Raw genomic sequence first — 72,089 nt, 5'->3', positions numbered from 1 at the left:
TTCTCTGGAACATGGGTATTGTTGAGACCATTGGGGTCGATTTTGCAATATTTCGCCTGTCTGGATCCACCAAGACTTGGTGGAGGGATTATTACTTAGCTAGGCCAGTCGGGTCGCCATCTTTGACTTGGGAGCAGTTTACAGTGTTGTTTCTAGAGAAGTTTTTCCCCGTTATTCAGGTAGGTGTTATGATTGTGGGGAGTATGGTCATATCCGGAGGGCTTATCCGAGGTTAGTGGGCACTCAGTCACAGCAGCAGGGTTCCCATGCTATGATCCAGGCACCAGATGTTCCACAGGCCGCCCAGCCAGATAGAGGCGGGGGTAGAGGTGCTAGAGGTGGAGGTAGAGGACTTAGAGGTGGAGCTCAGGCCGCTAGAGGTGGAGGCCAGCCAGCTACAGGCCATCCTAGAGAGGTGATTCAGGATGGTGGGGCCCAGCCCCGATGTTATGGTCTTCCAGCCAGGCCCGAGGCTGAGGCTTCCGATGCGGTGATCACAGGTACTGTTCTGGTTTGTGATAGAGATGCTTCAGTGTTATTTGATCCAGGGTCTACGTATTCGTATGTGTCATCTTATTTTGCACCGTATCTGGTTTTGTCTAGTGATTCACTGAGTATTCCTGTATATGTGTCTACACCGATGGGTGATTCTATCGTGGTTGATCGAGTCCATCGTTCTTGTGCTGTGGTGATTGGGGGTCTCGAGACTCGTGTAGATTTGTTTCTTTTAGACATGGTCGACTTCGATGTTATATTGGGGATGGACTGGTTATCACCTTACCACGCTATTTTGGATTGCCATGCCAAGATTATGACATTATCTTTACCGGGTATGCCTTGTTTAGAGTGGAGAGGGACTCCTGGTCATTCCACCCGTAGCGTTATCTCTTATGTGAAGGCTTGGCGTATGGTCGAGAAGGGGTGTTTGGCCTATTTGGCTTATGTTCGTGATTCCAATGCTGAGGTTCCCTCTATTGATTCTGTACTCGTGGTTCGTGAGTTTCCTGAGGTTTTCCCTTCAGACCTGCCGGGGATGCCACCCGACAGAGATATTGACTTCTGCATTGATTTGGCTCTGGGCACTCAGCCCATTTCTATTCTGCCGTATCGCATGGCCCTGCCAGAGTTGAAAGAGTTGAAGGAGCAGTTGCAAGACTTGCTTGAGAAGGGTTTCATAAGACCCAACATTTTGCCTTGGGGTGCACCAGTGTTGTTTGTTAAGAAAAAGGATGGTTCGATGAGAATGTGCATTGATTACTGACAGTTGAACAAGGTTACAATCAAGAATAAGTATCCATTGCCGAGGATTGATGATTTGTTCGATCAGCTTCAGGGTGCCAAGGTATTTTCAAAGATTGACTTGAGATCTGGCTACCATCAGTTGAGGATTAGGGCATCTAATGTCCCTAAGACAACTTTCCGCACTCGGTACGGGCATTATGAGTTCTTGGTTATGTCATTCAGGTTGACAAATGCCCCAGCAGCTTTTATGGATTTGATTAACCGAGTGTTCGGGCCTTATTTGGACTCATTTGTGATAGTCTTCATTAATGATATTTTGATATACTCCCACATCCAGGAGGAGCACGAGCAGCATCTCAGAGTGGTTCTTCAAACTCTGAAGGATAGTCAGCTATATGCTAAGTTCTCGAAGTGTGAGTTCTGATTGAGTTCATTTGCATTCCTGGGTCATGTCGTATCAGCAGAGGGTATTCAGGTTGACCCGAAGAAGATTGAGGTAGTCAAAAACTAGCCTAGGCCAGCATCAGCTACAGAAATTCGGAGTTTCTTGGGATTGGCAGGCTACTATCGTCGGTTTGAGGAGGGGTTCTCATCTATCGCAGCCCCGATGACCAGGTTGACCCAGAAGGGTGCCCAGTTCAGATGGTCGGACGAGTGTGAGGCGAGCTTTTAAAGGCTCAAGACAACTCTGACCACGACACCGGTATTGGTTTTGCCCACAGGTTCAGGGCCTTATACAGTTTATTGTGATGCTTCCCGTATTAGGCTTGGTGTAGTGTTGATGGAGGAATGCAAGGTCATTGCCTATGCTTTGAGGCAGTTGAAGATTTATGAGAAGAACTATCCGGTGCATGATTTAGAGGTGGTAGCCATTGTTCACGCATTGAAGATTTGGAGGAACTATCTGTATGGCGTGGCGTGTGAGGTGTTCACGGATCATAAGAGTCTTCAGTACTTGTTCAAGCAAAAGGAGTTGAATTTGAGGCAGAGAAGGTGGTTGGAGTTGTTGAAGGATTATGATATCACTATCTTATATCACCCGGAAAAGGCCAATGTGGTGGCCAATGCCTTGAGTAGAAAGTCAGCCAGTATGGGCAGTCTTGCTTATATTCCGGTCGGTGAGAGGCCGCTTGCTTTAGATGTTCAGGCTTTGGCCAATCGGTTTGTGAGGTTGGATATTTCTGAGCCTAGTCGAGTTTGGCTTGCACGGTCGCTCGTTCTTCATTATTGGAGCGTATCCGTGATCGACAATTTGATGATCCCCATTTGTGTGTCCTTAGAGACATAGTGCAGTGTGGGGGTGCCAAGCAGGTTACCTTAGATGCTGATGGAGTTTTGAGATTGTAGGGTCGAGTTTGTGTGCCCAATGTGGATGGGCTTCGAGAGTTAATTCTAGAGGAGGCCCACAGCTCCAAGTACTCTATTCATCTGGGTGCCGCGAAGATGTATCAAGATTTGCGGCAGCATTATTGGTGGCGTAGAATGAAGAAGGATATTGTTGCGTATGTGGCTCGGTGTTTGAATTATCAGCAGGTTAAGTATGAGCATCAGAGGCCTGGTGGATTATTTCAGAGGATTGAGCTTCCCGAGTGGAAGTTGGAGCAGATCACTATGGACTTCATTACTGGACTCTCACAGACTCGAAAAAAGTTCGACGCAGTTTGGGTCATTATTGATAGGCTGGCCAAGTCAGCGCATTTCATTCATGTGGCAGTCTCCTATTCATCCGAGAGGTTAGCTGAGATCTATATCCGGGAGATTGTTCGCCTTCATGGTGTGCCGGTATCTATCATTTCGGATCGAAGTACGCAGTTCACCTCGCGCTTCTAGAGAGCAATTCAGCAAGAGTTGGGCACCCAGGTTGAGTTGAGTACATCATTTCATCCTCAGACGAACGGGCAGTCCGAGCGGACTATTCAGATATTGGATGATATGATTCGAGCATGTGTTATTGACTTTGGAGGCTCGTGGGATCAATTCTTGCCTTTAGCGGAGTTTGCCTACAACAACAGCTACCAGTCGAGTATCCAGATGGCTCCTTATGAGGCTTTATATGGTAGGCGGTGTCGATCTCCGGTTGGATGGTTTGAGCCGGGAGAGGCTCGGTTGTTGGGTACAGATTTGGTTCAGGAGGCCTTGGACAAGGTCAGGATCATTAAGAATAGGCTTCGTACAACTCAGTCCAGGCACAAGAGTTATGCAGACCGCAAGGTTCGAGATGTGGCTTTTATGGTTGGTGAGCAGGTGTTGCTCTGAGTGTCGCCTATGAAGGGTGTGATGAGATTTGGGAAGAAGGGCAAGCTTAGCCCTAGGTTCATTGGCCCGTTTGAGATTCTCTATCGAGTGGGAGAGGTGGCTTATAGACTTGCATTGTCGTCGAGCTTATCAGTCGTGCATCTAGTTTTTCATGTGTCCATGCTATGGAAATATCACAGCGATCCATCTCACGTGTTGGATTTCAGCACTATCCAGTTGGACAAGGACTTGCCTTATGAGGAGGAGCCGGTAGCTATTCTAGACCGGCAGGTTTGTCAGTTGAGATCCAAGAGTTTCCCTTCTGTTCGTATTCAGTGGAGAGGTCAGCCTCCTAAGGCATCAACCTGGGAGTCCGAGTCCAATATGCGGAGCCGTTATCCTCATTTTTCCCCGACTCAGGTTCTTCCTTCTTCTGTCCGTTCGAGGACGAACGGTTGTTTTAGAGGAGGAGAATGTGACGACCCAAAGGGTCATCACCTATTTTTTTTTTTCATTAATTCTGTGCTTCAAAGGCCTTGAAAACCTCATTTAGAGTCGCCTCGATTTGTATGCGCAGTCCGGGCGTGTAGCCGGAAAGCTTAAATGTGAAATTCTGAGAAAAATTCTAAGTTTTGATGTTAAAATGAATAAATTTGACCTTGGTCAACATTTTGGGCAAACGGATCCAGACCCGTGATTCGACAGTCCCGGAGGGTCCGTAGGAAAATATGGGATGTGGGCGTATGCCCGGAATCGAATTCCGAGGTCCCAAACCCGAGAAATGAATTTTTTAGAAAAATTATTTTCTGGAAATGTTTAAGAAAATTGGAAATAAAATCTGTTTACAAAGCGATGGTATTGGGACCGTATTTTGGTTCCGGCGCTCTGTATAGGTCTTATATATGTTTTAAGTCCTTCTTGTAAAATCTAGTTAAAAACGAACGTCGTTTGACGTGATTCGGACTTGAAGTTCTAAATTTGAAACTTGATGAAGTTTGAGGAAAAACTATTGATTTTGAGGTTTGATTCATTGTTTTTGAGGTTATTTAGGCGATTTAATTGCACGGATAAGTTCGTATGATGTTGTTGAGTTAGTACATGTGTTTGATTAGGAACCTCGAGGGCTCGGGAAGTGTTTCAGAGTATTTCGCAATGGTTTTAGACTTATAAAAGTTGTAAGTTTTCCAGTTCTGGTATGTCCTTCTTCGCGTTCGCGGGAGGACCCTCGCGAACACGATGAGTAAAATATTGCTGAAGGAAACTTCGTTCTACGCAAACGCGTAGACCAGGTCGTGAACCGAGGCAACGGGGGGCTATAACTTTGTGAACGCGTTCCTGGCCACGTGAACATGAAGGCCAAGTGGCCTGGGCAGGGGGAAAGGGTAGAAAACCTTACGCGAACGCAACCTTAAGGACGCGAACACGAGGGCTCGAGAAGCTACAGCTTCGCTATCGCGAGCCCCTCAATGCAAACGCGAAGGCCAAAAAGCCTGACCCATCGCGTACGCGAGAGGTTTGACGCGAACGCGTAGCATTAAATCGCCCCGTTACTTTTTAAGTTTCACAAACAGAATGCAAACAGGATTTCTCAAAATTTTACAAAACTTCTTCTTCTCCAAAGCTCCTAGGCGATCCTTGAAGCACTTTTTCACCAAAACTTCTTGGGTAAGTAATCTCCAACTCGTTTTTTTCCATTTTCATCAACATCTAATAAACTTCTAGGCCTAAAACATATGATTAAGGATAGAAAATTAGGGATTTGGGTAAAGTTAGGGCCTTTTGATTTTTCTTGATTTAGACCTCATTTTGGGGTCGAATTTGAAAACAAATTATATATTCGGGCTCGTGGGTGAATGGGTGATTTGATTTTGATCCGAACCTCATGTTTTGACCAAGCGGGCCCGGGGTCAATTTTTGGATTTTTGGGAAGAATTATGGAACATCTATAATTAGGCATTGAGTTCGCATTGTTTAGCATTTATTGATGTATTTGAAGTCATTTATGTATAGATACAATCGATTTGGAGCCAAATTCGAGAGGAAAGGCGGTAATTGAGGATTGAATTGGCCGTGGAAGTTTGAGGTAAGTGTTCGGTCTAACCTTAACTTGAGGGATTTAGCTTGAGTCATATTTGATATGTGTTTCTTGTTGAGTACGACGTATAGGCATGGTGATGAGTATCTATACGTTGGTGTCGAGCATGACCGTGAGTATTAAATTGATACTTGTTGAATTCTTGAATAATACTATGGTTGCAATAATGAGTAAATCTGTGGTATTGACAAAGACTTAGTTTGTTTTCTTCGTGGAAGATACTTATGAGTTAGAAATTGTGATAATTGGGATGTTTATGAGTTGAGTTGAGGTTAGTTATAGCTGATTCTCTCTTGCCGGGACGTTTATATTTGTACTGTTGAGTTCCCTTGCTGGGATAGTGTAATTTATGATAAACCCCTTGCCGGGATGGTTGTTATGATTACTGTAAGCTGTATATTTGGAACGGGTTGTGCGCCGCAACATTTTTATTAATGTTATACAAATATGGATCGGGTTGCACGCCGCAACAGATATTATATATATTGGATCGGGTTGCACTCCGCAACAGATATTATATATTGGATCGCGTTGCACGCTGCAACAGGTATTATATATATTGGATCGAGTTGCATGCCACAATAGTTATATATATATATATATATATATATATATATATATATATATATATATATATATATATGGATCGGGTTGCGCGCCGCAACAGTAGTCTTATCATATTGTTTTAGATATTGTACTGTTTTTTCGTATTTATTTGGTATTTGCTAAGTTAAATTGTTTCCCCGAAGCATGTATCCCCTCCCTTTTACTACTTATTACCTGTTTACTTTTCTGCCATATATTATATAACTGCACAGGTTTATCTGGAGTTTGGTCCTAGCCTCGTCACTACCTCGCCGGGGTTAGGCCAAACACTTACCAACACATGGGGTCAGTTGTGGATGCTACACTCTGCACTTATGTGCAGATACCAGAGCAGCATACGGTGCGCAGCAGTAGGTCGGGAGCCATCCTTCAGTCCACCGAGGCACCGAGGTAGCCTTGCAGACGTCTGCAGGCCCAGCGTCTCCTCTATCATACATTTCATTCTGTTATCTCATGTATCCGAGACAAACAACTTTATTTTATTTAAACTGATGTATGTAGCATTCGTAGTAGTCCATGAATGTTGTGACACCAGGTTCTGGGTAAAGACGTGTATTGGCTTTTAGACATTTTGGTTTCTTATCTATTCTTGACTTCCGCTAAATTTTATTTTTCCGCTGTCATTTAACTGCTTATTCACTATTAATTTAATTGTTTAACTTGTATAAAATGAAAAGGATAAATGATTTCAAAGGTTTATGGCTTGCCTAGCTTCCATGAGTAGGCATCATCACGACTCCCGAGAGTGAGAATTTCGGGTCGTGACACCCTCCCCCCCCCAAGTATATAAAGGGGACTTTAAACCTTGTAATGGCAGATCAAGAAGATATACAAAATTACTCTCTCTCTCTACTTTTATAAACTCTGTCCTCTCATCTCTCTATACTTCTGCCATTCCATTGCTATAACAATCCGAAAGTTAATTATCTTCGACTACGATTTACCCCTCTTTATTTTTTGATTGATTTGCTTGAAAAGAGTTAAAAATCTTTTGAGTCAAACAATTTGGCACCGTCTGTGGGGATTTCCATAGTCGAAATCATAGTTCTCATCTAGGATATCAAAAACAACGATCATTGTTCTTCACATCCCATAAGAACTAACAATGGCGGAAAAAGAAGCGAGGTTGAAGATGATAGCAAATGTCTTCAACAACCTCTTAATCCCCCTCAACGAAGCCAGTAGGGAAGACACCGAGAATACAATGCCAAGAGATACACCGGAGGGGGAGATATCACCCTCTCCACACGAGGATCTAACGGTCTTGCGTGAAAAAAGAGCCTCCATGTCCACGACGAGAAAAACACCACCAACGATCAAAAAGCTGCTAGAGGAATGGTTGACGAGTGCCCTAAGCAACATGCTCGAAAAACCCCCTCAAGGAAATGTCGATGACTCACCGACTGCAGAAATCGCAGTTGCCACTAGCGAGCCAAGCACTACCCAAACAGGCAACACCCACACTGCCATCGATGCATGTGACGGTGCACTCACAACCATTCTAAAGAAAATGGAAGAAATGGAGAAAGAAAATGAAAGAGCATCAGGAAAGGGTTGACAAAATACCTGGCGCCCCCAAGCTACTACCGAAACGCGACGTGGGAAGGTTCGTCGAACAGCCATACAGCAAGGGTGCTGCTCCGCACCCCATCCCGAAAACCTTCAAAATGCCACCATACTTGAGAATATACGACGGGACCACAGATTCGAAAGATCATTTAATCCACTACGTCACTGCGGTAAAGAGCAATGACCTGTCAAAGGAGCTAGTGCCATCTGTGTTGCTAAAAAAGTTTGGTGAGACTCTGACAGGAGGAGCATTGACATGGTATTCCCAGCTACTGGCACAATCGATAGCAATATTTGAGGAGATGGCGAACAAATTTTCTACCGCTCATGCAGGAGCTAAGAAGGCCGAAGCTAGGGATAATGACATTTTCACCATCAAGCAAGCAGCAGGCGAGGTACTTCGAGACTTCCTGGCTCGATTCAACAGAGTGAGAATGGGACTGCCAAATGTGTCGGAAGGAATGGTGGTCGCAGCCTTCCAAAATGGGTTAAATAGGAACAGATCAAAAGCAACCAAGAAATTGCTCAACAAACTCATGAAGTATCCTCCACCGCATGGGAAAAGATCCATAACGCCTACTGGACCGAGGTAAAGGCAGACAAAGACGATCTTAATGGTCCAACTCAGCGGCTAACGTCAGTCCAGATCGAGGCAAGAGGGATCGACATAACGACGGAAGGAGAGATCAGCCCTCGTGTTTCAATCGAGAAAGACATCAGCCTTATGTTAGAACATCCAACCCACCCCCTCTAAGACGTGCGGATACCGTGCTACGACACACCGCACCCCTTCGGAACGGAAGAGGTATGCTTCCACTATTATTTGCTCATAACTTTTGTGTTTCCCCTTCAGAGATAGTGTACGCACTAGAGAAGCTGGGCACGAAGGTGTAGTGGCCACCAAAAATGAAATCGAACCCGAGCACAAGAAGGTCAAATGTCCTCTGCGAATTCCATTAGGATAGAGGACACAAAATCGAAGATTGCATAGGCCTGCGACAAGAGGTGGTTAGGATGTTGAACCAGGGGTACCTTAAGGAACTCCTTAGCGATAAAGAAAAGGCCAACTTCTCCAGAGGACGTGACCACTCACAAGGACCTCCGAAACCACCATCGCTGGCACGCACCATACAGATGATTATCGGCAGCGGCGATAAGTCGGTGATCAACAATGTGAAGTTCACCACCACGCATAAACTCAAATGCACGGTCGCTCACGAACGGTATGACGACTTCGAAGACAGTATCATCTTCGAAAAGTTAGATGCCGGCGGTTTGTCTTTCCCTCATTATGATGCTTTAGTTATAACTTTACGCATTGCTGCTACAGATGTAAAAAGAATCATGGTAGACGATGGAAGCGGGGCGTGTATTATCCACCGAGAGTTCTCGTGCAAATGAGGCTCGAGGATATAATAATACCGCATTGCATAACACTAATAGGTTTTAACAATGCAGTAGAGCGGACATCCGTGGAAATAATGTTGCCTGTCTTAGCAGGAAGAGCCACGCTAGAAACCACATTCCATGTCATGAACCAGGAAACAACCTATAATACCATCATAGGACGCCCTTGGATACACGCCATGCAAGTCGTCCCCTCAAGATTTTACCAAGTGATCAAATTTCCCACCCAATAGGGGGTATTCAGTATTCGAAGCGAACTGCGTACTACCCAAGAATGCTACCGGATCACCTAAGATTGCACGTACACCAGACAGTTGAAAGGAGCAGGTATGCAGGCATAGAAATTAGCCATGTCGGGAACTAAACCCGACCCACCAGCAGAGGTCATCAGAGACCCGGATGTCATAAAAGCCTGCAAGGCAACTATAGAAAACCTTGACCCAGTCCAGCTGGACGACGCCAATATCATAAGAAAGGCTTACATCGGACACAACCTCTCAGAACTAGGTAAGTATTGTGAATTTCTGACTAATAACGCCGACTTGTTTGCCTTTTCCCACTCAGATATGCCGGGTATCCCAAGGGACATCGCCACTCATAGGTTGAATGTCGACCCACTCTATCCACTAGTATGGCAATCAAGGAGAAAATTCAATGCTGCAATCAACGAAGTAGTCAGCGAAGAAGTGGACAAATTGCTCACTAATGGTTCCATCAGAGAATCGAAGTATCCCCAGTGGTTTGCCAATGTGGTCATGGTCAAAAAGAAGAACGGGAAGTGGCGAATGTGCGTGGACTTCACCGATCTGAAAAAAGAATGCCCAAAAGACTCCTTCCCATTACCTCATATCGACCAACTGATCAATGCAGCAGCGGGGCACGAACTGCTGAGTTTTTTAGATGCTTATTCCGGTTACAACCAAATCCTGATGGCCGAAGAGGATCAAGAAAAGACAACCTTCATCACTCACCAAGGGACTTACTGCTACAAAGTGATGCCATTCGAGCTCAAGAACGCTGGGGCCACTTATCAAAGGTTAGTCACCAAGATGTTCAAAGAACAGCTCGGCAAAACAATGGAGGTTTATATCGATGATGTGCTGGTAAAATCGGCAAAGAAGGAGGATCACATTAATCATTTGAAAGAAGCTTTCGAGATTTTGAGACGGTACGGGATGAAGTTGAATCCGGAAAAGTGCGCCTTCGGCATAGCATTGGGGAAATTCCTAGGTTTCCTCTTGTCACAACGAGGGATCGAAGTCAACCCTGATCAAATCAAGGCCATCGACATCATACCTGAGGTACTGACCAACAAGAAACATGTACAGAAGCTAACATGGCGAATAGCCGCCTTGTCAAGATTCATTTCACGGTCCTCAGACAGATGTCACCAATTCTTCAACGTACTAAGAAAGGATCACGGGCTACAATGGAACGAGGAGTGCATTGACGCCCTAAGAAAACTAAATTCATATCTATCTTCACCACCACTACTCGTCAAAGCAAACCCAGGCAAAATGTTTACTCGTATATTTGGCAGTATCTGAAGTCGTTGTCAGTGTGGTCCTGGTTCGCGGAAACGAAGGTACGCAATCTCCTATTTACTATATCAGCAAAACCTTAATAGATGCCGAGACAAGGTACCCTCACCTTGAAAAACTAGCTCTGGCACTGGTCGTAGCTTCATGCAAGCTTAGACCCTATTTCCAATGCCACCCCATAAAAGTAATAACTATTTTTCCCCTAAGAGGTGTCCTGTATAAGCCCGAGCTCTCAGCCAGACTCGCCAAATGGGCAATAGAGCTCAGTGAGCATGACATAACCTACCAACCACGAACTTCCATCAAGTCGCAGGTGCTCGCTGATTTCGTTGCCGACTTCAGTGCAAATATATTACCGGAGGCGGAACAAGAAGCGTTTCGTGCTTCCGCACGTATCGACCTCTGCACCCTCTACACTGATGGCACTTCGAACGCCCCGGGATCGGGACTGGGACTCATCCTCGAAGTCCCTACGGGAGAAGTAATTCGCCAGTCCATATGATGCCCTAAGATGAATAACAACGAGGCCGAGTATGAGGCTGTGATTGCAGGTCTGAAGTTAGCTCTCAAGTACGGCGCCCGACGGCTCATCCTCCATTGCGACTCTCAACTTGTTGTGAATCAAGTCACTGGGACTTTCCAAATCAAAGAGCAAAGACTGCAGAAATATCAGTCAGAAATCCATAAGCTGCTGTCGGAGTTCGATGAATGCTGCTTCGATCAAATCCCTAGTTTAGCCACCAAATTAGTTGCGGCCACCAAGAATATTAACAAGTAAAATGTGGTCACCCTCCCTCATTCAGCCATAGACCACGTCGAGGTACTCTCCATGAACCTAACTTGGGATTGGCGTAATCGCCTTGTGTCCTACTTACAGGACGGAACACTCCCGCAAGACAAAAAGGAATCTAAGAAACTCCGGACACAAGCGGCTCGATACAGCCTAATAAATTACTACCTCTACAAGAGAACGTTCGGCGGCCCCCTAGCTAAATGTCTCGGACCGCATCAAACAAGGCAAGTCCTAAAAGAAGTACACGAGGGTCATTGCGGTGCCCATACAAGGAATCACGCCCTAGTTCGATGTCTCATTCGCGTCGGCTACTACTGGCCTACTATGAAAAAAGAAGCAGCAGACTATGTCTGGAGATGCGAACAGTGCCAAAAGTATGCCCCTATGATACATCAAGCAGGAGAATTGCTCCATTCGGTCACCTCGCCATGCCCTTTTATAAGATGGGGGATGGGCGTAGTTGGTCTTCTGCCAGCGGGACAAGGAAAGGTACGTTTTCTTTTAGTTTTAACTGATTATTTCTCTAAATGGGTGGAAGCAGGTGCGTACGCTCAAATACGCGAATAGGAGGTCATCGCCTTTATATGGAAAAATATCATATGTCGCTTCGGTATCCCCAAAGAAATCAGCTGCGATAATGGACCCCAGTTCGTCGGAAAGAGAACGACTGAGTTCTTCGAAAAATGGCACATCAAGCGAATACTCTCCACGCTGTATCATCCCGCTACCAACGGCCAAGCCGAGTCCTCCAACAAAGTGATATTAAACATATTGAAAAAGAAGCTCGAAGAAGCTAAAGGGCTATGGCCCGAACTATTACCTAAAGTATTGTAGGCCTACCGAACTACGCCAAAGTCCAGCATAGGAGAAACGCCATACTCATTGGTCTACGGGACCGATGCAGTCATATCCGTCGAAGTCGGGGAACCCAGTCTGAGATACTCCCGTATGAGCGGAGCAGACAACGACGAAAGTAGATTACAAGACCTAGATGAAGCTGAAGAATGGAGAGACATGGCCCACATAAGAATGATAGCTCAGAAGCAGCAAGTAGAGAGATACTACAACAAAAAAGCCAAGGTAAGACCACTCAAAGTTGGCGACTACGTCCTCAAGGCCAAAACATTGGCATCAAAGAACCCGAATGAGGGAAAATTAGGAACCAACAGGGACGGACCGTATAAAATCATCGCAGCAGCAAACAAAGGAGCATTCCAACTGGAAACAATGGAGGGAAAACTACTCCAGAACAACTGGAACGTCAACATCTCAAGTACTTCCACTTCTGAAAGACGTCACCTAAGTCGTACTATTTTTCCCTCACCCAAGTTTTATCCCAATTAGGTTTTCTCGGGGAGGTTTTTAATGAGGCGGCAAAGGGGATACCCTGTGGATCGGCGTACTGTTCATCACTGCGACCCATCGTCACGGTCACCAGGCCGAAGTAATGAAGGGACTGCACAACTCAATCTTCACTGTACAAACAGAATTCTCTATTGTATAAACAGAATTCTCCATTGTATGAACAAAATTCTCCATTATATGAACAGAAACCTCAATTATATGAAACGCCAACATCCCAGTGGCCATGGCCAAGGCCATCGACATTAGTTCGACCTCGCTCGAAGCACGATGAATACAACTTCGACCACGGTCGAAGCAACATCCTAATGGCCAAGGCCATCATCAATTCGACCTCGCTCGAACCACGGCGGATACCACTTTGACCACGGTCGAAGAAATATCCTAATGGCCAAGGCCATCATCAGTTCGACCTCGCTCGAACCATGCCGGATACTACTTCGACCACGGTCGAAGCAATATCCTAATGGCCAAGGCCATCATCAGTTCGACCTCGCTCGAACCACGACGGATACCACTTCGACCACGGTCTAAGAAACATCCTAATGGCCAAGGCCATCATCAGTTCGACCTCGCTCGAACCACAACAATACCACTTCGACCACGGTCGAAGCAACATCCTAATGGCCAAGGCCATCATAAGTTCGACCTCGCTCGAACCACGGTGGATACCACTTCGACCACAGTCGAAGAAGCATCCTAATGGACAAGTCCATCATCAGTTCGACCTCGCTCGAACCACGACGGATACCACTTCGACCACGGTCGAAGCAAAATTCTAATGGCCAAGGCCATCATCAGTTCGACCTCGCTTGAACCACGACGGATACCACTTCGACCACGGTCGAAGTAATATCCTAATGGCCAAGGCCATCATCAGTTCGACCTCGCTCGAACCACGGCGGATACCACTTCGACCACGGTCGAAGCAACATCCTAATGGCCAAGGCCATCATCAGTTCGACCTCGCTCGAACCACGATGGATACCACTTCGACCACGGTCGAAGCAACATCCTAATGGCCACGACCATTATTAGTTTGACCTCGCTCGAACCACGATGGATACCTCTTCGACCACGGTCGAAGCAACATCCTAATGGCCAAGGCTATTATTAGTTCGACCTTGCTCAAACCACGACGGATACCACTTCGACGGCGGTCAAAGCAATATCCTAATGGACAAGGCCATCATTAGTTCGACCTCACTCTAACCACGACGGATACCACTTCGACCACAGTCGAAGCAACATCCTAATGGCCAAGTCCATCATTAGTTTGACCTCGCTCGAACCACGACGAAATGTATTTTTAACGATAGTCAAAACATCCCTACGGAGACTGTCATGCAATAAACTAAGAAGGAAAAACGGCGAACAAACAAAGCGACAAAAGTGAAGTTTATATTACAACAAAATGTTATTTACATTCATCCATACGGACGGATCCTAATACAACCTGCGCCCAAAAATTCTCTAACAAAACAAACGAACTAAAACTACTCATCGGCCCCAGCAGGGTAGGCATCTTCATACCATGATTCCGAGTAAAGGTGGTTCACGTCGTTAGAAGGGACACCCTCCCCATTGGAAGTGTCAGGCTCATACCCACACGACTCGTGAGCCGTACATGCTTCAGCATGCACCATCTGAACCTTTGCATCTGTCACCCGACCCTCAATACACAAAGCTCTATATACATCGAGCCGAGCCTCCGCATAGACCTATATCTAAAATAAACAACGAGTCGAGCCCTGACCAGCCAGAGGACGAGATGTGGAAGGCCTAGGACGACGATATATTTCTCCTGCCCTTGGCGGAGCCACTTGCCTTTGCAACAAGGACAATTCCGCCCCTAGCTCCCCAATACGCCTTTTGAGCTCTGCAACCTGACTACCGGAGGCTTCTCTTTCCCGAGTAAGTTCTGATCTAGACATGTAGAGGGCATCCTCCAATGAGACCGTCTCAGAAATGGCGGCGGCTAACTTATCAACGATAGCATTTAACTCGCCCTTGAGCCCGCCGATCTCCTCTATCTTGGCATTCATCTCGACATTCAAGTCGGCCACCTTCAGCTGTAGGTCAGCATTCTCCGCCATCATGATCACCCCTTGACTCAGTTCGAGCTCATCTTCCCTAGCCTTAAGAAGGGCCTCCAGCTCGTTGTTACGAGTGATGGCCCTCACGAGCTCCTCATCCCTATCCTCCATCTCTGCCACCCTACGTTCCAATTGGGCCTCCCGCTGCTTAAGCCCCTCACGGAACATTTGGAACTCAGGATCCTGATAGTAGATATCGGTCATCGCTCGGTGCTTAGCGCGGTACTATTGGTACTTCATCGACATCATCTTGTATAGGTCCGTCCTCTTTCGTTCACGACGATCTCTTTCCACCTCCAGGACAAGGGTCTGACAAAAAGAGCAAAAGTTAAACACCAATCCCACGATACAAGGAAAAGCAAAAGGAACCTACCTGTAAGGCCATGTCGGCGACCTTCCGAGATAGCTCCGCATCATTCATCATCCCAAGCATCTCGTTCTCGGGAGCAACGCATAAAGGAGCGAGGGCCGAAGCAACTTGCTCGCTATTTAACAGCAAGTTGTAGCCCCCCGGAATTATCACATGACGGCCAGACCCCGTTCGTCCTCACCTCCACATGAGTATGACAACTCAAGAACTCATTGATGTCCTTTGGATCGATGTCGAAACCCGATCCGTCAGCTTCCACATGAGGCCTTCTGACATTAGACGATGCACCCCCTTCAGCGGAACGTGCCGAACTAGCTCCAGGGCCAGCCCTCCCCTCAAAGGCTGATCTCCCCGATAAAATGGCATCAGCCATAAACACGGGCACCGGGGTCGTTCGAGATGCCCCACTCCCATCAGCTTCAGTAACCACCCCCTTTCCCAACTCCAATCTTCTCCTCTTTCTCTCTAATAGCTCGTCACCATCAGGGGATTCGTCGACAGGATGAGGGGTCGGTGCCAACAAAGCTGCATCTTTCACAGTTGCAAGGACGGACGTGGTCCCCTGATGAAAAAGCAGAGGGCGTCCCTCCCGGACATACGTACACAAAACGTCTTAAGAATCCGCGGCCATAGCAGGTCGTCTAAAAGCTGGGACTGGCGCCCTCCTCTTAGAAACTCCCCGACCTGTCATCATCAAGAATTATACGGATTAAGTAAGGTTACACGACCGCCAACGCAGCAAATCGGAAGTTTACCTAAGGAAACCTTAGGGCTGTAATGTTGTACGAAGGCAGTCCCGGTTTGAGTCTCCTCCGCATGAGGCAGCAGACCAACTACCTAGTTCCTGAGACCGGTAACGGGTTGGGGCAGACAAGCCATAGCTGCAAAACGAGCGATCAGAAGCAATATTTATGAAAGACGGAGTCTAATGAATTGCAGTACTTACGAGTTTTATTCTACCTCTCTGGAAAGCCGGCGGGGTTGGAGACCATGTGCTCGGTCTTGATGAAGAAATATTTGTGCCAGTACTTACGGCTCGCTCGGTCGTCTGTCCCGACCACCAACCCTTTTATGCCACGAAGCCTTAGGTGCATCATGGTTCTCCTAAGGAAACCGGATGAAAATAGGTGTAAGAGATGATGCACGGAGACGTCGCACTTGGCTAACTCCGTATATAGTCAACAGAAGAAGCACCTTGAGCGTATATGGCGTGAGTTGCACCAGGCAAATATGGTAGAATCTGCAGAACTTCTCTGCCAAAGGAAAGAGAGGAATGATGTAACCGGTCGCGAAAAGCTATTCATAGAAAGCACAATACCCGGGCCTATGAATGTCAACATAATCCCCCTCCACATGGGCTGGGATACCATATTTATACGGATAGCGTCGAGGTGAGTCCGGTCCGTCTCCAGAAGTGCTGGGCTCGGAGTAAAGGGGTTGGTCCTTGTTGAAATCGTTCCGAAAATGGGGATGCCTCGGAAGTAATGCCTCCACTGTGAGAGGACTGTCATCATCCTCCATCTCCACCTCTCCGCTATTGGAGAAGGGTACTGCACTCACCGGAGCGATATCAGGAACCTCCTCATTAGTGCGACAGGATCTCGGCATGATTTTGTTTAAATAAAGAAAGCCACACAAATGGAGGAAGAGAGAAGAAGATTTCCGGTCAGGAGTGAAAATGAAGAAATATGAAAACGGAAGAAGAAGACTAGAGAATTCTCAAGAATGGCTAAAGTTTTTGATGAAATTGAACCCTTCACCTATTCATAAGGTTGGGTGGCGCCCGAACCGAAGCAAAAGGTTTCAAATCAGCGCAGGAAACCCAGTGCCAAACTGTCAATTTTCCCGCCTCGAAAACCCGCACAATGATGACGCATGCAGGAGCTAACGTCACCCAAGGTGGCGTGTACGTCAAAACATCTCGCCAAACAAAGGTATCACCTCTTACCAGTCACGTCGTCATATTTCGACAAATCCGGATCCTTCCTAAAGGATGCGCCAGGTCCGCTCACCAAGGACGCATCCCGTTGTGACCTCGACGAGTGGAGGGACTAACTGTATGGGTCTAAATGTGACCAACCACGACCTACAACTACCACGACAGGCAACCGTAGACCGACGAGTTGGCATAAGGGAATTGCTCAGGGGTGGAAAGGAATATGACCTCGCATCATTGCTAGAGTCGCCACAGTAGATAGTCTTTAATTTGTCGTCCTTATAATTATGAGAACCCCCCCCCCCCAGTATATAAAGGGGACTTTAAACCCTATAATGGCAGATCAAGAAGATATACAAAATTACTCCCTCTCTCTACTTTTACAAACTTTGTCCTCTCATCTCTCTATACTTCTGCCATTCTATTGCTATAACAATCCGAAAGTTAATTATCTTCGACTACGATTTACCCCTATTTATTTTTTGATTGATTTGCTTGAAAAGAGTTAAAAATCTTTTGAGTCAAACACAACCAGCATGCACCAACATGTTTTGCTTTCAAAAAGTTAGTATTCTTCATTCTTCCAGTATGCACCACCAGCACTTTGTGCTTTCAAAATATTCTTCATTATTTGCATACTTTTATGTATAAGCCACCACTTCAATGTCCTGTGCTGGGGCGGATCCAGGAATCAAGAAGATGGGCACACCACTACAAACGATATAAGAGGGACGAATAATGGCGGATGTACTTTTTTGACAGCGGCTCACTACTAGATATTCGCTAAAAACCGACCAAAATTTTCCGACCATCATTGGCCGGTCCAAAAAAGCGACCAAAAACCGTCCGGCTTGGACAGAAATTGGAAAATAAATACCGACCAAAGTTAGTAGGTAAATTGGTCAACAAGTTAACCGAGCTGGTCAGACTTGCTTAGTCAAAGAAACTTTCACATTTTGGTCGGTAATGTGGACCCAAATTTTTAAATTTTAATAATTATATTATTATTTAAAATATTTTATAAAATTTAAAGAATTTATATTTAAAATTACCGACCAACGTTGGTCGGCTAATGCAGGGGAAGCATTTACCGACCAACTTTGGTCGGTATATTTTATTTTCTGGAAAATAACCGACCAAAGTTGGTCGGCTATTAGGTCAACATTGGTCAAAATTTTGAATCACTTTTATATTTACTATCTAAATAATATAAATGTAATCCGTTAACACTTTTGTAATACAAATAATGAATACACTAACATATACTATAACATGCTATATATGTAGTTAAAGTAGTACAACGAAGCGTGTTATATATATATATATATATATATATATATATATATATATATATATAGAGAGAGAGAGAGAGAGAGAGAGAGGTCAAACGTTTTGTTTTTAATATTCAACGATGAATCTAAGTAAGTTATAAGTCGATGAATCAATTTACAAATAGATATATTTGATGATAAATTATATATACTAATTAGGATCTTCACAAGTCTATTCCTAATAGTTTCGATGCATAACATAAAGTAATATGTAAAAATTCACTAAATTTCTTATAAATTATATTTGAACTAATAATTCAAAAATATAATGAGTTTAGTATTAAAAATATTAGAGGTCGAAATGATTAAGTTATGATTCCGCTAATGGGAATGAGTTACGAAAATTGGTGTGTGGGACTTGCAATTTCGGGAATGACCAGCTAATGTTTGAAAACTATTAAGATGGACGAGATAGGAAACACAAAAAAACTTAAAAAATTCAGAAGAATTGACTTTATACATGAGATATGTAAAAAAAAAATTTATTAAATTATTTATAGATAATTGATTAATAACATAGAAATATCTTAAGCGAACTTGTGATAAAAAATTGAATGAAACAAGGAAGGAAAAACAAAAACAACAGAGAATAACAAAATAGGAAAACAAACTAAAAGAGAGTATAAAATACTTTAAGTTACAAGTATTGTACCTGAAAAGCTGTAAAAAGGGAAATCATATTAAAATGTTTCAATCCTTTTACACATATGCACATAACAAGATCCTTGATCAGTGCACCATGCCTTTGTTTGGTGCACATTATTTTATTGGGTGTACAAGCATAATATTTGTCTAATTTATGAAAAGTATATACAATATAATACAAAACTTTGGGATTGATGGTTCCTGTGAACCAATAAATAATAAGTGGATCCGCCCCTGGTCCAGTGCAATATAAATTATATAAGTCTAGGGGTGTTAACATATACTTTTTTTTAATACTAGATTGGGCTGCCCGTCCTGTCCTGTTCCGCGTCCGTCCCGTCCCGCTTCAAGTTAAATGGGATGGACCAATGTTTGTCATACCTCCTTGTGAGCACGTGATTTTTGCCTTACGAAAAATTACTCCAAAATAAATCAAAATAAATTTCTTTTACTGTGTAATTTCTGAATTTGCATGGTGTTAAATATTTGTTTATGACCGTAAAATGTTTGCTTGGTTATAATTAAACAAAATTAAAATAAAAATACATGTTTCATGCATATTTAGGATTTAAGTATGCATTTAATTAAGTTAATTTAAATAAAATTACAAAAATATGCGTTTGTTCTAATTTTAATGCTTCACTATGTGATTAATATTTTTGTCTATGTGTTAAATTGTTAAAGGTTGATTAATATTTTGAAGGAGTAATTTTTTATTTTTAATAATTGAAGAATTAAATTGGAAATTAAAAAGAATGGAATTAAGTGGGCAAAAAACGGATCTGGGCCGAAATTTCTAAACAAAATCAGGCCCAATCCAAATGACCATGTCCGGTCCAATTCAAAGCAGAAGCAAACGACGTCGTTTGGTCACCCCTCATCAAAGGCCGTTGGATCAAATCCAACCAACGGCCAAGATCTCATCACCCTAACCCAAGACCCTTACCCGACCCACTGCCCCGGTTCAACCCGTCCCCTAACTTAAACCAAATGACACCGTTTGGTTAAGTGAATAGATCTCAGCCATCCATCCTGCTTAATCCAACGGTCCATATCCACCCACCATTCCCCTATATAAACCCATAATCCTTTACCCGGCCCCCTAACTAAGCACCCCCTCTCCGCTCCTGTTCATCATCGTTCCAAACAGACCCCTAACCCTAGCCGCCCCTATTCCCCTTCGCCTGAAACCCGGCGGCATCAACGCCGTCGGTCACCAACTTAACACCCTAGGACCTCCTGAACCTCCCCTACACGAATCCGACCTTAGTTTCCTTCGAATCAGGCCCCAACTCTTCGAATCTTAAATCGAAGGTTGGCCTGAAAACTTGATCTAAACCAATCAGCCCCAAATTAACACCATGGCTTCCCCTAACAACCCTTGTTATGGATCTGAAGTTAGTTTGGTTCGAATCAGCTCTGAACTTCTCGAATCTTCTTTTGAAGATTCGGACCAAACAAAGATGAACTCAGATCCGTTTCAAACTAACACCAAATGACCCCTAGGCTACCCTCACCATTGTGTCATGTTTGGTTCTTCTCGAATCTGACCAGAAATGGTTAAATCCCAAATCGAGTTTTTAAGAACCCTAAAAATACCAAACTTCCGGATTCTGTTCAGATTATGATGAAGATTGAGGTTTAATCGACCTTAGTCGAAGTATTTTCAGTGGAAAATACTTCGACTAAGGTCAGTTTGATTTCAAACAAAAAAATCCGAAATCCAAGTTGAGTTCGAGTCGGAATAAAATTGAAGATTCAAAGGTATTTTTTCTATTTATTTTTTGTATTATACATGTATTTTTTTTTTTGTTGTTTGTTTTAGTCTGTGTAATTTTCCCATCTTTTATTATCATACTGTCTCTTACCCGTCTACCTAATTTTAAATGTGAATTGTTTCTGTTGATTGTGCTTAGTTACAATGTGTGTAATCGACTCGATTAAGTTCGTCGATTAGTTATATTATGAATTCTCATTCATAATAATACTGATTGAAACAACCTATTTTCTATTATTATGTACTGTTTGTTGAAAGATATTGTGGATAATCATCAGTTAAATCATCCTAGTTTATATGAATCTGTCAAAATAAGTGTTGTATATATGTTATTGTCTGAACATTAAAGTTTCAGGGCATTGTCAGTATTGGCAATGATCCTGTATGTGTCTGATTTTGGTTCAATGATTAATCCAGTCTGAATTGTTATGATAATTTCAGTTCTGAATTCAGTGTAATATTGCTGTAATGTCCAGTTTGAATTCAAGTTTACAAAAGTTGGTCAAATACAATTGTGTTAGGAGGTTAATAGGATTGGTTTTAGCTGTAAATCAGAAAGATAACTAAGTTTGTACAGATTTTAGAATCTGTTTTGCTGTAGGTTCTGATTTTTCAGTAATAACATTAGGATTTCAGGGGCACTTCTGGGAATGAAACAGTAAAAAACAGGGTATTAATGCTAGTGTATTATAATGTAATGTTAGTGACTATTAGTTAATGATACTAATGGGGAACAAGGGATAATGGACTGCTGAAAATCAGGGAAAAGTTAGCCTAATGGGATTTAAAGTGGAAAAACAGATTTTTAATGGAAATTTTCTGTTTTTAAAAGATAAAGGGGGTCCAGGCAGCACTTAAAAAGAAAGGGGCAGACCTGTATAAATACAGGAAACTGGACAGATTTTAGGAGGAGAGATTTTTAGGATTGAGATTTTGAAGAAAAGAAAAGAACTCAGATTTTGTTTAAAAGGAAAGAGAGGAAGAAAACAGAAAGAGAAATAGAAAAGAGAACATTCACACACACGCACACAATCTGAAACAGATATAAAAGCAGAAACAGAAAATCAGAAATAAGGAATCCGAAACAGAAAGAAAAATGAAATCTGAAATGCATTCTTTCTGAAATCTGTTGTTTGCCTGTGAATGTTGTTCAGTCCAAATCTGAAATTTTTTCTAAGTCTATGTCACTGTTCATCTGGGTCAACGGGTCTTGTTCAGACTTGTTGTGTTATTGGTATATTCTACTGATTTTGTTATTGCTGCTACTGCTGAAATTTACTCCTTCCACCTTCATTTTCAGGTACATGTCTTTTAAATTTTAAGTTGGAAAGAGATTCAACATGACTCATCAATGAAGCTTGAATTGAAAGTCTATTTTCTATTTGTCCAAGTTCATCAATTTAAATTTCATTTTTGTTTCATGTTAGTTAATTAGTAGTGAATTCAATTTGATAGCTATGAGCTAATTGTCTTACTTTGAAAGTTCGTATAAAGGTTTGTAATAATATTAGTTCATTATCTCATTAGTTTAATAAATTGTCCAAGTAGGGAATATGGCATGAATGTTGGTCATTATTTAATTTTGTTGTTAGCTAAGTAAGAAGTGATGTAGAAGTACCAAGAAAACTACAATAATGATATTTATTGTTAAATAAGGTTAAGATGGTGTTGATGGTATATATAATAGATGTGGGTATAAACGTTGGCGAAAGGTAATATGATATAGCTTGTTACAATGTTAAAACGTTATGAATGTTTATGATATACAGTTAGGTTGCATGTAAGGTAACTCTGTTGAATTAACTTGTATAATAATTCCCTTTCTATAAATTCGATGCTTATCTATCTTCACAAAACAAAGTGGCCAAATAATTAGGCCTATTAGATTAAAAGCGAGTATATGAGAATGAAAAGAGATGTACAAGCATAAATTGCCACACTTTACATCAATGATAATTAGAAATAGAATTTGCATTAAGTAAATCATGAAAATTCTCGGAAAATATTTCCTTCCTTTATGAATCATTTATTTTCAGTTTCATATGCAATTTATTCTTTGGCATATATATATATATGTCATATTTGTTTAAAAATAGTATTAATCATATTTTTATTCTGTTCTTTGAATTTGAATAGTTGGAATGAATATACTTATATTCGGAAATCATAATCGACGAACAACCTTTAATAGATTGCGAATTCTTTTCAAAGAATTTATAGGCCTCTAAATAGGAGTTTCTCATGATTTTCACATAAAAGAAATACATAAATATAATAAACAATTTGTGGAAAATCCCTAAACCATTACAAATATTTTGCGCAATTAGGGATACGTTCGCGTACCCTGATTATATTTTTAAAAGTAAAAATTCGGATTATGCGTACGCGCAATTTCGAACGAATATTTAATAAAAGGATTTATCCAAAGGCGTTAAATCAATTTCATAAAAACCCGAGATGTACGGTTCACTATTCAAGAAAAACAAATATTCTTGATTCGACACAATTTTGAAAAATGATTGCTTAATAAATATATTATCAAAAGTTATTGTGTACACATACGCGTGACACAAGTCCGCAATTTTTTTTTTTAAAAAAAAACACGAATATACGTACGCGTAATTCGATTCAAAGAAGGGTCCTCAAACACAGTAAGTATAAGCGGTAGCAAAAAATCATGTAACATCAATATGTTTAATAAAAATCAAGATAATTAAGCCAATAATAAAAACAGTTAAGCGACCGTGCTAGAACCACGGAATTCGAAAATGCCTAACACCTTCTTCCGGATTAACAGAATTCCTTACTCAGGATTTTTGGTTCGCAGAATAATAAACAGAGTCATATTCTCCTCGATTCAGGGATTGAAAATGGTGACTTGGGACGCCTTAAAATTCCCAGGTGGCGACTCTGAAATAACTAAATAAATCTCGTTTCGACTGTCCTTCAATTGGAGAAAACTCCCCACGCGCCCCGCGGGCGCGGTGAAAAGGAGGTGTGACACTCCTTTTTACGCGCCCCGCCCCGAAGGATAAAAATGCACGAGGGGAGTTTTCCCAATTTAAGTGACAATATTCGAAATGGGATTATTTATTTAATTCAGAATCGCCACTTGGGAAAGGTTTGGCTTTTGGTGTCCCAAGTCACCGGTTTATCTTGAATCCCAAATCGAGGAAATTTTCGACTTTTCCAAATAAAGTATGCGAACCAGAAACTCTAAGTAAGGAATTCTGTTGACCTGAGGGAAGGTGTTAGGCACCCTCGAATCCCGTGGTTCTAGCACGGTCGCTTAAATTGTCATAATGACTAAATATCCGATTTAAATACATGTTGTGACTTACGTGCTTTTATTAAGTTTAAACCGCTTTTATTATTATCATTTATTCTTATAGAATTTGCAACGTTGTGAAAATGCATCTCGAACCACGTCACAATCAATGCACCCGTGATTGTCGATACATTTGACTCCGTTGAGATTTGGATTTGGATCACATCAATGTGCATCCGAATTTAAGAATGTAATTTAATTAAGTCGCGCCTAAAGAGTCTAACGTGTTATTGTCTTTGGAGAAGGCAGGGAAATTCACTAGGCCGCCCTCGTGGAACCCGTTTTCAATTTAATGAAAATTACATACAAGCTGATGAAATGCCACGACTACTCCAAACATTCCTTGAGTTGAATTCAACTAAACTTCTTTAGGCTACATTGAAGGAATTGGCTACTAGACATTGTTACTAATAGGATTCGAACGTGATCCTATGTACTGCCTAACGGGCCTGATAAAAGGACTAAAATGAAACAGAAACAACATTGTATAAGGTTGGGGTATACATACCCTGTATTAACAAACAACTACAAAATAAAACATAGAGGACTAGAACTCCATCGAGCATCAGTTAACATATCCTTTCATACTATCGAATTATAAACTAATCAATTATATAAACCCATTACTATACCATGAAAATTACAACAAATACTTAAACTTCTTCAATATCTTTCATTTTATGCTTTCAAACTGTTTCAGTTACACCAATATGGGACTCGAAATGTGTACCTGGAAAGTGCTTACAATTGAAGAAGCAGGGAAAGTCAGTAGAGCAGGAGTAGAAGATAGCAACAATAGCAACCAACACAGCAGTAACAACAATCCGAGCAGAATAACCCAAACAACAACTCAATGATGCAGTACCCAAGGCTCAAGTAAAAGAATGAAGCCGAGTTGGAATCCAAGAAAATTCCAATGTCATTCCAAACAGGTAAACAGAGGGATCCGATACAGATAAGAAAAAGCACAAGCTACTGATTTCCCAATACTTCAAGACAAAGACCCTTGGTGTGACTGAACCAATAGCAGACTAGAGCTAGTGTTCAAACACAGAAAAATAAGGAGAAAAACGGTGTTTTCAACTTCAATCAAAGGAACCAGCAATCTTTTCTATTTTCCCCTGGTTTCTGAACTCTCTTTTATTTCAAAATTAATCTCTTTCTAATTTTCAGAATTTCTCTCGCCCAGTTTCAAAACTAAAACCCTTCCCTTTCTATTGCCTGATTGAATCTTAAAACCAGAAGTTGTTTTCTTTCCCCCTCCCTCAGTTTCAGTCTCTCTGTATGCCTTACTTTTCTTATTTTTTCTATGTATCTATGCTTTCTCAATCCCTCCAAATCCAGTCTGATTCCCCCTACTAATGGAAGTTCTGCCTCCTATTATCCTAAACTCAGGCCACTTTCAATAGCCTGTAAAGCCATCAGAAACCCCCCTCCATGTGGTCTGTCCTCTTTTCAGTTTCCACTCAACTATTTAAGTATAAACCCTCCCATGATATTCCCTGACAAACCCTTTTAATTACCTTATTAAACTAAAAGCAGATATTGGCAGCAGGAATATAACCTGACAGCACATGTTGTCAAGTTATTCTTCATCTCAAAAGGGCCTTTATGCACATGTTGTGCACAAATGCACGTGCCACCAATTCAGATTGCAGCTAACAATCCAATCTTTTCATTTTCAGATTCAAATACAGCAACTATAAGTAGCCATACTTGATTCTTACTTTGAATCAAACAAAGTTCCAGCAGGCAATAGATCAAATTGCTACCATTCGAACAACTGAAATTAATTGACGACATATGTCGACTCGACTATACTAATCATAACATGTACAATCGAAAGCCATGATCAGAACATCTAACAGTATTAAACACATGATTCGAATTGTACTGACTAAACAAAAAATTGTACTGGGGAATCGATTAATCAGTCAAATTTAAAGTTCAATTGATTGCACAGCACATACACATATACACATTATCAGTGAATAGAGGAAAGACTCGATCAAACACAGAGGTTCAGGCAAGGCGGACAGGACACAGTCGACCAACAATTCAGAAATAAAATCAACTAACATTTTGGGGCAATAAACAAACATTCAATTACAACAAGACTCATGAACTAATAGAAAAGAACACAAAAATACCTGAAATCTTGAAAATCAGCAAACCCTAGCTCAGATTCGAATTGATCTTTCTTAGGGTTGAACGGACTTTAATAAAATTGTTCTTAAATGAGAAACACTTCGATTAAGGTCCATTAGACCCTAAACACTTGGCTCAAACAGACACAGATCAGTCACGAGGAACCCTAGGGCTCCTAAAAGCAGATCTGGGATTTATGTTTCCCTGGTTAGATTCGGACCAAACCAAGCATGGTTTGGTCACGAGGGGGTCCGGGGACTGTCTGGTGTGAAACTGGGGTCAATCGGTGTAAGTCAGGTTCCGACTCGAATCTTCAAATGAAGATTCGAGAAGGTGGGAGGGGATTCGAGCTAAGTGGCTGGTGGATTTGGGTTCAGGATGGTGAGGTGCATCTATGGTGTTAAGGTGAGGGCCACCGGCGTTCATGCCGTCGGGTTTTTGGTGAAGGGAAATGGGGGCGGCTAGAGTTCCGGGGTTTGTGGTGAGGACGATGAAAGGTAGGGGGGTCTGGCTAGGGGGCGTGGGGGTAAATGAATGGGATTATATAGTAAGTGAGTGGTCGATTCCTGGCCGTCGGATGGAGTGAGATGAAGGGTCAGGATCTTTTGGATGGTAAGGAACGGTGTCGTTTCAACCTAAAGGGGGTTGGGTCGGTCTGGGTGGAATAGGTCGGGTTTGTTCGTGGGTATGGGGAATGCGATCTTGGTCGTTGATCATTCTGAGATCAACGGCCCAGATCAGACCAGATCAAAACGACGTCATTTGGACGCTCTTGAGGTCAGCTGGTCTGGACCGGGGCAAGCACATGCTTTGGGCTCGTTTTGGGCCTCGGATTTTGAATGGGAACAAGCCCAAACCTGATTTCAGGCCAATTTTGCACTCTTTTTTCTTTTATTTTTTTTCATTTTTTTAAAACAAAACCTAATTAAACAAAATTAAACTCCATTAATTAAACACTTAATACAATTATTCACGCATATTAAAATGTTAAAAGTAGGTAAAATTAAACAAGGCAACAATTAGGACAAAATGCATATTTTATGATTTTCCATTTAATAACCGGATTACGGTTCAAACTACGCATGACACACATTTTTTGTATTTTGTTTTAATAAAAAATAAAAATGGGCAAAATCATAAATAAGTAACAACATGCCACGTAAAAATCCAAAAATTGTACAGCAAGACCAGTTGCTATTATTTTTGTTTCTTTTGGAGTGATTGTCGCGTAAAACAAAAATCACGTGCTCACAGCTGCCCCTCTTTGTTCGGAAACACGAAGAGTTTTCGTGCAAAGATAAAGTGAGCGGATATGAGCGATTTTTGCCTATTGGACTACTCCGTGTGAAGCATGTTTTGAAAGATCTGACCGAATCTTTGCTTCAAAGATTTCCTACATATCCTGGGCTAAACAGGAATCAGGTCAATGTAGTTCGGGAAGCTTTGGTAGCTGGGACTACCATGGGACTGCAATTCTTGCCGTTACTACTGTTGCCGTTGTTGTTGCTGCTTACCGACTCCCTTATTACAAACAAAGGAAAATTGAAACTGTACTAACTACGTATGCATGTCAGCCGCTAGTTACAAGATTCCTATCTATGATCCTTTGGCGACTTGATCTTGGGTCTTAGCTGATTCTGCTTGTAGACTCCGATCTGAATCTTGATGCTTGCAAGTTGTAGGCGCCTATTTATTTCTGTGACACTGAGTAAGACGGGGTTGGTAGAACTCGGGACCTTGATCAAACCTTTGAACGATCCACCCTTCGCCTTTCTGAATATCTCGGCACATCTTCTTTTTGTCTTTTTCTTCTTTTATTCTGAGTTGAGACTCATCTTGTGGGTCGTCTCCACCCATGTGTCTCGAGGTCAGATCTGCGGGGAAAAACAAACGAACAAAATTTTCTGCCCCAGTTCTACTAGGAAAATTTCATGAGTTAGTTGCCGGGAAGTTTACAAAGTTGATGAAGGGATTGGACCACAAAATGCAACTTTGGGATTGGATCCCTAATATTGCCATAAGGTAAAAATGCTCAGTTCAGGGTTGGAGCCCTAATACTGACTAGCTGGGGAGAAGTTCATTTTAGAGTTAAAACCCTAATACTGACTAACTGGGGAAAAGTTCGATTTAGGGTTGGGGCCCTAATACTAACTGAATGGAAAAGTTCAGTTTAGGGTTTAAAACCCTAATACTGACTGACTGGAAAAAGTTCAGTTTAGGGTTTAAAACCCTAATGCTGACTAACTAGAAAAGTTCAGTTCAGGGTTTAAAACCCAAATGTTGGCTAAAGGAAAAGTTCAGTTTAGGGTTTAAAACTCTAATACTGACTGGATGGAAAAAGTTCAGTTTAGGGTTTAAAACCCTAATGCTGACTAAATGGAAAAAGTTCAGTTTAGGGTTTAAAACCCTAATACTGACTGGATGGAAAAAGTTCAGTTTAGGGTTTAAAACCCTAATGCTGACTGAATGGAAAAAGTTCAGTTTAGGGTTTAAAACCCTAATGCTGACTAAAGGAAAGAGTTCAGTTTAGGGTTTAAAACCCTAATGCTGACTGAATGGAAAAGGTTCAGTTTAGGGTTTAAAACCCTAATGCTGACTAAAGGAAAGAGTTCAGTTTAGGGTTTAAAACCCTAATGCTAACTGAATGGAAAAAGTTCAGTTTAGGGTTTAAAACCCTAATGCTGACTAAAGGAAAGAGTTCAGTTTAGGGTTTAAAACCCTAATGCTGACTAAAGGGAAAGTTCAGTTTAGGGTTTAAAACCCTAATGCTGACTAAAGGAAAGAGTTCAGTTTAGGGTTTAAAACCCTAATGCTGACTAAAGGGAAAGTTCAGTTTAGGGTTTAAAACCCTAATACTGACTGGCTGGAAAGAGTTCAGTTTAGGGTTTAAAACCCTAACGCTGACTGAATGGAAAAAGTTCAATTTAGGGTTTAAAACCCTAATGCTGACTATAGGAAAAGTTCAGTTTAGGGTTTAAAACCCTAATGCTGACTAAAGGAAAGAGTTCAGTTTAGGGTTTAAAACCCTAATACTGACTGGCTGGAAAGAGTTCAGTTTAGGGTTTAAAACCCTAACGCTGACTGAATGGAAAAAGTTCAGTTTAGGGTTTAAAACCCTAATGCTGACTACAGGAAAAGTTCAGTTTAAGGTTTAAAACCCTAATGCTGACTGAATGGAAAAGTTCAGTTTAGGGTTTAAAACCCTAATGCTGACTAAAGGGAAAGTTCAGTTTAGGGTTTAAAACCCTAATGTTGACTAAAGGAAAGAGTTCAGTTTAGGGTTTAAAACCCTAATGCTGACTGAATGGAAAAGAGTTCAGTTTAGGGTTTAAAACCCTAATGCTGACTAAAGGAAAAGTTCAGTTTAGGGTTTAAAACCCTAATGCTGACTAAAGAAAAAGTTCAGTTTAGGGTTTAAAACCCTAATGCTGACTGAATGGAAAAAGTTCAGTTTAGGGTTTAAAACCCTAATGCTAACTGAATGGAAAAGAGTTCAGTTTAGGGTTTAAAACCCTAATGCTGACTGGATGGAAAAGAGTTCAGTTTAGGGTTTAAAACCCTAATGCTGACTGGATGGAAACGAGTTCAGTTTAGGGTTTAAAACCCTAATGCTGACTCTGACTACAGGAAAAAGTTCAGTTTAGGGTTTAAAACCTTAATGCTGACTGAATGGAAAAGAGTTCAGTTTAGGGTTTAAAACCCTAATGTTGACTAAAGGAAAAAGTTCAGTTTAGGGTTTAAAACCCTAATGCTGACTAAAGGGAAAGTTCAGTTTAGGGTTTAAAGACCTAATGCTGACTAAAGGAAAAAAGTTCAGTTTAGGGTTTAAAACCCTAATGCTGACTGAATGGAAAAGAGTTCAGTTTAGAGTTTAAAACCCTAATGCTGACTAAAGGAAAAGTTCAGTTTAGGGTTTAAAACCCTAATTCTGACTAAAGAAAAAGTTCAGTTTAGGGTTTAAAACCCTAATGCTGACTGAATGGAAAAGAGTTCAGTTTAGGGTTTAAAACCCTAATGCTAACTGAATGGAAAAGAGTTCAGTTTAGGGTTTAAAACCCTAATATTGACTGGATGGAAAAGAGTTCAGTTTAGGGTTTAAAACCCTAATGCTGACTCTGACTACAGGAAAAAGTTCAGTTTAGGGTTTAAAACCCTAATGCTGACTGAATAGAAAAGTTCAGTTTAGGGTTTAAAACCCTAATGCTGACTGAATGGAAAAGTTCAGTTTAGGGTTTAAAACCCTAATGGTGACTAAAGGAAAAAGTTCAGTTTAGGGTTTAAAAACCCTAATGCTGACTGAAGGGAAAAAGTTCAGTTTAGGGTTTAAAGCCCTAATGCTGATTAAAGGAAAAAAGTTCAGTTTAGGGTTTAAAACCCTAATGTTGACTGAAGGAAAAGAGTTCTGTTTAGGGTTTTAAAACCCTAATGTTGACTGAATGGAAAAGATCAGTTTAGGGTTTAAAACCCTAATGCTGACTGGCTAGGGACAAAGTTCGAGGATACTAACTGACCTCTTTTTTTTTGAATTTTCTTATTTTACTAGAAGATAAAAGGGAATCTCGTGGAAACTTACCTTTCGAGTGGATTCCTTATTGCCAAACTGTTTCTTGTACTCATGTACCTTCTTTATTGGGTGACACCTGCTTCTTGCATGGTTGTCTTGGATTATACCTGTTTCAACTTCTCAAACAAAGAACAATTGTTAGTTCGGAAATGACGGTTGGTTCGGTGACCTTGATTGTTCCCATTGCTTTGTTGCGTCCTTATTTCTGTTGAGAAATCCTGCCATTGATTGGATTCAAATGGCGAAACCCTTTTGGACTGCTCAGGCTTGTATTTCCAAATTCCGTGATGATTTGCCTTGTAAGGCTCCCTTTTTGTGTCCCGTTTTGCTTGGGGATTCTCAACGGGGATTTTATTGGGGATACTCTGTGGGAATTTGTACAAAGGGAAGCTCTGTGGGAGAATATTTATAAAGTGGATTCTTTGTGTGGATTTTTGTACAACGGGAACATGCTGGGGATTTGTTTCAAAGCGGACTTTCCAGGATTTGTTGGGGTAAGCTCGCTGGGGAATTTTTACGCAGTGGATTCTTTGTGCGGATTTGTACAAAGGGAAACCCTGTGGGGATTTGTACGAGGCGGACTTGCTGGGGAAATTTCTCTCTTTCCTCTTTACTTCAAACGTAGTCAAACATCATGATTCATCAGGTTTGGACAAACGTACCAACGAAACGAGGTGTTTTCCTTCATGAAACGGAATTCCGTGAAACCAAACTGCCACCTGTCCTTTTCGGTATATCTGGAACTTGGAGTTAAACAAGAAAGGGATTCGAAGAAAAATAAAGAAAGGAGAAAGCAAATTTCAGAAAAGGAGTGTCCCTTTCGGGACGAGAAAGACTTATCTGAGGAAGACAATGCTGGCTTTAAATGGACATGACATGCTCTTTGGACTGGATGCCTGACCTTCAATGAACTTGCGTTTCCCTGAACCAAAACGGATCTGTGATACCAAACTGGTGGAACTTTGCCGAGACCTCTTTGGGTGGAGTCATTCTTTCGGCCAACAACGCCCTTTGCGGGTTTTCGCTGGTTGACCTCTCTCATTTCTCTTCCTGTCATCACTTGATAGCACTCTTTATGAGTTTTTACTAAACAAGCTCTCTCATTTTGGTTCCTCTACTCCAGTCGCCTCGCGGTGCCCGAAGGTTTTCACCGACGAGACTCTCTCATTTTATCTCTCTCAATTTAGAGTGTGCCAGCCTCCATTCGTGACGCTTCTTGGCTTCCCGCTATCTTTTGTAATTGATCTGAAGGCTTGTGCTTGGTAAAGAGAGGTAGATGATACTAACTTCTAAACCGCTTGACGTGCCCCGGTTTCAATTTCAGGGTAAATGAGATTTTATTGTTGGTGTGACTGAACCTCAGAGAAAGGCTGCCTACGTATCCTTTCGGAATCAAGTCAAACGTAGTTCAGGCCTCGAATCAATGTTTTTTTTTTTTTTTTTTTTGTAACCGACTCAAAAGCCTGTAGAGAGAGTTGATAGTGGGAACAAAACCTTCAGCATTTCAAATGTGTCAGGACCGCTGGGACGTCACTCAGACATAGTATCTTTTGACTGCGTCTGCATTTACTGCTGTTTCGGGATCATTTCCTTCAATGTCACCTAGGTACAATGCTCCTCTCGGCAATATCTTCCTGATGATGTATGGGCCTTTCCAATTTGGAGCAAATTTCCCTTTTTCTTCCTGGTGATATGGCAGAATACGCCTCAGTACCAGCTGACCTACTTCGAAATTCCTGGGTCGGACTTTCTTGTTGTAAGCGCGGGCCATTCTTCGTTGGTACAACTGTCCGTGACAAACCGCGGCCATTCGTTTTTCATCAATCAAAGTCAACTGCTCCAATCGAGTCTTAACCCATTCGCTTGTCCTCGATTTCTGCTTCAACAATGGTTCGAAGCGAAGGGATTTCTACTTCTGCTGGTATCACAGCCTCGGTCCCATAAACCAAAAGATAAGGAGTTGCTCCTACTGACGTGCGTACCGTAGTGCGATATCCCAACAATGCAAATGGTAACTGCTCATGCCACTGTTGAGAACTTTGGATCGTTTTCCTCAAAATCTTCTTGATGTTTTTGTTCGCCGCTTCTATAGCGCCATTGGCCCTTGGCCGATAAGGAGTAGAATTCCTATGCGTTATTTTGAATTGCTCGCATACATCTCCCATCAAGTGACTGTTCAAGTTTGCTGCGTTATCTATAATGATAGTCGCAGGAATACCGAAACGACAGATAAGATTTGAGTGTACAAAATCCACTACAGCTTTTTTAGTGACCGACTTGAGAGTGACAGCCTCTACCCATTTTGTGAAGTAGTCGATGGCAACCAGTATAAATCTGTGTCCATTTGAAGCCTTTGGCTCGATTGGTCCAATGACGTCCATGCCCCATGCAACAAATGGCCAAGGTGCAGACATGGGATGCAGTTCCGTGGGAGGTGCATGAATCAAATCACCGTGCACCTGACACTGATGACACTTCCGAACGAAGCTAAAGCAGTCCTTTTCCATGGTCATCCAGTAATAACCTGCTCGAAGGATTTTCTTCGCTAAGACATACCCGTTCATGTGAGGTCCGCACACACCTGCGTGTACTTCGTGCATGATCTTTCTCGCCTCCTCGGCGTCGACACATCTTAGTAGGTTGAGGTCCAGGGTCCTCTTGTACAACAATTCACCGCTCAGAAAGAAACCACTTGCATGCCGCCTAATGGTTCTCTTTTGATCTCCAGTAGCATGCTCGGGGTATTCTTGCGTCTTCAGGAACCTCTTGATGTCATGGTACCAAGGCTGAGTATTTGATCCTGCCTCTATTACGTTGCAGTAATCGTGTCTTTTACCTGATTTGGATTTCCAAAGGATCGACGTGGGCGTTGCCCGGGTAGGGTAGCATTGAAGCCAGAGTAGCAAGTGCATCCGCCAGTTCATTGTGACACCTCGGGATATACCTGAACTCTATTGATTTAAAACGCTTGTCGAGGTCCTCCACGTGCTGTCGGTAAGGGATAAGTTTGACATCCCGAATTTCCCATTCACCTTGGGCTTGCCGGATAATCAGGTCAGAATCTCCCATAATCAGTAAGTCTTCGACATCCTGATCGATCGCCATATACATGCCCATAATGCAGGCTTCATACTCAGCCGTATTGTTTGTGCAAAAGAAACGCAGTCTAGCTGTGGCGGGATAATGCTGACCAGAAGGCGAAATCAAAATTGCCCTGATCCCTACACCTTTGGCATTCACGGCTCCATCAAAGAACATCTTCCAAACATGAGCATCCTCCGAGACCACTTCTACGGTGTTTACTTCTTCATCTGGAAAGTAGGTACTCAATGGCTGGTATTCCTCATCGACCGGATTTTCGGCCAAGTGATCTGCTAGCGCCTGGGCTTTCATTGCCGTGCGAGTAACATAGACTATGTCGAATTCAGTAAGCAAGATTTGCCACTTAGCCAGTCTTCCAGTAGGCATTGGTTTCTGAAATATATACTTCAAAGGATCCAACCTGCTTATGAGAAAGGTAGTGTGAGCTTGAAGATAATGTCTCAGCTTTTGAGCAACCCATGTCAGAGCGCAACAGGTTATTTCCAGCAGAGTGTACTTGGCCTCATAGCCGGTGAATTTCTTGCTCAAGTAGTAGATTGCTTGCTCCTTCTTTCCGGTTATGTCATGTTGCCCGAGGACGCAATCGAAAGAGTTCTCCAAGACTGTCAGATACAAGAACAGTGGCCTTCCTGGCTCTGGCGGGACCAAAACTGGGGGATTCGAAAGGTATTCTTTGACTTTATGTCACGACCCAAACTGAAGGGCCATGACTAGCACCCGACCACACTTGCCGAGCACCAACGTACATTTCATCTAACCTTCATTATTATCTTTTAAGGCTAAAGAGATCAATATAAATGGTAGACCTAGATCATGGACAACCAGCAATAAAATATGACGGCATGAACATACATAGCAGGGGATGACCAGACAATCAAGAAACTACATATAAGGTATGAGCTACCATGCTACTATGAAAGACTATACAACAAAAACTAGCCGACAAGGCATACCAAACTATACATGAGCCGACACTTGTCTATGAGCCTCTAAAAGAACATAAGTGTTGCAACATAGCCGGAACAGGGCCCCGACATACCCATAATGTCTATAACAAAAATTGCATACCAAGACCAAGGCAAGTCCGGAGAAGGGATCTCGCCAATCACCGCTGAACTGGACAGTCTACTGTGGTGGGGGAGCTGCACCTGTCTGTCTATCAGGACCTGCAGCACGACATGCAGCGTCCACAAATAAAAGGACGTCAGTACGAATAAAGTACTGAGTATGTAAGGCAAGGAACCATAAATACGATCAGTAATGTAAGCAAGGATAAAGAATATACCACCTGTAACATCTTAGTACCTCTGAGGGCTACTTACATGAAATGCATGATACATATGTATAAATACATAAACCTTTAAAGCATTCGCCTCTGTGGGCATCATCATCATCATATCGTACCCGGCCATAATAGGCTCGGTAGAATCGTACCCGGCCACGTGGAGCTCGGTAAAACCCAACTGATCAGTGGTTGCACAATAGGTGCCGTACCCGGCCAACTATAGCGTGGCTCGGTAGAGTAAAATAGATACATATATATAATGCATGCTCGACTCATGGAATCACATTCTAAACCTTTCGGAGTGACGTAAGGTCGGTATCCTCTGTACGCGTTATTAGGACTAACTCTTCACTATGAACCTTATAAGATTTAGGAAGTACGAACAACATTGATAACATAAGAATAAGAGAAGCAACATTAACATCAATCGTTCCATAAGAAGGAAAACAATGTAAGTACTGCTAGCTTCTAAGAGTAGAGTATCTTGGAAGCTCGTTCATTACATTATGTACAATCGGAGTCGTGCAAAAGAAGGAAAGGATAGCCTCACATACCTTGTATATACTTCCCCAATCTCAAGCTATGCAATTGTCAAAACTCCTTAGTCTACAATAAGAGAAACGATACTATCGTTATCATTTAAGCGTCATAACTATTATGTATCGATCACAACCTATTTTACGATGAAACGGACAGCACCTCCCCTATATATATGACCTCACACATTCAAAATAGTCACCAAACAGCCCAAACAACATCAATAATAAACATATTGAGCCTCCCAATATAGTCCACACACAGCCTAATCACTCCATACATACGATGACCACCATAGTCGTGTCAAACAATCTAGAAATGTTACGAATAACTATCATCCCATAACCCTACATATATATGGTGTTTCCCCACACTCTTCCTCCTCCAAAACTCCACAAGATAGTAGTAAAATACGCAGCCCAACAACAACGCAAAACAGTTCACAAAACAATAACATTACTACCAAACCTTTCGATATATATCTCACAAGTTCTAGCTTCAATGGCTTAGCCGCACTTGGATAATCTTAAATACATATAGAGTAAGAGGTTCCTTACCTTTATACAGAAATAAAAACTCCAATTTGACCTTAAATTTCCATGAAATATCCCTCCAATGCTGCCACACAACAAAAAAACGAAACTAGCGATCAATTAGTGTTTTTCGGCACTAGAATCACTTTAGAAGGCTTGAAATCACCTAGGATTGATATTAAGAACATGAGGGAGTATTTACAGAACATAAACCCTTTAAAACAACCTCCCACATGGGCTGGAATGACACAAAAATGAGCAACAACAAGAAGAACAAGAGACTTACTAGCGCCACGGAATTCCCGACACTTGATTTGTATTGTTTGCCCTTTTTTGGGTCTTGAATCTTGAGAGAACCTTGAGAGGATGTTCCTAGGGTTCTAAGGTCTGAAAATAGTGAAAAGAAATGACTTAAAACGGGTTGTAGTCATCCTATATAGGTCCAAATATCTTAAACCGACTTAGTGGGCCCCATAGAGAGGTGCTTGGCGCAGTCTCGCGAAAACGCGAATATCTCTCTACTCCGAGATCGTATCGATGAACGGTTTAATGCGTTGGAAACTAGACTCATAGATCTTTAATTTGGTGGGTATATCACCCCGTAATTCCTTGTAAATTATGAGAAAAGATTAGAAACATTTGACCTAATGTTTAAGTAAAATTATGAACCTAAGTTGCGACAACTTTTGTCGACTTTTGTTTCATAACTCGTTTGACTTCAAGACTTATGATACGGATATTATATGATTAAAATACCTTAATAAATGACCTCTTGAGTGTATTAAGCACTGCTAGATTACCTGAAAATACGAGTTACAACATCCTTGATTCGTTTAACTTCTAATACTGGTTAATCACCCTTATACACTCTTGTATCACTTAAGACCAATAGGATTGACTTCTTATAATCTCAAAGATAATTCCTTCTTGGATTTATGTTAACTAATATATGGCATGAACTAACACATGTGGATATGGGTTGTAACACCCTCCCCCCCTTAGGAACATTCGTCCTCGAATGTAAGGGTTTATGGGGAGTTTAAATCATCGTGGATTCCAATGGAAATTTCCGATCAATTTTCCCCTATAAAATGGTCACTAGCAAAACTTGCAAGTAATTAAGCCCAACATATGGTTTCACAAGTCTACACAAAGCATTATGCGTATTTACATTATCTACATATCATCATTTTGTATTAAGGAGGAGTATTCTCAAATTATTGCTTACCTCATAGAGCCGTTTCTTCTTCCAATGTATCCTGTCTTCCACCAGCATCCTTGTTATCTTCATTCTGGAATAAGTAAGGGTATTTTGACTTCATCTCCTTTTCTGCTTCCCATGTCATTTCTTCCATATTTTTGTTCCTCCACAATACTTTGACGGAAGCTACATCTTTTGTTCTCAGCTTGCGGACTTGCCGATCTAATATCGCCACTGGCACTTCTTCATATGATAGGTCCTCTGTAACTTGTACATCTTTGATAGGGACGACTCGAGAAGGGTCTCCAATACATTTTCTCAACATAGATACATGGAATACCGGGTGGACAAATTCCAATTCGGATGGCAATTCTAACTCATAAGCAACCTGTCCAATCCGTCGAAGAATTTTATACGGCCCGATATACCTTGGACTCAGCTTACCTTTCTTCCCAAAACGCATAATACCCTTCATTGGTGAGATCCTCAGGAAAACCCAATCACCAACCTCAAACTCTAGATCACGACGTCGGACATCAGAATAAGATTTTTGCCTGCTTTGTGCCGTCCTCAATCGCTCCTGTATCACTTTCACCTTCTCAATAGCTTGGTGAATCAAATCTGGCCCATATAATTCTGTTTCACCGACTTCGAACCATCCAACTGGTGATCTACATCTCCTCCCGTATAGTGCCTCGTATGGGGCCATTTTAATACTGGAATGGTAGCTATTGTTATAGGCGAATTCTATGAGTGGAAGATGATCATCCCAATTCCCCTTAAAATCTAGAACACATGCTCGTAGCATATCTTCCAGTGTCTGAATGGTACGTTCAGCCTGTCCGTCAGTCTGCGGATGAAATGCAGTGCTGAGATTTACTTGTGTGCCTAAACCCTTCTGGAAAGACCTCCAAAAGTTAGCCGTAAATTGAGCTCCTCGGTCTGATATAATAGATATGGGCACACCATGAAGCCTAACAATCTCCTTGATATACAACTTTGCATAATCTTCAGCCGCGTAAGTTGTCTTCACTGGCAGAAAATGGGCACATTTTGTAAGTCGATCAATTATCACCCAGATGGAGTCAAACTTATGATAAGAGCGAGGTAATCCAATAATGAAGTCCATATTAATCACCTCCCACTTCCAGGTCGGAATCTCTATATTTTGAAGCAATCCACCGGGTTTCTGATGTTCTATCTTTACTTGTTGACAATTGGGACACTGGGCTACAAATTCAGCAATAGACTTCTTCATATTATCCCACCAATACTGCTCCTTGACATCATGATACATCTTTGTCGAGCCGGGATGGATGGAATATCGGGATTGATGAATCTCATTCATAATCTTCTCTCGCAACCCTGCCATATTAGGCACACACAATCGGCTCTGGTATCTCAGTGCCCCATCTTTTCCGATCCTAAAAGCCATACTTTTACACTGTTGAATGCTTTCTCTTAATCGTACTAAGATAGGATCTTCATATTGTCGTGCTTTTACCTCGGCTACCAAAGATGATTCTGATGTATTCTGTACAGTAACACCTCCGTCATCAGAGTCTAACAATCTGATTCTCATATTGGCTAGCTGATGAAGCTCTTTAATCAACCCCCATCTACCTGCCTCAATATGTACTAAGCTTCCCATTGATTTACGGCTGAGAGCGTCTGCCACAACATTGGCTTTACCGGGATGATACAATATCTCGACGTCGTAGTCTTTCAATAATTCAAGCCACCTACGCTGCCTCAAATTCAACTCTTTCTGCTTGAAGATGTATTGTAAACTCTTGTGATCTGTGTAGATGTCAACATGGACGCCGTATAAGTAGTGCCGCCATATCTTCAAAGCATATATTACTGCAGCCAATTCCAAATCATGGGTTGGATAATTCTTTTCATGCTTCTTCAATTGTCTTGATGCATAAGCAATCACATTCCCATGCTGCATCAATACGCACCCCAAACCTATACCTGAGGCATCACAATATACCACATAACCTTCTGTTCCTTCAGGAAGAGTGAGCACTGGTGCAGATGTCAATCGATTCTTCAACTCCTGAAAACTACGTTCACAAGTGTCAGACCACTGGAATTTGGTAGCTTTTTGTGTTAACTTAGTCAATGGTGATGATATAGAGGAAAATCCTTCTACAAACCGCCTATAATATCCTGCTAGCCCTAGGAAGCTGCGGACTTCTGATGGTGTTGTAGGTCTCGGCCAATTCTTTACTGCATCGATCTTCTGAGTGTCGACACTAATACCCTCATCAGATATCACATGGCCAAGGAATGCTACTGAGTTCAGCCAGAATTCACATTTGGAGAGCTTAGCATATAACTTACGATCCTGAAGCGTCTGTAATACTATCCGCAAGTGGCCCGCATGTTCCACCTCCGAACGAGAATACACTAGAATGTCATCAATGAATACAATCACGAACACATCAAGATAGGGCCTGAATATAGTATTCATGAGATCCATAAAAGCTGCTGGGGCATTTGTTAGCCCGAACGACATCACCAAGAACTCAAAGTGCCCATATCTTGTCCGGAAGGCCGTCTTTGGAATATCCTTCTCCCTAACCCTCACCTGATGATACCCTGAACGTAAATCAATCTTAGAGAAATACTTGGCACCCTGGAGTTGGTCAAACAGGTCATCAATTCTTGGAAGTGGATACTTGTTCTTTATAGTAGACTTATTCAACTGTCGATAGTCGATACACATCCGTAACGACCCGTCTTTCTTCCGCACGAATAGGACTGGTGCACCCCAAGGTGAAGTGCTAGGCCTAATAAAGCCCTTATCCAGCAAGTCCTTCAACTGCACCTTCAACTCTCGCAACTCTGTCGGGGCCATTCTGTATGGAGGAATAGAGATCGGTTGAGTGTCAGGCAACACATCAATGCTAAACTCAATCTCCCTTTCAGGAGGAAGGCCCGGGAGTTCATCTGGGAAAACATCTGGGAATTCGTTAACCACAGGGATTGATTGTAAAGTAGGCGGTTTCGCCTCCGCATCCCTAACGCGAACGAGATGATAAATGTAACCTTTTGAGATCATTTTCCTTGCCTTAAGATAGGAAATAAACCTACCTTTCGGTGTAGCAATGTTCCCTTTCCATTCAATGACGGGTTCACCCGGAAATTGGAACCTAACCATCTTCGTACGACAGTCAACATTTGCATAGCATGAGGCCAACCAGTCCATTCCCATTATCACATCAAAATCAACCATTTCTAACTCAAATAAATTTGCCGAGGTTTGACGACTACAAATCATCACAGTGCAACCTCTATATACCCTTCTAGCAATCACAGAATCTCCTATCGGAGTAGATACCGCGAGGGGTTTACTTATCAATTCAGGTTCAATGCCAAACTTATTAGCCACAAAGGGTGTAACATATGATAATGTAGATCCCGGATCAATCAGCGCATATACATCATAAGAAAATACAGATATAATACCTGTAACAACATCTGGAGACGACTCGAGATCCTGTCGACCTACTAGAGCATAGGTTCGATTTTGAGCACCACTCGAACTCGGCACTGCACCTCTACCCCTACCACGACCTGTCGACTGCTGAAAACCCCGTGCTGGAGGTCGAACTGATGAGGAAGAACCAGACACAGATCCAGTCGGCTGAGCCATACCATCACCTCCTCTATTAGGACAATCCCGCATCATATGGCCAGGCTGCCCGCACGAATAGCATGCATCAGAACCTCGACGACACAGTCCAAAGTGGGCCTTGCCGCACTGATCACAATGTGGTGTTGGGGGTCTCATCTGACTAGTATCCCTGGGATGTTGCGAGCCAGATGCCCGCGAACTCTGACCTGGACCAGAATAGGATCGATCATATCGAGGCCTCTGAAACTGTGGAGGAGCACTAGCTACAGGTGGCGCCGAACTCCTCGAAAACTGTGGCCTGATGCGGCCTCTGAAGTCATCAGAATACCCTGCAAATCTCGCCCTCTTATGCTGGCCTCTATCCTGCTCCCTAACTGCCCTCTGCTGGCGCTTACGATCCTCTAGGGTCTGGGCATAAGCTTGAATACGGGAAATATCCATGCCCTCCACCAAGGAGGCTGTCGTACACTCATTTATTAGATGTGGTCCCAACCCATTCACGAACATATGCACCCTATCACTCATCTCGGCCACCATATGGGGAGCATACCTTGCCAAAGAATCAAACTGCATACTGTACTCTCGCACACTCATATTACCTTGTCTAAGGTTCAAGAACTTATCAGCTCTAGCTCGTCGTATCTCAACTGGCAAGTAGTGACGAAGAAAGGCCTCAGAAAATTCCTTCCACACAGCTGGAGGAGGGTTCGGACCCCTGGATCTCTCCCAACTATCATACCAGAGAACTGCTAAATCCCGTAGCCGATAAGAAGCCAACTCTACTGCCTCTGTATCACTAACATGCATAACCCGAAGTGTACGATGAACCTGGTCAATAAAAGTCTGTGGGTCCTCCTTGGGGTCTGATCCGGTAAACACTGGAGGGTCTAAATTAATAAAATCACGAACTCTTGTACTAACTGGTTTCTCAGCAGCACCTGTATTCTGCCTCTGAGCCTGAGCAGCTACCAAGCTAGTCAATAACTGCAAAGCACTCTGCATATCCTGGTCTGGAGTGCCAGACGGAGGAACTGGAGGCGCTGGGTGCCTTCTAATATCCTCTGGAGGAGATGGAGTAGATGAGGTATGAGAGGGCATCTCACTTTGAGCCTCACTTTGTCCTGCTCTGACTTGGGGCACCTGACTGGTACCCTCTCCCGCTGCTGTATCAAGCCGTCTACTAATCGTTTGCTTCCTAGTCGAAGGCATCACTGAAAAAAACAAGGTGAATATTAGAGACAAACACTTACGACTCAACTCTACGCACGATCTAGATTCAGGAAGAAGGTAACAACCCTAGATGTCATGTAGCCTCCTGATTATAAATGTGGCGTGCTACACATCCATAATCAAGACTCTACTAGACACGGCTCATAGACAACCCCTAGGACAGACTTGCTCTGATACCAAGTTTGTCACGACCCAAACTGAAGGGCCATGACTAGCACCCGACCACACTTGCCGAGCACCAACGTACATTTCATCTAACCTTCATTATTATCTTTTAAGGCTAAAGAGATCAATATAAATGGTAGACCTAGATCATGGACAACCAGCAATAAAATATGACGGCATGAACATACATAGCAGGGGATGACCAGACAATCAAGAAACTACATATAAGGTATGAGCTACCACGCTACTATGAAAGACTATACAACAAAAACTAGCCGACAAGGCATACCAAACTATACATGAGCCGACACTTGTCTATGAGCCTCTAAAAGAACATAAGTGTTGCAACATAGCCGGAACAGGGCCCCGACATACCCATAATGTCTATAACAAAAATTGCATACCAAGACCAAGGCAAGTCCGGAGAAGGGATCTCGCCAATCACCGCTGAACTGGACAGTCTACTGTGGTGGGGGAGCTGCACCTGTCTGTCTATCAGGACCTGCAGCACGACATGCAGCGTCCACAAATAAAAGGACGTCAGTACGAATAAAGTACTGAGTATGTAAGGCAAGGAACCATAAATACGATCAGTAATGTAAGCAAGGATAAAGAATATACCACCTGTAACATCTTAGTACCTCTGAGGGCTACTTACATGAAATGCATGATACATATGTATAAATACATAAACCTTTAAAGCATTCGCCTCTGTGGGCATCATCATCATCATATCGTACCCGGCCATAATAGGCTCGGTAGAATCGTACCCGGCCACGTGGAGCTCGGTAAAACCCAACTGATCAGTGGTTGCACAATAGGTGCCGTACCCGGCCAACTATAGCGTGGCTCGGTAGAGTAAAATAGATACATATATATAATGCATGCTCGACTCATGGAATCACATTCTAAACCTTTCGGAGTGACGTAAGGTCGGTATCCTCTGTACGCGTTATTAGGACTAACTCTTCACTATGAACCTTATAAGATTTAGGAAGTACGAACAACATTGATAACATAAGAATAAGAGAAGCAACATTAACATCAATCGTTCCATAAGAGGGAAAACAATGTAAGTACTGCTAGCTTCTAAGAGTAGAGTATCTTGGAAGCTCGTTCATTACATTATGTACAATCGGAGTCGTGCAAAAGAAGGAAAGGGATAGCCTCACATACCTTGTATATACTTCCCCAATCTCAAGCTATGCAATTGTCAAAACTCCTTAGTCTACAATAAGAGAAACGATACTATCGTTATCATTTAAGCGTCATAACTATTATGTATCGACCACAACCTATTTTACGATGAAACGGACAGCACCTCCCCTATATATATGACCTCACACCATTCAAAATAGTCACCAAACAGCCCAAACAACATCAATAATAAACATATTGAGCCTCCCAATATAGTCCACACACAGCCTAATCACTCCATACATACGACGACCACCATAGTCGTGTCAAACAATCTGGAAATGTTACGAATAACTATCAGCCCATAACCCTACATATATATGGTGTTTCCCCACACCCTTCCTCCTCCAAAACTCCACAAGATAGTAGTAAAATACGCAGCCCAACAACAATGCAAAACAGTCCACAAAACAATAACATTACTACCAAACCTTTCGATATATATCTCACAAGTTCTAGCTTCAATGGCTTAGCCGCAACTTGGATAATCTTAAATACATATAGAGTAAGAGGTTACTTACCTTTATACAGAAAGAACAACTCCAATTTGACCTTAAATTTCCATGAAATATCCCTCCAATGCTGCCACACAACAAAAAAAATGAAACTAGCGATCAATTAGTGTTTTTCGGCACTAGAATCACTTTAGAAGGCTTGAAATCACCTAGGATTGATATTAAGAACATGAGGGAGTATTTACAGAACATAAACCCTTTAAAACAACCTCCCACACGGGCTGGAATGACACAAAAATGAGCAACAACAAGAAGAACAAGAGACTTACTAGCGCCACGGAATTCCCGACACTTGATTTGTGTTGTTTGCCCTTTTTTGGGTCTTGAATCTTGAGAGAACCTTGAGAGGATGTTCCTAGGGTTCTAAGGTCTGAAAATAGTGAAAAGAAATGACTTAAAACGGGTTGTAGTCATCCTATATAGGTCCAAATATCTTAAACCGACTTAGTGGGCCCCATAGAGAGGTGCTTGGCGCAGTCTCGCGAAAACGCGAATATCTCTCTACTCCGAGATCGTATCGATGAACGGTTTAATGCGTTGGAAACTAGACTCATAGATCTTTAATTTGGTGGGTAGATCACCCCGTAATTCCTTGTAAATTATGAGAAAAGATTAGAAACATTTGACCTAATGTTTAAGTAAAATTATGAACCTAAGTTGCGACAACTTTTGTCGACTTTTGTTTCATAACTCGTTTGACTTCAAGACTTATGATACGGATATTATATGATTAAAATACCTTAATAAATGACCTCTTGAGTGTATTAAGCACCGCTAGATTACCTGAAAATACGAGTTACAACATCCTTGATTCGTTTAACTTCTAATACTGGTTAATCACCCTTATACACTCTTGTATCACTTAAGACCAATAGGATTGACTTCTTATAATCTCAAAGATAATTCCTTCTTGGATTTATGTTAACTAATATATGGCATGAACTAACACATGTGGATATGGGTTGTAACACCCTCCCCCCCTTAGGAACATTCGTCCTCGAATGTAAGGGTTTATGGGGAGTTTAAATCATCGTGGATTCCAATGGAAATTTTCGATCAATTTTCCCCTACCCAACAAACTCATCACGTCCTTCTTCGTTCTTGGGGGAGGTAGATCTCTGATAGATTTTATCTTAGTTGGATCTAGTTCGGTACCTCTCCTGCTTACGATGAAGCCCAAAAGTTTGCCCGACGGAACTCCAAAAGCACATTTGGCTGGGTTCAGCTTCAAGTCATACTTCCTCAGTCTCTCAAAGAACTTTCTCAAGTCTTGGATGTGATTATCCTGCGTCCTGGACTTGACTATCACGTCGTCCACGTACACCTCTATTTCTTGATGCATCATGTCATGAAAAATGGCGGTCATGGCCCTCATGTAAGTAGCCCCAGCATTCTTCAGACCAAATGGCATGACCCGATAACAGTAGGTGCCCCAAGGCGTGGTGAAAGCAATTTTCTCGGCGTCTTCTTCATCCATCAATACCTGATGATATCCAGCGTAACAATCTACGAAAGACTGTATCTCGTGTTTGGCGCAATTATCAACGAGGATGTGGATGTTGGGCAGTGGGAAATTATCTTTGGGACTTGCTCTGTTCAAATCTCGGTAATCTACACATACCCGAGTTTTCCCGTCTTTTTTCGGTACTGGAACCACATTTGCCAACCATGTTGTATACTGGACTACCCGAATCACTCCCGTTTTCAGTTGTTTGGTGATTTCCTCTTTAATCTTGTCACTGATCTCAGTTTTGAACTTTCGTTGCTTTTGTTGAACTGGAGGACAATCAGGGTGAATTGGCAATTTATGAACCACTAGATCGACACCTAATCCTGGCATGTCATCGTATAACCAAGCAAACACATCTTTAAATTCAAAAAGAAGTTGAATTATCGCGTCTCGCATTTTCTTGTCCGTGTGAATGCTTATTTTGGTCTCCCGGATTTCTTCAGGAGTTCTTAAATTAACCGGTTCGGTGTCATTCAGATTTGGCTTAGGTTTATTCTCAAAATGTTCCAACTATCGGTTTATTTCCCTAAAAGCTTCTTCTTCATCATATTCTGGTTCTGGGTTCATTAATTCACAATTAAATAGCTCGTTGTGATCTGGGCGTGAAGTCCGCAAGCATGTCATATTTAAAGCCGCATTATTATAACTGAAATGAAAAAAGGAAAAATAACAAAAATCAGAACAAAAGAAAAAATGGGAAAGCAATGATGATTTTTTATTTTCTTTGGGAAGTTGGAAAACAACAATGTTTACAACTTAGGAATTCAAAACAACAATTGAAAGGAAGAAAACGTTCAAGTTATGTCCTGGAGATAACTTGTGACACAGGAAAGGTGGCAGGACAGGTCTACCCGGACTTCCGTCTAGTCGGGAATGGCGTGGCCTCCCAGTTTTGAAGTTTGGCGTTCGGCCCCACGTACAACATCTCAGCAGTACATGTGCCTTCACTTGGTTGAACCATGTGAGTCTCGTAGAGCATTTCTCTCATTGCCCCACATATCTCCTCGATTTCCTCAGCCGTGAAGATCTCATCGTCTTCTTCTTCGGTGTACCTTGGCCTGATGAAAGTTTCATATAAGTCCGGCACTGGCCGAGGTAATTTCTAACCCTCATTTTTCCTTTTCTTTGCCCACTCTTCATCTCCTGGAGTGGGTTTGAAACCTAGTCCAAAAGGTTTCTTGGTGGTCGGCAAGGTGATGGGTTCTGTTATTCCCTGCAGGGTTCGTCCAAGCCCTTTCCCTGGCCTAAATCCGTGCCGGATCATCTCTTTAGCCACCATAGCCGAGGCGTTAGACAAGAAAGGCTGGGGGCAAGGTATTCCCTCTTCATGCTGTTCTGCTAGTACAATCTCGAAAGCTTGATAGACCGTATGTTCGCTCCCTTCTCTTGGTTCAAGATATAGGATGGATGGGTCCCGAAAATAGCATGCTCATCTTCTCCATGGACCACGATCTCTCGGTCTTCGTACTCAAACTTCACCATCTGGTGAAGAGTGGAAGGCACAGCTCCTGCCGCATGGATCTAAGGTCTGCCGAGGAGAAAATTGTAGGATGTATCCATGTCGAGCACCTGGAAGGTTACTTCAAACTCGACTGGTCCTATGACCAACAACAGGTCTATTTCCCCCATGGTATCTCTCTTGATGCCGTCGAAAGCCCTTACGCAGACATTATTGGGTCGGATTCTTCCGGTCCCAATTTCCATTCTTTGTAGCGTGGAGAGCGGGCAAATGTCAACACCTGAACCTCCGTCCAACATCACCCTCTTGACATAGTAGTCTTCGCATTTAACTGTTAGATGCAGGGCTTTGTTGTGAGCTGCTCCCTCTGGAGGTAAGTCATTCTTGCTGAAAGAGATCTGGTTAATGGCGAAGAACCTCTCCGTCATCCGTTCCAGTTGTTTAACTGAGGTTTCAACTGGTACATATGGTTTATTCAAAGTCTTGAGCAAGATCTTTTGGTGCTCGGCCGACCTCATCAATAGCGATAGCATGGACATTTGCTCGGGGCATTGGCGTAGTTGGTCTACCACTTCGTAGTCTGGCATTTTCATTTGTTGGAAGAAAATTTCTGCTTCTTCAACGCTTACAGGCTTCTTTGGTGGGAAGCGTCTCCGTGTGGCGTTGTTCAGCTCTTGGGTGTTTGAATACCTTCCAATGAGAGTACTTTCTGGAAGTTCCTCCATGACTTCTTTACCTTTGTATGTTACCAACGTCCTCTAATAGTTCCACGGTACTGTGGACGGGTTTGTCATTGGCTTTTGTGGCACGCGTCCGATAACCACTGGCTCATTCAGCCGAGGTGGTTGAATCGTCCCCCGGACCACATAGGCCCCTTTTGGTACGTACATAGGTTTTGCCTTTTTGACCTCGAAGCTCTGCGGCTTCTCTGCTCGGCCTCGTGGGATGTAAAGAACTCCATCCTTTACCGGTACTGCTTTCTTCTCCACCTTTTTTTCGGGCTCACACTTTACAGTGTTGGCCTTTTCCCCTTTTTCTGGTTTCTGGGTTGTCTCAGGCTTTTTCCCTGTGTCGACTATGGCGATTATAGCTTTCAAAGCAGGGTCAAATTCTTTGTCTTCGCAAATCATCCCGATCAGCGGCCCGTTATTATGAGCAGGTAATGGATTGTTAGTCACATTTGGGACCTCCTCGTCCCTTAGCACTATTTTCCCTTGCTCTATCAAATTCTCGACCACTCTTTTCAACGACCAGCAGTCATTTGTATCGTGCCCCTCGGCCCCTGAATGATAGGCGCATCTGACTCCAGCTTTGTAAGAAGGTGATGTCGGGTTTTGCCTCGTTTGAGGGACTGGTTGCAAGAAACCCAACTGGACTAGCTTCGGGAACAAAGTAGAGTATGGTTCACCGATGGGCGTGAAAGTCCGCCTTCTAGGTGGCTCCTGAGGGCGGAAGTTATTCTGCGGAGGTTGTGGGTTATAGTGGTTGCGGTAAGGAGGCTGATTTCTGGGAGGTGGAGCTTGGCCTCGGTTGGCTTGTTGCGGCGGATGGACATAAGGCTGGGCATTCATGACCATATAGGGTTGATGAGCATATGCCAGATTTGAGTGGGGGTAGTAGTGTTGTGGGGTTCTTTCCGGAAAACGGGGTCGGGGATTACGATATTCCCTTATTTCTGAGGCTACCATGGCCGTTTCTTCCTTTTTCTTCCCTCTTGCCATTCCTCCGGACCCGCTTTGGACGGCTTGGGAAGTCGCCCTTATGGCTGCTTGACTCAAAATCCTACCCGTTTTCAGACCATTCTCCACCATCTCTCCAATCTTAATTGCTTCTGCGAACGGCTTTCCCATGGCTGACATCATGTTTTGGAAATAGTCAGACTCTTGAGCCTGGAGAAAGGTAGTGACCATTTCCACTTCATCCATGGGAGGCTTCACCCTCGTCGCCTGCTCGCGCCACTTAATAGCATACTCTCTGAAGCTTTCTGAAGGTTTCTTCTTCAAGTTCGACAGAGAATTTCGGTCTGGTGCGATGTCGATGTTATACTGGAATTGTCTCACAAAATCTCTAGCGAGATCATCCCAGACATGCCATCGGGACATGTCCTGGTCCATGTACCATTCCGAGGCTATTCCTATCAGACTTTCCCCGAAATATGCCATTAGCAATTCCTCTTTTCCGCCCGCTCCCCTTAATTGGTTGCAATATTTCTTGAGGTGAGCAATGGGGTCACTGTACCCGTCGTACTTCTCAAACTTTGGGGTCTTGAAACCCACTGGTAGGTGTACGTGAGGGAACATGCATAGGTCGGCGTAAGAAACGCTCTTCTGTCCGCTCAATCCTTGCATATTCTTCAAGCTCTGTTCAAGGCTTCTCATTATTTTGGCCATCTCATTTTGTTCTGCAATTCTGGGGTTCTGATCCTGCCTAGGTGCAAGCTCGCACTGAGGCTGTGGAGGATTAGTGCTGGTAGCGAACCTAGTTGGTTCCAACGAGAAAGATGGGGCTTGGAATGTAAACGAGGACGAGTCAAAAGTCGGTTTGTATGCAGCAGGTTGTGCCGTGATCGGGCAAGGTGGTGCAGTAAAGATATTGGTGTTTACATTCGTCGTTGACACTCGAGGATGAGACTCAGAGGGCGATCCAGCAGAGAAGGCTGAAATGGCTGGGTATCCGAATGGGGTAGCAGGATAACTTATGGGGACATTAGAAGTCCCGCTTGTCCTGGAGAATAACTCAGGGAATCCAGGGACGATGCTTGGTGGCTCTTTTCCATTATTCCAGTCATCAAGCATTTCCAGCATGCGAAGCCGCAAGATTCTATTTTCCTCCGCAGTTGCGGATTCGGGCGTGGGGACGGCCGAGATAGAACTTTCCTCGGAAATAGGGATTGTTGGCAACGGAATCTCTGAAGACATTTATACACTTCCTTTTGACCTTGTGAAGTAAGTGTGAGCATTGCCTCTTGTCTTAACAATAGGTAATTGAACACTCCTTTTCGATCTCGTGAAATACGGGTGCGAGGCCAGACTTTCACCAAACCAACCACCTTTTCCAAAAAACTGGAAGGAACTCAATGACAAACGAACGGTTAATTCGAATCAAATAACAGATAAGCAATCTCACGTTGGGGCATTATGCACCTATACAGTTAAATGGATTCCTACATGTTTGCGACGAAAGCATGCGTCATTCCGACATTCTTTTAGGTTTTTTATTATTTTCCTTTTTTTCAATTTTTCTCTTTGGTTAAACCGCGACCGGATCCGATGAGGATTGCCTACGTATCACGATGCCACGTGAATCAGATCATTACGTAGTTCAAAAACACAAATGAGCGTAAAAGAAGCACACCTTTATTGTTGAAACGGTCTATTACAAACCACATTTTGCAAAAGAAAGAGCAAACTTTGAAAATAAACCTAGACTCAAAATAGACTAAAACAAACTGATGGGAAAACAGGCAGAAGATGCTAAGATACAGACTCGACTTATGAGTACATTATGGTTTTGAAAATTGGTGCCCGCGGGGCATCATTCGGCCTCGCTGCGGTCCTAGGTGTGAGATCCCTCTCAAGCTGCTCCAGCTCATGCATGGTCTGCTTGACATAACCCATCACTGCCGAGAGGACGGTAACACTGGTCATGTTCTCACATCGTAGACATCGTCTGGTGATGGCATGGGCAATGGCCTTGATCCTATCTCTGGTTTGCTTCTTCTCTATGAGTAGGCGTTTTATCTGATCGCTACACATCTTGAATACCTGAGAATCATGTATATGCTGATTCTTCAGTCGCCGTACTTCTAACTTCATCTGGGCTAACAAGTCGTACCAGTATCTGCTCTCAATTTGGAAATCCTTGGCCTGATTAGCTGTTTTGACCTCAAGTATAGCCATCTCTCTCTCTTCATTTTGGCAACAGTTTTCTCGTGGTCGCGTTTCAATTGGTTCAAGTATCGGCGATGCTTCTCTACTCTTATTCCTCACTGTGCCTTGAGTTTTGCCATAATCTTTCCAGATTCTTCTAAACCATCTCTCCATTCTGTGACTTCTCTTTTTAAACCCTTAATCAACTGCTGGTCTGATCGACTTCTGGGCTGTTCATCAAGAGACAATCTCAATTTTTGGATTTGGGCCTTAAGTTCTTCATTATCTTGGACCAATTTATTCTTTTCTCTTCGATCCGCCGCGATTTGTATGCTATTATTGAATTTCAGACTGTCAATTTGTAGCTTCAAATCACCGATCTCTGCCCGATACCCCTTTTCTTTTGCTAACCAGTTCCATTGCCCTTGGGACGATTCTACAAAATCTTTGAGATGCGGTCTCTTAGCTGGTCTTTCGCAAGACAGGTCGCCTCTGAACCAAGCGTGATACCCTGGGGCAACTTCACCTTTTGCTATATTCCTGGCCGTCGGATGGAGTGAGATGAAGGGTCAGGATCTTTTGGCTGGTAAGGAACGGTGTCGTTTCAACCTAAAGGGGGTTGGGTCGGTCCGGGTGGAATGGGTCGGGTTTGTTCGTGGGTATGGGGAATGCGATCTTGGCCGTTGATCATTCTGAGATCAACGGCCCAGATCAGACCAGATCAAAACGACGTCGTTTGGACGCTCTTGAGGTCAGCTGGTCTGGACCGGGGCAAGCACATGCTTTGGGCTAGTTTTGGGACTCGGATTTTGAATGGGAACAAGCCCAAACCTGATTTCAGGCCAATTTTGCACTTTTTTTTTTCTTTCATTTTTTTTGAAACAAACCTAATTAAACAAAATTAAACTCCATTAATTAAACACTTAATACAATTATTCACGCATATTAAAATGTTAAAAGTAGGTAAAATTAAACAAGGCAACAATTAGGACAAAATGCATATTTTATGATTTTCCATTTAATAACCGGATTACGGTTCAAACTACGCATGACACACATTCTTTGTATTTTGTTTTAATAAAAAATAAAAATGGGAAAAATCATAAATAATTAACAACATGCCACGTAAAAATCCAAAAATTGTACAGCAAGACCAATTGCTATTATTTTTGTTTCTTTTGGAGTGATTGTCGCGTAAAACAAAAATCACGTGCTCACAATGTTAAACGGGACACGGGATGGGACGGGACGGCCATTTCGTCCCGTTTCGTCCCGTCCTGTCCCGTCCCGTCCCTCATCCCGTCTCGCGTCCCGCCAGAAATTATTTTTTTTTTTAAAAAAAACTAGTCGTTGGGCAACGACTTAAATGGCAAAAATAGCTGTCGCCAACGGTCTAAACAGCCCCTACACCCCCCAAAACACCCCTACCACCCAAACTTTTAATATAACTCCTAAGTTTATTAAATTACACTTTGGCCCTATTTTCTATTATAAATACCCCCATTCTTCTTCATTTTTTCCCACAAAAAATCAATCTTCTCTCTCCAATCTCTTACATTCTAATATTATATCTATATTCTATATTATTCTCTCAATTTTGTTACTATCAAGTATCAAGTGATATCTTTCAAGTTTCAACTTTCAAGTATTTGGGCAAATTTTTTGGAGCAACTTTTAAGCTTCAAATTAATTCGTCAAGTAATTAGAGCAATATTTTGGGCAATTTCTTCAAGTTTCAATATTTAATCACGGTGCACTCGTTCCATCTCTTAATTTTAATATATAATTTTTGCGTATCATTTTAGTACTTAATTTTTGTGTTTTCTTTACGTGTTATATTTTCGTATTTCATTTGTGTTAGCTTTTTAAATTTAGTTTCATATTTAAATTATGGCACCTAAAAATGTATTTGGTATTTTTAAAAAAGTAGTAAAGGTGAAAGTAGTAGTAATCCTAATCCTAACCCTTCTCCTAGACCTAGAGTTAGAAAGCATATTGATGAAATGACTCATGTTGATAAAATTTTATTTTCCCAACTCCCCACATTTTATGATGTTCATGTCGGAGAATAATTAGATCATGAAACTTTACAAAGACAATTTGGCAATGATATTTTTTTTGAGGATGAAGAAAATGAGGAAGAAGAATTGGATGAAACACCCACTAGTCCCGCAACACAAGCTCCAACTCAAAGTCAATCTTAGTCTGGAGCTTTACCCTCAGTACCCCCTGTAAGGGGTAAGCCTAAGGCTGAATGTCCTAAACCATCACTTGTATGAATTTTTTTTAAACATGATAAAGTCAATCATCGTGCTATATGTGAAAAATGTAAGCAACAATTTGCACACTCAATAAGTGGTGGGACGAGGGGTTTAACTAGACACTTAAGAAAGGATCACAAAGCTTTATGGATACAAGCTAACATAGAAGCCGAAAAAATTATAGATCCTACCATCAATTCTGGCACTCCTAGTGGATCTGGTTCTAATCAAATTCAACAACAACTTGACCCTGCTTCTGGTCATGTTTTACGCAAATATAACAAAGATAGAAATCGTGAGAACTTAGCAAAAATGGTGGGTGTCTGTGCTTACCTTTTACTTTTCCTTCTCACCCTGCTTTTGTGCATTATATACAAGAAACTTATAACCCTGCTTTTCAAGATTTTCCTAAGACCACAGTTAGAAATGATGTTTTTAAATTTCAAACCGAATATCTTCAGTATATTCGTTGTGTATTTTTTCCCTTAAATTGTAAAGTGTCTATCACATCTGATATAGGCCGTAGTCCTAATGGTTGTGATTATTTAACTGTTACATGTCATTGGGTTGATCATCACCGGAACTTGCAAAAACGTATTATTGGTTATAAATTTGTTGATTCAAAACACACTGGAGCATATATTGCAACTACTGTTCTACAAATACTTGATTTTTATGGACTCGTTAATAAAGTTTTAACTATCACCTTAGATAATACTTCTGCTAACACAACCGCGGCAAATAGCTTAAAATGTAGACTTTGTCCAATTAATCCAATAATTTTTCATGTTAGATGTGCATGCCATATTTTTAACTTGGTTGTAAAAGATGGTCTTAATTTATTTTCTGATGCTTGTAGTAAAATACAACATGCTTGTAACTATATTTTTCGTGCTCATAAACAAAGTAGAATTCGTGAATTTGCTCAATAATGTGCTAGTGCTGGCCTTCCATTTAGAAAATTTCCAAAAGATGTTTGTACTAGGTGGAATTCTACTTATGAAATGCTTAAAGTTGCTTATGATTATCGGGTGCCTATCCAACAGGTATTTAATATGCATAATGCTTACCCTATTGATCAAATTATTGATTCTAATTGGGATGCGATGAGAGAGCTTACTAATTTTTTAGAAAATTTTTATTATGCTACAAAACAATTTTCTGGTATATATTATCCTACTGTTACACAAATATTATGGTATATTTGTGGAATTTCTATTGTATTTGGTAAGTATAAAACAAATCCAACTTATGCACCGACCATTAAAAAAATAATTTTAAAATTTAAAAAGTATTTTTCCCTTATTCCTGAAGTTTATTTAATTTTTACTCTACTTAACCCATCTTTAAAACTAAGAGGTGCAAAGGGACTTGTTCGTAAAATTTATGAGAATTTAGAAATTCAAGAAAATGAACAACCATCTCTCGAAAACTGCCAAGCTAGCATATATTCTTATGCTAGATCAATGTTTGATAAATATAAATCTATGGATACAACTGGTACTGAAACTGCTCCTTCTACTTCTAAATCTGGAGCAGAAGTTTTATGGGAAAATATGGATGATATAACAGGTTTGATTCCTCTATTGATGACGAACTTGATTTTTATCTTAATCAAGGATTGGAAAATATTAAAGACGAAGAAGGCAATGAACAACTTTTGTTATGGTGGAGGGAGCGTGTCAAGGCTTTTCCAACACTTTCAATTATTGCCCGAGATATCATGGGTACTCAAGCATCATCAGTAGCATCGGAGAGTGCTTTCAGCGCGGCAAGATTTCAAATTGGAGATCATAGACATTCATTAGCGGAGGACAGTCTTGAGATTTCCGTATTATTCTGAGATTGGATTAATTCACAAAGAATAAATCTTATTTTGAAAAATTAACCACTAGGGAAGAAGAAGAATACAATGGGATACTAACCACTGGGAGCGATGACGACATGGAGCTCATGGAACATCAATCAACATTGCCAATTCTAGTAGAATGTCCGAGAGATATTATTGATAAGTTACGAAGAAGCTATATAGGAGCTTACAAATATTAGTATGATGATTTGTAATTGGCTACTAAGAGGCCTAATTCAAACAGAACCCTTCCTAGAAGGTGGCTGCATAGATTAGGTGCTTTTCAAAAGAATTATATTTGTATTTGAGATTTGAAAGTTCTATTAATAAAATAAAAGGCTCTAAGCGTTGAATTATTTTTATGAATTGTCTTAAATAAATTATAACTCTATTATAAATTTATATTTACTAGAATATTTCATTACAAGTCTTTTATTTTAATATTTTATAATTCTTTACTTAGTTTCTAATTTTAGTTTTAACATAGTAACATTTAAGTTTATTAAAAAAGCCAAAAATCTAGCTGTTGCAAACTTTAAAAACATAGCAATTTTTAAAAAACTAGACGTTTTTTTTAATAAAAAAAAACCCTTAAGGCCCACGAACCGTCCCATCCCGTTTGTTAGCGGGACGGGATGGGACGACCGTTTCGTCCCGTTTGTCCCGTCCCGTTTCGTCCCGTCCCGCTACCGTCCCGCTTAAATGTCGTCCCGCTACCGTCCCGCTTAAATGTCGTCCCGTCCCGTCCCATCCCGTTAATTTCGTCTCGTCCCGTCCCGTTGGACAGCCATACTAGATACACATAATAATAATAATAATAATAAAATTCGATGCTATATCTAGATGTCAAAGTTTAAGAAACAGCGCAACAAATGAAAGAGAAGACATTCATTAATCAACTTGTAACCTAACAAATAAAGCTTAGACCAAACAAAATATCTTTTCTCTGTATCAAGCATAACCTTAACTTCAACAAAAAATAAAAGAAAAAGATACATTACCTTAACACAAGTGAACAAGTTCGTTAAAGGAAATTGATAGAGCAACATTCAACACGGACGGCACGGTGCCTTAAGGCCCCAAAAGTTGTGAAAACTGACATACAAGTCTCTGATTAATTTATTTACTTATTATCGAACCCAACCGACGTCGACGCGGTCCGTCGTTTAAATTTTCTATCTCCGTTATACATCCAATAATAAAGGAAACTTTCCAATTTCAAATTCTAAAGTCGACCCGTTGCCCACTTCTCTCTCCTTTCTTCAATTCATTGCCGATCTATCGATCGATTACCAAATCGCCGGCGGTGCTGATTATATTGTTTCAGTCGTTACCTGAGTCAAGTTGCCGATCTTTGACTCGGATCAATGGAGAATCTCATACAGTTGGTTAACAGATTACAGAGAGCTTGTACAGCCCTTGGCGATCACGGTGAAGAGAGTGCATTGCCTACTCTCTGGGACGCCCTTCCTTCCATCGCCGTCGTTGGTGGCCAGGTTTCTCCGATCTCCTTATTCGTTCGATTCAGATCTGTGTTTTGTACCATTATTATCTTTCTATTGTTTTTTTTTCTGTTACTTTAATTTCTAGAATCTTCCTTTTACTGCGTCTGTATCTATTGTCCTCGAACATGATTTCTTAATCTTTGCTTATCTTTTGTTAGTTTGATAATATGCAGTTCATGATGAAATAAGTGTTTTCTCGAAATCTAGGGTTCCGATCTATTTGTGAATTCTTGAAGGAGTCGGTTGTAGCTTCTGTTGGTAGGGAATTTTAGTTCATGTTGGCGTATCTGATGATGTGTTGTAGTCCATTAAAACGTACAAGCGTCTAATGTGAAAACATGTGCAGTAGAAGATCTATGAGCTGCTTGACGTTACTGCGATAGTGCATGGATATAGGATACTTTAGCTCTCTGTGTTTCTGCTTGTGTTATGTGCATTTATCAATTCCTTTTGAGTTAATATATGTTATTCTGTGCTGTGATCGTTTTGTAGCAGTGGATTGTCATATGTTTTGGTCTGATTACATGTGTCAAACAAAATTAATGTGTGCTTAATGTCATCTGAACACTCTTGGTGTAATGATTTGCTGGTTTAATAGCATTGCTTAACTTCATATTCTGTATGGCTTATAGAGCTCTGGGAAGTCTTCAGTGCTTGAGAGCATTGTTGGAAAGGATTTTTTGCCTCGTGGATCCGGTAAAAATAATGCGTTCATTATTAGTGCTGTTTACATGAAGTTTTTATCAATGCCAGATCACAAGAAATACTATTAACATATCATGTGCAGGTATTGTCACTCGTCGACCCCTTGTCCTACAGCTTCATCGGATAGATGAGGGTAGAGAATATGCAGAATTTGGACACCTTCCAAGGAAGAGGTTTACTGATTTTGGTGAGTCGCTAGACAATATATACCATCATTGTTTATGCAGTCCTAATTTTCACCTTCCACATGTATCACCTGATATACTTTAGCATACTTGTCATCTTCATTAATCACCTTGCTTTATTGTCCTTTTGACTTTTAAATCCTGTGTATCTTTTGTTCAGCTGCCGTGAGAAAGGAGATTGCTGACGAGACTGATCGAGAGACAGGCCGTTCTAAACAGATCTCCAGCGTCCCAATTTATCTCAGTATATATTCTCCAAACGGTACGAAGAGAATTTAGCTTTCTCTATTAGCAATGGTGTATTGTAATTCAGTATAAGGTTGAAAGCTATGTGCTTGTGTTGACAAAGCAGTACTTGAACTTACCCTCTAAATAAAATAAGTACTTGAACCTTGTATTCGGGGTATATATTTGAAATTCAGAATTATACTGATCTTTGTTTTACTGAAACGTGAGGCGAATATTTCTGCAACAGCTAATGCAATTAACAAACTCCCCATCTGAGTATTTACTGGACAGTTAAAGGCTTAAAGCATCTTGGATAAATTCTCATGTAGTGGACAGCTTTGCTGCTGACCATAATTGTGGTCTATACTTTAGTGGAGAGCTTTTCAAAATTTTATCACTTGTGAAAATCTACTTGCTGTTGAATATTGGTGTTTTTGTCCTTTGTTTCCTGTTGGGCTATACCTCTAATTTGAGTCGCAGCATTTTGTTGGTGCCAGTTGTGTCCCTCTTTTCCATCATATAATTTTTGAGAAAGTCCCTAATAGACACAATTTGCAATTGTTCTTCCGTGTTCTATATTTCTGTTTTTTTTCCCTCTGGCTTCTGACATCTGAATTTTGATTTTGGTCAATGCCAGTCGTAAACTTGACACTGATCGATCTTCCTGGACTTACAAAAGTAGCAGTTGGTGAGTTGTTTGTTTGGCTCATCAGTTTTAGTTGTTTCTTGCCTTTTCCTGACAATGGACTATTTCTGAAGCAAATTCTCTCCATTGAATTCTTTTAGAGGGACAATCTGAGAGCATTGTTGCGGACATTGAAAACATGGTTCGCTCTTATATTGAGAAGGTTAGTAGTACTTTCTCTTATTGATAAAATTTTCTATGGGCATTGTTCACGTGTCTTTACACTTAGGAAAGCAATAATACAGTACCAAGTCGCTGGCGGCCCATCCGGTGAATCGTGGAAGGAAGTATCAGGGAATGGAATTAGAATAAAAATAAATGATTTGTGTGATTTGGATCTATTCTTGAGATTAGCCGGAATGAATGTTGGGGTGCACCCTAACCTACTTCACCTCTGACTTTAAAGGAGTTTGGAATGGAATGAAAATAGTAGAAAAGTGAAGGGTAGGGATCAGCATGGAACTGCTTAGCAAGATGGACGAGGGTTAGGGGTATCTCTGGAGCTTGGGGAGGGAAAGGGGATCACGGGAAAGGGTAATGGGTCGACCATAAAATGCTGGTTTATGAAAGGTTGAGATAGAATGTTGCTTATCTGATAAATGACCATTTCAAAATAGAATGCGTATTGGCGTTAAGGCACTATGGAAATAACCTCGGAATCACTACTCCAAAATGAAATCAGGACTTAATAAGATGGAATTGGAATGAAACATTGTTATTCCATTCTCTTGTTGTTATATTGTCCCAAAGGAGGCCATACATTATGAGCAGTTTAGTTTTTGATTTAAGATGTTGGTAAATATATTGGCTTTTAAGAATCTCAATTACTTCTTCATGTGCGGGTGGTCTTTTTTATTCCATTGTTTTTACATTGCAGCCAAATTGCATTATTCTTGCTGTTTCTCCTGCGAATCAAGATCTTGCAACATCGGATGCTATTAAGATTTCTCGCGAAGTAGACCCTAAAGGTTAGAGTTCAGACATGTCCTCTTCTTCGCCTTTTTCTTTCTCTAGGTTGCTTGCTATATTTGATCAGTTATGTATATTTTGATTGATGTCAAATAGCTGGATCTAGTCAATTTATGTGGTTTAGTTAATTATTGTTTTGCAAATTGTTCACCTGAGCAGAAGCTGGAATTCAGAAATAGATTGGAATGCTGCATGCTTCTAAGAAACTTTTCTTTCTCACTTTTATTTTTTCTGTTCTTATCTCTATTTCGTTGACTTTTCTATTATTTTAACATCATTGTGTACAAGGTAAGCACATTAAAATATGCGCTTTTTCGTTGCCTCATAAAATAGTTATCCACGTTGACAGTGATGATAGAGTTCTTGGGTTTTGTTTTTGTTCTATTTCTTTCACATGTTATGTGGCTCTCTTGAAAGTAAGAGGATTAATGTTACCAATTATTATGGACAAGTTATGTTCGATATCCGTGAACTCTTATACGTCCCTTTCTTCCTGATAAGTAATGCACATTTCTCATGCAATATAACCATTAAATGCGACAAAGCAAGAGGAAGAAGACTTGGATTTCATGGAAAATAAAGATGAAACAAGAAATTAAAAATAGAACTGAGAAGAGAAATAATTTTTTCTTGTACACATTGAATCCAACAGTATTTAAGACCAAATCTTAGTATCTTGTGCATATTAGGAAACTCTGGGTTTCGGTCTCATTTAAATTATTATTGATTGAGCAAATAATGTAGCTAGATTTTTTGCTTGAATCATTATCTTTTTGCATTTGCCACTCTTTCCTTTTGTGTTATCTTGTGTAACAATCCAATAGACCATGCTAGGTCTTACTTTTTGAGATAGTCTGAATTATAAATTGTTATTTCAAGAGTATTTTGGTAAATGAGATGATAAATATTGCCGTTTAACACTGAAAGTCTTCTTGCCTCAGGGGAAAGGACATTTGGTGTTCTGACAAAGATTGATCTTATGGATAAGGGTACTGATGCTGTCGATGTAAGTTTGTTATTTGGTTAGATAATGATTACTTCCTACTTTTGTTTGTTTGGTAAAAGTATATTTGCACCAAGCATGGTTCAACTTTAGTAAACGTGAATGTTGGAGCTCCTTTGTACATGGTTTTTTGGTATAGTTCTTTCAAGAGAAGCCGAGCATGGGTTACTCTTCTTGAATTTTCATTCTTAGATTGTAAATCCACATTGTGACTTGTAAGTTGGTCTCGTAAATGATTGGGGGAAATCATGTATACATGGCGTTATTGACAAGTTATGCTTTTTGTTGATAGTTACATTGGAGAACTTTGGGGAAGAGTTCTCCATCACATAACCCTCATATCATCTTTGATTCAATTATTTAGGCTAAGTTTTGACACTCTGCTAAGTGCTAATTGAGTTTAGTCAGGCTAGGGAAATGATGATATTTATCAATGTTCAGTGAATACCAAATACATACTTTTTGTATCTACCACGGTGAAATAATATCTATGTGAAACAATACTCATTTGGTTAGATGGAACAAAAAACACCATTTTTTGTGGCTAACATAAATTTGGATTTATGGGCCCTATATATATACAATACATATCCTACTCCTAATACATACAGGATTAAGGTTATTTACTACTATTTATACAATGAAACTAACACTCCCCCTCAAGCTGGTGCATATAAATCATATGTACCGAGCTTGTTACATATATAACTAATACGAGGACCAGTGAGGGACTTGGTGAAAATATCAGCAAGCTGATCATTCGACTTCACAAATTTTGTAGCAATATCTCCCAAGAGTATCTTTTCTCTAACAAAGTGACAGTCAATCTCGATGTGTTTAGTTCTCTCATGGAACACTGGATTTGACACGATATGAAGATCAGCTTGATTATCACACACAAGTCCCATCTGACTAATCTCACCAAATTTCAACTCCTTGAGCAACTGTTTGATCCAAATTAGCTCACATGTGGCCATAGCCATTGCTCGATATTCTGCTTCTGCACTAGACCGAGCAACCACATTTTGTTTCTTGCTCTTCCAAGACACCAAATTTCCTCCTACTAAGAGACAATATCCAGACGTAGAACGTCTATCAGAAGGTGATCCTGCCCAATCAGCATCTGAGTACCCAACAATCTGCTCATGGCCTCGATCTTCAAACAATAAGCCTTTTCCTGGAGCTGATTTTATATACCGAAGAATGCGGACAACTGCATCCCAATGACTATCACATGGAGAATCCATAAACTGACTCACAGGAAAGGAAATGCCATGTCTAGTCACTGTGAGGTAATTTAATTTACCAACCAACCGCCTATATCTTGCAGGATCGCTAAGAGGCTCTCCCTGTCCTAGCAGAAGTTTAGAATTCGGATCCATCGGAGTGTCAATAGGTCTACAACCTGTCATCCCTGTCTCTTTAAGAATATCTAAGGCATACTTCCGTTGTGAGATCACAATACCTGAGCTAGACTGAGCGACCTCAATACCCTGAAAATACTTTAATCTGCCCAGATCCTTAGTCTGAAAGTGCTGAAAGAGATGTTGCTTCAACTTACTAATACCATCCTGATCATTGCCGGTAATAACAATATCGTCAACATAAACGACCAGATAAATACAGAGATTTGAAGCAGAATGTCGATAAAATACAGAGTGATCAGCTTCACTACGAGTCATACCAAACTCCTGAATAACTATGCTGAACTTACCAAACCAGGCTCGAGGAGACTGCTTTTGACCATAGCGGGACCGGCACAACCGACATACAAGGTCACTAGACATAAGAAATTGCTGAAGGTCAAGAGAATAACATCGATATCCCTTTTGCGTTCTCTAGTAACCCAGAAATATGCACTTAAGAGCACGAGGAGCTAACTTATCTTTTCCTGGAGTAAGGTCATGAACAAAGCACGTACTCCCAAAGACACGGGGTGGAAGAGAGAACAAAGGTAAGCGGGGAAACATGACAGAGAATGGAACTTGATTTTGGATAGCTGAAGATGGCATACGATTAATAAGATAACAAGATGTAAGAACTGCATCCCCCAAAAACGCAGCGGAACATGAGATTGTATGAGTAGGGTACGAGCAGTTTCAATAAGATGTCTATTCTTTCTTTCAGCTACCCCATTTTGTTGGGATGTGTACGGACAAGATGTTTGATGAATAATCCCATGGGAGTTCATAAACTACTGAAATGGGGAAGACAAATACTTTATGGCATTATCACTACGAAATGTGCGGATAGAAATCCCAAATTGATTTTGAATTTCAACATGGAAGGTCTGAAAAATAGAAAACAACTCAGATCGATTTTTCATCAAAAATATCCAAGTGCACCTGGAATAATCATCAATGAAACTGACAAAGTAGCGGAATCCTAAGGTAGAACTAACCCGACTAGGACCCCAAACATCTGAATGGACTAAAGTAAAAGGTGACTCTGCTCGATTGTCAAGATGCCGCGGAAAATGGGAGCGGGTATGCTTACCGAGCTGACACGACTCACACTCTAGAGTAGACAAGTGAGATAGGCCAGGTACCATTTTCTGAAGTTTTGACAAACTGGGATGTCCTAACCGTTTATGTAATAAATCTGGTGAATCAGTAACGGGAGAAGTTATTGGAGGAAGACAAGATGCGAGTCCATGTGATTTTGCAAGGATAAGGTAATAAAATCCATTTGATTCACGTCCGGTACCAATGATCCGCCCTGTACTGCGTTCTTGTATAAAAATAAGGTCATCAAGAAATAAAACAGCAGATTTAAGTGATTTGGCTAAGCGACTAACCGCTATGAGATTAAAAGGACTACCAGGAACATAAAGAACTGAGTCTAAAGGTAAGGAAGGAAGTGAACTTGCTTGACCTATTGCAGTTGCCATGGCTTGAGACCCATTGGCCATTGTGACTGTTGGAGGAGATTGAGAATATGAGATACTAGTGAAAAGAGATTTATTACCAGAAATATGATCAGATGCACCTGAATCAATGACCCAAGACTCAGAAGGTAAAGATTGAGAGACATCAGTCATGCTACTATTTGTTGAAACAACGGAGGTTAATCTTGAAGATGTCTGTTTACGTGTTTTGTACTGAAGGAACTCAATATAATCCGGTAAAGAAACCATCTGGATTGGATTTATTGCATTTAATCCAACGGATTGTGAATTAAAGGCTTCAGGTACGAATTCCATTATAATATCGTGCCGGAAAAAGCAGAAAATTGCTGGAATCACTGTTCACGCCGGAAAAAGCACTGTAGCTCGCCGGAAAAACTCAAAATGGTCGGAATTTCAGTGCGATCAGGCTGTCCTGAAGAAGCTCGGCCAAAAAATGGCCGAAGAGGCCTCACGCGCTCGCCGGAAAATTTCTTCTGCCGGCGCGTGGCAGCTTTTCTGCCGGAGATATTTTAGAGGGTTGGTCGCCGGAGGCCGATCTACTTCGTGGTGGTGTTGGTTTTTGCACAACACTGACGAAAAGTGACTTTTTATTACGGGCAGCCTCTTAAATCGCCGGAAAATTGCACGGCAACGAGGTCTTTCTTCCTGGAGGCCGCTGGAATGATGCACAACGATAATTTTCTCACTGAAGTTCTGATACCATGTGAGAATGCATGGGAGAAAATATTATTGATTAATTAGACAATGATACAATGGGCCATATATATATACAATACATATCCTACTCCTAATACATACGGGATTAGGGTTATTTACTACTATTTATACAATGAAACTAACAAAGTAGATTTCTTGTGCGTTTCGAAGGATCTTTATGAAATGCCTATCCCACCCATTTTCAGGGGGGCTTCAAGACAAATGAAGAGTCTGGTAGCATACTTTCTCTAGTATTGCAAATTTATTGTTTTCAGAAGTATGTTCTGTATAAAGAAAAAAGGTTGTTTAGACGAACATGTCAAAGTAAGAAAGTTTAAACAAAATCTCAATGTGCAGTTAAGTGAAAAATGAAATTATACTAAAGGGATCTAAAATCTTGTAAATCTGTCATTAATTTTGAACTCACTTTAAGGATTTTATTATCAAAGACAATTGTGAGGCATCGTCCTTGCTACAGCAATCCAAAATGAAAATTTAATCTGTTCAATTTTGTTGGCGTCTTCCTGGTTTATGGGAAAAGGAGCATCAGGAGAGGAAAATATGCTTTTTGAATGGTGTTTTATGTGAACTACTAGTGTCTGTATATGCTTTTATATTTGACTAAATGATAAGCCCTCAAGTAAGCAATCTAAAACAATAGCCATGGTTTGGTTTCAAGATATAAGATGTGATGGAAAGTTGGAAACACCTATCCTTATCTTTCTCTTTGAGTTCTTGTCTGAGCATTTCAGAATACTACCTTTTGGAATAGATTAATGAGTAGTTGTCAACATTTCCCTTTGCTGCTCAGTTGGATACTACCTAATTCTTTTCTTGAACAAATAGCCAAATGTTTATTCACACTTTATAAAGGTTTGCGATGGTTGTTATGTTAAATCATCTTATTGGATTTTCAGATCTTGGAAGGAAGAGCATATAAACTACAATTTCCATGGATAGGTGTCGTCAATCGTTCTCAACAAGATATTAATAAAAACGTTGACATGATTGCTGCCAGGCGTAGAGAAAAGGAGTATTTTTCTAGTACCCCTGAGTACAGGCATATGGCCAACAGGATGGGTTCAGAACATCTTGGGAAAGTTATGTCAAAAGTATGTTATATTCTCAAAGAATGTCTTTTTTCTATTTTGAATTGTTGTTTAAGTGCCCTTCGTGCAGAAACGTTTTTAATTAGTGCATGTGCCCTCTCTTTCTAAATTTATTTCCTGTCCTCTGAAGAAAGTTTGAGAACAAGTATTTATATAACTTTTTCAACAAAATTCTTTGTTTTTATTTATGCTTTAAATGAAGCTGTCAAGGTCTTAATGTTTTCCCTAATTGGCGTAGTCATGATTTTCAATTTTCCAGATTACTAACTTGTCTTTTTTTTAAAACCTCGTTAATGCCTATTTAGCACTTGGAGTCTGTTATCAAGTCAAGAATTCCAGGTCTTCAGTCTCTTATCAACAAGACCATCATTGAGCTAGAAAATGAATTGAGCCGTCTTGGGAAGCCCATTGCGACAGATGCTGGAGTAAGTATCATCTTGAATTTTCTGTTGAATTGGTTATCAAATTTTGCCAGACAGATTTTACTCTAGCTGTAATGAGTTGGTTCTGTACTTTTCATGTTAGCTTTCAGAATGTATGTTTGCTTTCTTGTGGCTATACAATGTATGTGATGTCTTTGTTGTGCATGTTTAAATTTGTCAATGCAGGGAAAGTTGTACATGATTATGGAAGTCTGTCGTACTTTTGATGGAATCTTCAAAGAACATCTTGATGGAGTGTAAGTATTCTCCGCCGCTTCCGTCTTTTTAATCTACAGTAATAAAATATGCTGCTGTGTTCTAATCCTATTTTTGTTGCAGTCGACCTGGTGGGGATAAAATATATAATGTCTTTGATAATCAGCTTCCAGCTGCATTGAAAAGATTGCAATTTGATAAGCAACTTTCAATGGACAATGTAAGGAAACTTATAACTGAAGCTGATGGATACCAACCACATTTGATTGCTCCTGAGCAAGGATATCGTCGTCTTATTGAATCCTCCTTGACTTCTATGAAGGGTCCTGCTGAAGCAGCCGTTGATGCGGTACGGAATTAAATTCTCTCTGATATGTTTCTAGTTGCAACTAACGAGAGTTCTCCGCGTGAACGATTTGATTAGCTTTGTTCAATTTTCTTAGTGTTAAGGATCTCCTTCCAGTTCCCCTTTGCCTCTTCTTTGTCTTTTCCTCTGCCTTTCGATGATTCTTATTCCAGGCTTCTATTTTAAGTAGTGGGGTATGTTAAAGACTGTATAATGGGATCTCTGACTTTGAACTCTTGAGGGGCAATCACTGCTCGCTGTTGAGTGTGTGATACAGTTAAAACCTCTCTATAATGGTGTCATTTGTCCGGACGTTTTTTGGCTGCTATAGCAAATTGCTTTTATAGAGGACATATATTATAGCATAACATGAAATATTGGTTAAAAAAAATTTGGCCGTTATAGTGAAGTGTTGGTATAGAGGACAGTTGTTATAGAGAAGTTTGATTATTTCACAGTTTAAATGTCGCAAAGACAAGGCCTACTGTCTGCGATATGTTAGTTTTAAGTCTATTTGGATTTTCTTTGTATTTGAAACAACGTACTTAAAGAAAGATGTAATCTTACATGAACGGGGATGTAAGTTGACCTAGAAACCAGTTGTTTCTCTGTAGAAATGAGAACTTGCGAGAAAGTTAGAATGTCTACTCTGTTGAACTCATTTTGTTCTGGAATGACAAGTATGAGGTTTTATTTTTGTTTTTGCCGTGTACCTTCTAAAAGTTGAACTATGTAAATCCAGCAGTATTTAACTATCAATTACATTATTATGTTTTAAACTGAGACGAACTGTGGAGACTGCGTTGTTGTTAAGCGCTTAATGGTGGAGAAAATTATTAAGGTATTTTGTGCTTGACCTTGTTTAATTAGAGTACTCTGGGGCTTTTGTTCAGTGTTATGGGCACATCTCTTGGTGCAGTTGGCAAAACAATTCTTTAACTATTTCATCTGCAACATTTTCAGGTTCATGCTATACTGAAGGAACTGGTTCACAAGTCAATTAGTGAGACTGCAGTATGTTCACTTCCCTTTTAAAATTACTATTTTGAGTTCGAGATATATGAAAAGCTTTAATGTTTGTCATAAATCTCGGCCATTCTCATTTATGATTTTAAAAGTTCATTCTGGTGGAGTTAAACGAATGAACCCCCAATAATGATCGTGCTCAGTGATTCTGACATGGAAAAAGTTGAAGAATTATCTCGTTACCATGATTAAGTTTTGTTAAACAGTTAGAAGGGTACAAATAATGTTTAGTTGAAAGTCTAGATCAATATATGGAGTTTTTGGATGTGCTAAGCAACTTGTAACTGAAAGTATGCTATTATAGGTGTTGTCTGATCCTGGTGTAATCTTATGTACCATCTTGGTACATTTATCAATAAAACCTTTACCTTATCAAAAAAAAAAAAAGGGTACAAATAATTCACATACTGTGCCTTTTGTTATTGGCAGGAGCTAAAGCAATATCCTTCTCTTAGAGTTGAGGTCAACGGTGCAGCTGTTGAATCACTAGAAAGGATGAGGGATGAAAGCAAAAAAGCAACTCTTCAGCTGGTTGAAATGGAGTGTAGTTACCTGACTGTAGATTTCTTCCGGAAACTTCCTCAAGATATTGAGAAGGGAGGAAATCCAACACATTCAATTTTTGACCGGTATAATGATTCCTATCTTCGAAGGATAGGTGAGTTTTGAATTAGCTTTTATCCTTGAAATTCATTGGTCTTTCAATTAGTCTTTTGAAATTTGCTGGCACCGTGACTGCGTTATTGCATGTGATTTATTTTGTGTGTCCCCTCTGATGGGCTCTTTTCTCAACAGGATCGAATGTGTTGTCTTATGTCAATATGGTTTGTGCTACTTTGAGGAATTCCATTCCTAAATCTGTTGTTTATTGTCAAGTACGGGAGGCCAAACGCAGCTTGCTTGATCATTTCTTCACCGACTTGGGCAAGAAAGAGGTGAGAATTTCGCATCTCACTGTTTGGCTAACCTGGGAACTGTACTTCTTTTTCTCGGTGTGTGTGTGTGTGTGTGGGGGGGGGGGGGGGTCAGTTGGGAGAAGAGAGCATATCGACGGATGATGACTTTGATGTATCAACGATAATCTCTGATTCTTCTCTTCTTCTCTTTTCAACCATTTCTGCAGGGGAAACAGCTGGGTACTTTGCTGGATGAGGACCCAGCAATAATGCAGCGTCGTATCTCTCTGGCGAAGAGACTTGAGTTGTACAGAGCTGCTCAGGGTGAGATCGATTCAGTTGCATGGGCTAAATAGAGACGCAAACCTTTCTTTTTCCTCCAATTTTTGTTCATCACGATTTGGATGTAGGGATACGTGGCCTATGATTCTTTGCTTCAACATGTAATTCTTTCCATGGTAAGTAGTGATATACTAGATAGGTAGGGGAGTTAATTAGTCGGTTTGATACGGTTTTGAAAGACTTCGATTTGCTATTTTCGGTTTTAAAAAGGTTATATACCAAATATCATACCGAAATAAATTTAATATTTGTTTGGTTTTTCAGTTTTTTGGGTACTGTTTATGCGGTTGTGTAATTACATACCAAACTTATAATTCATGAAACTGATTTTTCAGACTCGAGCGAAAGGATCGTTCTTAAAAAATTTACAAACTTTTAGTTAAAACAAAATAGCAGTCAGCCAACGAACAATGCCAATCATTATGGACACTTGGACAGAGAAATAGAGGAGTAAGACATTGGGTGTTATGCATGGAGTGTTGGATTATTTGTCCCAGACCCCTATTATTACTCTGCCTTAAAATTATTTGAGGATGTAAAGTAGTTGCTGCAGCAAGCTAAGCTTCTTGTCGAGCCAAGCTAAAGTTTTGATCGCTGCAACCAACAATCCTTAATTCCTTAAAGTTTCTGCCGATTCATCCATTTCGTGGAGCTTGTTTAAAAAATAAGTGAAAAAAACATGATGATATCCTGTAATATTTTATTCGTATTCTATGAATGTTTGATATAGCCAATATTATATAGGCTAGGTATCTAAAAATTATTGCATATATATCTAATGATACGGCCTACGGGTAGGGACTATTTTTTTTTTTTTTTTGATCAATTGAGCAGGGAATAAATCTCAGAACGTGCTTAACCGAAAAAAGATTCTCGTAATGTGCTTGATCAACCTCGGAAATTGTTTAGAAATAAGATATATATTCATTTATAATATTCCATCCGTCTCAAATTATCTGTTGTCGTATTTCTTGTTTACACGATCCTTAAGAAAATATTAAATTGGAGAGGTTTTTGATTGTTTTACCCTTACTTATATCTTAAAATATAATATCTTTTCATTTAATATTTACTTACAATTGAGGTATTTATAGTCTTCAAGAACAATTAATATTAAAGGTAGAATAGAAAAAAGACAATTAATTTAGTCTTTTAACTTCTAAAATAACATATAATTGAAGACAACTATTTTTAGAAACCATGACAGATAATTTGAGACGAATAGAATATCTTGTAGGTGGGCGTGACTCCCATGGATGACAAGATGCGGGAAGCGAGGTTCAGATGGTTCGGGCAAATACAGAGGAGAAGTCCAGATGCCCCGATAAGGAGGTGAGTGCAGTTGGCGTTGGTGGGTACGAGGAGAGGTAGAGGGCGGCCTAAGAAGTATCGGGAAGAGGTGATCAGGCGGGATATGACAAAACTTCAGATCTCCGAGGACATGACCCTCGATAAGAAATTGTGGAGGTCGAGTATTAAGGTTGTAGGTTAGGAGGTAGTTGATCATATTTCTAACTCGTACAAGTGTGAGGCTAGTTCTGATAGGATTTTGTCATAAACTGCTGGTGGTCAATGTTGTGTTCCCACTATTCTTCCGTTTTTATAGTGTCGGGCCTCATTTACTGGTTCTTGTTTTTGTTTTTCATCTATTTACTGATTCTTGTGATGTTATTATTTCTATAGTTTTTGTTGATGGTACTGATATATTGTCTCTTTTCGTCTTCTTGTGCCGATGATCTATCGAAAACATCCTCGAGTAGAGATAGGATCTGCGTACACATTACCTTCTCCAAACCTCACTTGTAAAATTTATTGGGTCGTCATTATTTTTGTTGTCGGATATAATTAAGTATTTTGATTGTTCTGTAATTTGGAACCCTGGATGGGATTATTTTTGGGAAAACTAATGATGGTTTTAGCACAAAAGGGTGCATCTTATCCCTACTTGATACATTTTTGAAGTAATGAACTCGGTATTTAGATTCCTTTGGGACATAAGAATTTTTTTTAATTTATTTTCGAAATAAATGTTTGGCCATAAAATTTTCAATTTTCACTGGATTTTGAAATTTTTCGAAAATTTGAAAAACTCCAAAAGGTTGTTTTTCAAAATTCACTCAGACCACTCACAAAAATTCAAAAACAACCAAAAATTATATTCATGTCCAAACAGAACTCTAATTTTCAAATATCATTTTTACTTGAATTTTTTTTCACTTTTTTTGGAATTTTACAATTTTATGTCTAAACGCTCATTTAATATTAAGGTTGATTTTGTATACTCCTCTGTTTTAAAAAGATTGTCTTAGTTTGACTTATCTAACTTTAATAAAGAACCTAAGATTTCTATGTGATTTTAAATAAGCCATAATATTTGTGCGGCTGTAAAACTTTTGAAACTTGTGGTCTTAAACCTGCCCTAACATTTGGATGGCCATAAATACTTCTTATTAAAGAAATATTGAAAGCAACTAATTTTTTTAAATAGACTGAGAAGGAAATAATATCAAATTATTTTTGTCATAGAAAAGTTATAATCATGTAATACTATAGCATCCTAATTCTACTTGTAATTCTCTCGCTGCTAATTCACTCGGTTTTATCTCTTAATTATTTCCTCCGTTTCAAATTATATATTGTGGTTTCTAAAATAATTATTTCAAATTATTTATTATTTTAAAAGTTTAAAACTAAATTAATTCTTTTTTTCTATTCTACCCTTAATATTAGTTGTTCTTGAAGACTACAAATACATCTATGAGTAAATATTAGAAGAGATATTATATATTTTAAGATATAAATAAGGGTAAAAGAGTCAACCTCTCATGTTTAATATTTTTTAAGGAACGTATAAAAAAGAAATACGATAAATAATTTAAGACGGAGGGAGTGTGAGTATTAGAATCCTACTAAAATCGTTCGGCGAACGAATCGACCCTTAAAATTAAGCAAGTGCGTTGTTGTTAATGGTCAATATCGCAATTTCCTGTATAGTTCGAACTTAACCATCCAAAAATTAGGAGCTAATTAATCTAACACTATTCCAGACTTGACATTTAGTTGGAAGTCTACGGGATCGGTGTTTTAAAAGGCGTGAGCATAAGATAAGGCGTTTTACATATATTTTAGTGACGCATAAGTTCCATGTATATTTAATTTTTAATATTTCATAAACTAATATAATTACAGTAAATATTTTTAAATATGTAAATTTGCATAAAACTTGAAGAAAGATTATAAATAAGTGAAATATATATATATATGTGCTCCATCCCCATAAAAACTACTCAAAATAATCCATTATATGCTACTTACAAGCACAAGTAACTTGAGCTGAAAGAAATAAAGTTTTCTACATGAAGGAACAAAAATGATGACTAACCTGCAATTTGAACTTTAAACTTGATGTTATCTCAGAGAATTGAGTTCTTTGTATTTGCAAAA

The 72,089-nt window shown here is 40.7% G+C and overlaps 3 protein-coding genes across 3 annotated transcripts; 2 read left to right on the top strand and 1 right to left on the bottom strand.

Annotated features, from left to right (window-relative positions):
• The first annotated feature begins 7,283 nt into the window (after positions 1-7,283).
• LOC138876157 (uncharacterized) lies at positions 7,284-7,736 on the top strand. The gene has a single exon (XM_070155061.1). It carries the CDS (start codon positions 7,284-7,286, stop codon positions 7,734-7,736), a length of 453 nt encoding a protein of 150 aa, XP_070011162.1.
• Positions 7,737-14,577: 6,841 nt separating this feature from the next.
• On the bottom strand, positions 14,578-15,150 carry LOC138876150 (uncharacterized). The gene has a single exon (XM_070155051.1). The coding sequence runs from the start codon at positions 15,148-15,150 to the stop codon at positions 14,578-14,580; it is 573 nt and encodes a 190-aa protein (XP_070011152.1).
• A 41,410-nt stretch (positions 15,151-56,560) lies between these two features.
• LOC104214162 (dynamin-related protein 5A) lies at positions 56,561-68,908 on the top strand. The gene is made up of 16 exons (XM_009763790.2): positions 56,561-56,900; positions 57,542-57,605; positions 57,697-57,801; positions 57,960-58,061; positions 58,665-58,715; positions 58,814-58,875; positions 59,590-59,680; positions 60,623-60,687; positions 65,206-65,400; positions 65,703-65,822; positions 66,006-66,076; positions 66,159-66,384; positions 67,345-67,395; positions 67,837-68,065; positions 68,203-68,342; positions 68,531-68,908. The coding sequence occupies exons 1-16, from the start codon at positions 56,772-56,774 to the stop codon at positions 68,657-68,659; spliced, it is 1,830 nt and encodes a 609-aa protein (XP_009762092.1). The 5' UTR covers positions 56,561-56,771; the 3' UTR covers positions 68,660-68,908.
• The last annotated feature ends 3,181 nt before the right edge of the window (positions 68,909-72,089 follow it).

Source organism: Nicotiana sylvestris, chromosome 1, assembly GCF_000393655.2.
Source record: "Nicotiana sylvestris chromosome 1, ASM39365v2, whole genome shotgun sequence".
Taxonomy (NCBI): Eukaryota; Viridiplantae; Streptophyta; class Magnoliopsida; order Solanales; family Solanaceae; genus Nicotiana; species Nicotiana sylvestris.
This window is presented reverse-complemented; position numbering and strand designations above follow the sequence as displayed.

What these genes read in the sequence shown, in the direction of transcription:
- LOC138876150 (XM_070155051.1), bottom strand. Translation starts at nt 15,150, where the DNA reads ATGACCGATATCTACTATCAGGATCCTGAGTTCCAAATGTTCCGTGAG.
- LOC138876157 (XM_070155061.1), top strand. Translation starts at nt 7,284, where the DNA reads ATGGCGGAAAAAGAAGCGAGGTTGAAGATGATAGCAAATGTCTTCAAC.
- LOC104214162 (XM_009763790.2), top strand. Translation starts at nt 56,772, where the DNA reads ATGGAGAATCTCATACAGTTGGTTAACAGATTACAGAGAGCTTGTACA. An exon ending in ACTTACAAAAGTAGCAGTTG is followed by an intron (nt 58,716 to 58,813) that starts GTGAGTTGTTTG and finishes GAATTCTTTTAG; the next exon opens with AGGGACAATCTGAGAGCATT. An exon ending in TTCCTATCTTCGAAGGATAG is followed by an intron (nt 68,066 to 68,202) that starts GTGAGTTTTGAA and finishes TTTTCTCAACAG; the next exon opens with GATCGAATGTGTTGTCTTAT.